Consider the following 72,089-nt stretch of genomic DNA (forward strand, 5'->3'; position numbering starts at 1 on the left):
TATAGCATGTTTTCAAGCCCACAATTAAGCCCTAAAAAATTGAATTTAAATTTGTTTACAGTCAAAGTACCAGAATAACATTATTACTGGTAACATGCTTACATCACCAACAAGGGAACAGAAATATCTCACCTGACTCCTGAAGCTAGCCAAAGCAGTGGAAATTATCAATATTTTTCATGAAAATGACTGCAAATTAACTCAGAACAAGAATACTCACTCATGTAACTGACAGCTAATTTCAAAATAATGAATGCATTTAAAAGTAACACAGTTTTTAATTGCAAACTTAAGAAGGGAAAATAAGCAACGTGCTAAATAAATTGTTCATTTGGATTGATTCATCCAGATCTAATAACTATTTGTCTCTACAAATATTGCAATTAGGCATAATCAGTTGGTATAAAACACCAGAAAGAAATGAGCCACAAAAAAATGAAACGCTATTAATAGGTGCTGTTTCAGTACCGAAGGACAGACTTCATAACTCTCTGCCAGTCCCTTCTAGATTCAGATACCACTGCAAAAGCAGAGTTTAAACCGTGTTTTGCTGCCATGTATCACGGCTGAAGCCTACAAGATCAATTATTGAATGGTCCTAAAGGCAAAATGAGATGCTTAATCTCCCCTCTTCTCATTTTTTCCCTTCTTCTCTTTGGAAACCCAGAACCAGAGATGTGGGGGAAAGCCTCTGAAATTGTTTGCGTGAGCAAAACCTACAGGCTCCACGGTGCTGCTATATATGGGCTGGGGGGAAAGACGGTGGGCCCGTCTCAAAAGAGCCGCCAACCATCACGTCTGAGAGCTCCTCTCAGGCGTCCTCAGCCTAAACATTTTATGGAGTGGGGGGTTGGAGGTCACCAACTGTCAAAACACAGCACAAGTCACGCTGTGCACAGGCGAGGAAACCGAGCAGACGGCAAAGCTGGAGTTCGGGGGCCGCACTGCTCAACCCGCACCACAAATGGTGAAGCTGCCCTTAAAAAGCAACAGGGCTTTTTCCCCTAAATCTTTCTGATTTTTACAAGTGGAACTCAAAGCTAAGTGGGCGTGAGTTTTAAAAGATCAATGCACATGTGGAATTAGACTATTCTAAATGTCTTTTTTTTTTTCCTTTTTTTAATGGAGGAAAACAACCACCAAACTTTGAACCGACAAGTTTAACCAGCAGCAAACTGCAAAGCACCAGGTGGTTTCATAAACCCAAAGGTTCATAAATCTTTTCTTTAAAGTTTCCAATTTCAAAAAAGAGCTTGTTCTCTTTGTGGTTATTTTTCAATTTTTCTCCCTCCCTCCCCCTTCTTTCCTGCCTTTGGGCGGATGACCTGCCAGCCCCTGACAGCCTTTTAAGCTCGCCGTGCCGGCTCCTGCTGACTCTGCCGGAGACAGGCTGCCCACTCACGGGGCAGCGAGCTGTGGGCATGACTTCATCTGCAGGGAGGAATCACTGGCAAAGGGGCTGCACAGGGGAGCTGTGGTTTCTATTTTTAAACATTGCCTGTCGCATAGTTCAAGAGTGCGAAGAGTTCAAGTATTTAGTGAATCTGTTCTTGCCGCTGCCTTTAAAGTAGGAATAGTTAAAGTAATCGAGGTCGTATAGCCATCAGTCTCCTCAATCTACAGCCCATGGGCTGCATGCAGTCCAAGGGGGCAATTCATCTATCCTGCAGGGTAATCTGGGAGACTGTTAGGTGCAGGCAGGGGGATTGGGGTTGAATGAATCACCGGTGGCATGTGTTTAACATGGACCAAGCTGTCTTAATGAAAGGTGCTAGCTAGGAATAAACTTCTCCTATAACCAGAGTAAATCGCTTGCCCTGCACATTTGCTTCTGCTGTATGTGAATTGCCACTGAGAAAGGCAACCATAAGGCATAGTGTGAGCTTTCTTGTGGCCAGAACATGCTGGTGACTGTTATGCTTGCAGGAGCATAGAGGGGTTTACCCATACGAGTTATACAGTGGAGTAAGTGAGCAGTACACTTCCCAGAAGCATCAAACTTTCTCTAGTTTCTATGATATGAGAAGAGCAGACCTCTTCTCAAAAACAGTCTTCATAAACAGTCTTCCTCCAACATTAAAAGAAGTCAGCAGAAAGGCCGGGTACTACTTGTTTAGGTGCTGCTCTCTAATCGAGAGACATGCAGACACATGCTCCTCTAATCTTTTGAAACTGACAGAAAATAAAGCAGCAAGGATGGAAGAAATGGTCATGGGTTTCTGGTTTTCTTTCTTTGTTTCCTAATTACACCTCTGAAAATATCTCACTTTAGGACACACATGAAGTCATGCAATCCCAAAATCATTCAGGTTGGAAAGGTCTTAGAGGTCACCTTAGTCAATCCCCTGATAGCCGTCTGCTCCCTCTGCTCCTCACATTCTCCCACAGAAATGCAGCATGGAGAGAGGGCTACAGAAATGGCTGTGGAACCATTAACTCACTCGCTTTACCTAAGTCAGACAGATGGGAATCTTCAGCCCATTACCACCTCTCTTCATTAGAAACAGCACCCAACACATGGCTTGGTAGAGACAGATCTCTCACAACTGCTCAACCGCATCGCAGGACTGTGTGAGGGTTGGTTATTAAATCTCCAACCACTTGGTGGGGAAGATTGTTACACTAGCAGGTTCAGTACCCAAATTGCATTACAGCTCCTTAAATATGACTGAGTTAATAACAACATTTCTGTGAAGCCTCAGGTAAATATCACCCACTTTTACTGATGAAGCTAATGAGACAAAAATGTTGCGGAATGTGACCAAGGGCAAACAGAAAGACTAGGTCAGTATCAGAGATGGGATTACACAGCATACAGTACATACATTACATACACTTAGGCTTGACCTAAGTGCTCTAGCCCCTTCTGGGGTTCAGGATATTCAACTAGCCACCCCTATGGCCTGAGCCATGCTAGGTGATGAGGTATGGCACTGGCCCACGTAAATGAAACTAGGTGAAGCAATGGTTTGGATACCAGCAAGAGTCACCCAAGCATTTGTTTTAATCCTTTAACTGAGTAATACTCCTTCCTCTGAAATAAGTGTTTCTTGTCTTTTGTTGGAGCTTTCTTTTGTCCTCTTTCATCCCATGTCTTTAACCTCCTCACATACACAAACATACACATGCTTTGCCAGAAAATCAAACAAAACGAACACTCTTTCTTTAAAAAGGAAACAAGAAGACCTTTCATGTTTCTCATGTTTTATGCTGTTGTAACTACATTTGATATAGTCCCATGAGTAGACCCTCCAATAATAATGACTAAATCTACTTTTATTTTTGTAGGCTATTTAGGAGCTATTTGGAGCTGTAACCACAGATATCCAGACAGCTCTCACCACATACATATGGTATTATTTACTCAGCCTCCTGATTCATTAAATGTATTTCCAGCTCCTAAGAGGTTTATTATTATTCCGCTGTGGCATCTTCATATTGATTATAATTTCAAAAATCTCTGCTGGAGATCAATGAGTATCCACTAAATTAAGTGACAGTTGATGGCTATAAAATGGAAACACTTCAACTATTTACTGTCTATGGCCATCAAAGTAATAAAGAGATTCCATCTCTCCTCACTCACTCTCTAGAGCTAGCTCTGATTCTGTGTTGAACTGTAGGAAAGGGAACAAGAGAGCAGATAATCAGTAGACAAGATAAACAGTTAGCAATGGCAAACATGGTGTCTAAAGGTCTTCCAGCATAGGGACCAGCATGACAAAGAAGCTATTCTTTTCTACCGTAGATCCTCCAAAACCTGGATCCAATCCTCCCTTAACCCTGGAGTGTTACTGTATTGCTCTCTTGATCCTCTAAGAATCATAGATCTTGTAGAGAAATAGCTCTCAGGCTAGACAAAAGGGCTGATTTGGATCTCATAAGCAGAAGACACCATTATCATGAAAAAACTGAAACCACAGAGTCCTCAATAATAAAATTTATGTTCCAGCTTCCATAGTGGTGCCTGACCATCAAGTTTCTCTGGATTCATTATTACTCACCCATAGTTATAAGCAGTTGACAGACACAGTTTTATCTTCATCTTTCTTTGACTGGTCAAAGAAACTACTAGATCTAGATTTGGCAGAAGGGGTCCATGGCTGTGCTAGTAACTTAAACATGTTATCCTTAAGACTATTTGAAAAATATTCTTAGGTTCCAACAGCAGCAAGCCAGTTCCCAAGCTCCAGGGTTCCCTCGGCAGAACATTGTACCAATATTTTGCATCAACTATTTTTTTCAGTATATGAAAACACTTAGTCCTTATTTTTTTCAGCCTTAATTAGACTTTAGTCATATATATATAAGTGTACACATATCTAAGGCATCCCCTCTCTTTCCACCATGTCCTGTGATAAAAGATCTGAACAAGAGCCTCTTCTTTAGTACAAAACCTTTTCCAAAAAGTATCAGAGTACTTGGTAGCAAACAGCTTCAAGGGAATGTGACATGTAATTCTTGTCCTGCCAAGAAAAGATATACCTTATTAATAATAAAGATTTGTTTGACTGATAGCATTTTTGAGAGTTATTATCAGTGAGATAGATAACTATTCTCAGTTTTGCTAAATACCTACATAGATTTTGCCAAGCCTAAAATAACAGGATGAGGCAACATAATACTTCCAATAGCTAAAAATTCTGAGCTAAAATCATAAATTAAAATAAATTAAGAAGGCTTTGCCAGAAAAAAGAAGTAATTTTCAGGTTAGGTGATAGTTAAATGATTTTCCTACTGCCTGCCAAATTCACACACACAATATTCTTTATCAACAAGACTATAAATGTGGCAAAAAATACTTATCTCCTTATAAATTCTATCATTTCTTCACCAAATCATACCAGTGTTGTTCAAAACAGTAGGTTTCACTGCCATTTAAATCAAGGATCTGGAATTTGGTTCTTTTCTAAATCTACAGGAGGACATTCTAGAAAAAGGAGCAGTATCAGCTTCACCCCACAGATTGCACTAATTCAGCATCATATCAAGATTATCTCAGGGCAGACCAGGGCATTTTCTAACACTGGTCATAGCATCTTGCATTCTAAGCGTATCATGACCTACTGAAAAACGTAGTCCAAGTTCACTTGACTATGTGCAAAGATTAGCTAGTCTTCAATTCACACAAAATACAGTATAAAATGAGGTTAAGAGAACCTAGATCACTCATTTGATTGTTTGCATAGAACCTTACTCTGTCAAAAGCATTACAAATCAACGTGTATTGGCCTACTAACTCCTTCAGCTTTGACCAAGCCCGAGAGCCATTACATGGAAAAACTCTGTGAAGTTCACATGCACACATGCTTGTAGTGGGATGTTTCTAGGTCTGCATACCCCTAGATGTGTCTGTGCAACAACTTTCTGGACTGATCTAGACCATGTGTCCAGAAACAAACGAGATATCTGTGTGAGTTGCCTGCAAGTATGTGTATTATTACATCCAGATACATGAACACAGGTGGCAGACTAATGGATTTTGGGAGGTCAGACAATCTTTTGCTTTTCATGCGGTGTCACAGTAGGAGAGGAACAGAAGACATGTAAGAGCTGAGAAAGGAAAACCAAAGCCAGTACAAATTAAATGGGTTTATATGATCTGTGGGTGATTCCACAGGACTTGAAATAGAAATGTAGAATAGAGCACACGTTTATGTGCAGTCTATGCACATGACCCATGCCTTTCTATATAGACAAATCACACTCCATTAGGTTTACAGAAACAGTCACAGTTCCAAGGGTATTACAAGATACAAGGTAAAAACTCTTCCTGCACAAATAGCTACATGTGCCCTATTGATTTTATCCCAAACCTCTAGAACTTGTTCCACAGTACCTTAGATTTATTACAAAACAGAAACTCTAGGGGCATCTCCCTACAGATATACTAACTATGGGATTTTTTGTTCTAATGTGTAATGCATTCCTGGACAATATGAGAGCAATTGTGTCTGCTTTTATTCAGGTCCCTCTGAACTGATGGTCTTAGGAAAAAGCCTTCAGACTAATCATATGTCTCTCCAAAATCTCACTGGAGAGCACTGAACACTGTCATGGGTCTGTCAGATAAGTTTGGTCTGCCTTGTGCTGATATGATATGATACTTACACTCATCTTTAAAAAAGAACTTGCAGATTTCATTTCAGAAGGCAAAAAACAAGTTGGAATTCTCTCCAGATGAGAAGGAATTTTGTTGTAGTTTTTCCTCCTCCCAGATTCATGTTCTGAATAGAAGAAAATAGAGAGAAAGGAAGACAGCATTTTTGTAAAGCTGTTAAAAGATATGAGAGATCTAAATTAAAAACCTTTGTGAAGTAAAAGGTGGCTGGAGGGAATGTACAAGAATAGTACAGTTACTGCTGGCATGTTTACAGGCTTTGAAGGTTCTTCACCTCTAGCCCAGTGAGAATGGTTAACAGCAGCTCTACCTCACACTAAGATTTTATGGGATTAATGTAATCTTTATTAAACCAAATACCTGCAGTTCCTATTATTGCCAGTGTAGCTACAAATCCTTCATACTTGTTCCGACATGGCAGAGAGTAAAACTGGAGCATAGAAAAAATGATTGGCCACTTTGCCTTCCTATCCTTGTGATCATCACTATTCCTAATGAGGAAATGAGCTTATTTCTGCTGATAATGTTTAAAATGAAAGGGATTATTTTGTCTTTTTTTTTTTGTTTTGGTTTTGGTTTTTTAACAGCCATAGATTTCTGACATGCATTGACCCATGATGAAAAGGAGATTTTCTGCAAGATAAACTGACTAGCACAGGAAGAATTTTTGAGTTACTTTGTCTGATTTACCTGAAGATTATTTTTCTCCAGAACAAGTCTAGTGTAAACTGAGTAAACTTTCTGCTATCTAGTCATCCCCAATCAATTATTTTGAATCCTCATCTCACAGCCACATGCAAATACTGGATCCAGATACAGGATTTGTCTACACATGAACTCAAGAGCCATAATGGCAAAATGTGTTCCAATCTGGTACCACACTGTTGTAATTTTGCAAGCCAACATACAAGACCCTTTTGCCCCACTGTCATAAAGTCAAGAAATAAATATTAAAAAACTATAGATCTTCTGTTCTTCATTCATCTTTAATTGTAGACTGGTTGTCTTTCTCCTACACATAATAAGAAATAATTTTTTACTATAACTTTTAGAGAAAAATTACGGATTAAAAATCTTTATCATTGATCCCTCACAATAATCATGAACCTAAAAATACGTTACTCTTGATACAGGTGTCTCCTCCACTTTTTAAAGACTGATTTAAAGACTTGTAACTTTAGGGAACTTGACAGGGTACATACTCAGAAAAGCAGAATTTTTGTACAAAATTTGTGGTAGATTATTGTTTGGTTTTTTTCTTTTAAAGGAAAGAACATCATAATTGGAATAAAACTTCAGTCCTTTTATATGAATTACTTGTAGTTTGTTTATTTTCTTTAATTAACTACCTCCATTCAACATATTCATTTTTATGAAGGATACAAACAAGTTAATTTTATTCACTATGAAAATGTTGTCTTTTCTGGTATCAGCAATGTGGAATGATGTTGATGTTTCACAGGTACAAAGCCAAACACTTGAAATATTCTTCACAGGGAATATTAGCCCCCAGCTTTGAAACCAGAGCCAAATAAAAAAATCTATAAGGAGGAAGTGATGCAAAGATTGTGTTGCATTCCACTTCCTCTTATTGGGCTGATGTTGTTGGTATTATTGTGGTTTCTTGTTGTGTTGGTTCTTTTTTGTCCCGAGGAGGACTGTAACCTTGGAAAGAGCTAAGTCTGAAGAGAAGCTCAAATAATGACTTTATAATCACTCTTCAAAAAACAAAAGTAAAATACATAGACAAAACAGGCAACTATTCATTTATCTCTTCCTGTTTATGCAAGGATCCATGAAATAATGAAACAAGTCTCACAGTCTATTTGACGTTACTGCTCTTGCTCAGCCATTTACAATGACTGGACACTTCCGATAATGGCAGTGTCATGACATTTCCATGATGACTTTGGCCTCAGCTTTGTAAATCCCACAAGATCAGGTTACAGACTGAGGATTCAGGAAATGAGTAAGAAAGCTCTAAAGGAGAAAAGCTGTGATTACATGCAAATATATTCATTAGAGAAGAGATTGAACAGAAATGCACCTTCAATAATTTTTTAATGAATTTTTAAACATACAAAATGTGCTGCAGGTGTGCAATTTAATGTATTTGACCTTCTAAGGACTGGTTAGCAGCATTTGCTACCAAAAAGTTTTCTTGATTATAGTTTTTTTCCTATTTCTGTTTAAAAATGTTTAATCTACTCAGCTATTTCCATTCTTATTAACAAACATTTATTTCTTCTTTGCTTATATTACTTTATATCCAATACAGCTATCAGTTGCAAGTTTTAAAGTTATAAGCAAATCCTACTGGATATCCTAAGACAGGTGACAACCTCTGCATAGAATATATCATGGGCTGTGCCTGTTCTATATGAATTTCTATACATTTTTTGTCTTGCAGCATTGATTTCTTTAATAGTAAAGAATATAAAGTCACAGAATAACACTTTCCCATTTTCCCCAAAGAAAATAAGAAGTAGGTGAATACATTTTACTAAAATAATTTTACATGTCTTCCAAAAAAATCTATGTCAATATTAACTTTTAGCCTTAGTTCAAAAAATATGACAAGCTTAATTAAATATTTGCAAAATGTGGTAGATTGGAAAAACCATTCCAGTGAGATACTAAATAATCATTGAATCATAGATTCAAATGGGTTGGAAAGGACCTCTAATATCATCAAGTCCAGCCCTTGATCCACTACCAGCACAGTTACTATATCATGGCACTCAGTGCCACATCCAGTCTCATCTTAAACACCTCCAGGGACGGAGAATCCACCACCTCCCTGGGCAGCCCATTCCAATGCCTGATTCCTCTCTCTGTAAAGAATTTCTTCCTACCATCTAACCTAAACCTCCCCTGGCAGAGCTTGAGACCGTGCCCTCTTGTCTTACTGATAGTTGCCTGGGAGAAGAGACCAACCCCCACCTGGCTACAACCTCCTTTCAGGGAGTTGTAGAGAGTGATGAGGTCACCCCTGAGCCTCCTCTTCTCCAGACTAAACAACCCCAGCTCCCTCAGCCTCTCCTCACAGGACTTGTGCTCAAGTTCCTTCACCAGCCTCGTTGCTCTCTTTGGATCTGCTCCAGCACCTCAATATCCTTCCTGACCTGAGGGGCCCAGAACTGGACACAGCACTCCAGCTGTGGCCTCACCAGCGCTGAGTAGAGGGGAAGAAATATTTGGGGTTCCAAATTTCCTGTGGGACAGCAAATGCCCAATACACATACACATACACACCTCAGTTCTTCAGAGGTTTTTTAATGGGACTTGTTTGTTTGGTTGGTTGGTTGGTGGGTGGTTGGGTTGGGTTTTGTTTGTTTTTTTAATGTAGTAGGTTTAGAGATATTAGCAAATAAATGAAGAAAAGGATATGTGATAGGTTTTGGAATCACTGAATCTGATGTGGAATGCTTCCTTAAAGACAATTAAGTAAAGGTCACATTGTTTCAGTATTACTTCTATCCCATTATGAAACCGAGGATTTTGAGCAGTAATATGCATCCCTCCTTCTGATAAGCACACAACTAAAAGGAAGATCCTTCCAAGGAAGCAAGAATGTCAGCACTAAACGCTGCATGTTATTTTGCTTTCAGCTAACACCACACCCGCCAAAAAATTTTCTACTCACCTTTTCCTCTCCATTCAATCCACATATATATATATATCAGAAATTACCAGACCAAAGAGCATTTCACATCAGGAGGAAAATGCATCTTCACAAAGATGCGCTTCTAAGGCATAGGATAAAATCTCCATTTACCATTTTGGGTTATTATCCATTACTGAAATCTAACACTGCGTGCTAAAACAGAAGCATACTTACCACAATCTGTGCAAATACTCTCCTATTGAAATGTGCTTAAAATCTCTGTACACACTTCAGTGCTCTTTTCAATGTATTTGCAATTGAAAAAAAAAAAAATCCTCTTACTTTTACAGACTCTAGTTCCAGAAAGTACTTAAGGAAATGTTTTTCCACTGATGCGTTTATCCATAGAATTAAAAATATGCAAATATTTAAACCAGATTCTATTTCTCCTACTCCCCACATGTTAGCAGGAATATTTCAACTTTCTGATGGTAATGTTACTCTTTATTACCTTTTATTAAAAGTGTGTTACGCAAATATAACACTTAAAACAATACCAATAATTACTCAGCAACCTAGTAAATTCCACTGTGGCAGGTCTACCATAAGTAAAATCTTGAAACTCATTCCACTTTATCCAGAATGATGATTACCTGAAATCAGAATCTTATGGAAAATAACTTGATTGTAGCAGAGTCTAGCTATGAACATGGCAGAACATGGTAGAGGGGAAAAAAAATCAGACACAAAAGCTAATGTATGGGAAAACAAGCAAAGCAATAGAGAAACTGTTTAAATCCTTAGGTCTTTGGTCTTTGGAGTTGTGATGTTCAATGTGCCTCAGAATCAGCCACACTATGCTAAGACAGAGCTAAAACAATGATGTTTTTATAGCAGTAACTGTATCTTATAAATCAAAGTGTGCAAATACAAGTTACACAACTTCTCCAATCACACTGGACTGTATCTTCCAGCTTTGGAAATCAGGCCAACTATGTTCCAGTATGTGATTCCACCACCCCAGAACCAGAACAAGACTCAGAATGGATAGACAGAAGAAGCTGTCACAGCTATTCAAATCCTCAACTATACAGCAATGATCCCAGCAATCCACTCTAATGACTCTTTGGAAGGTGGAGATTCCCCTTTATTTGTCTTTACTTTCAAAATCACTAATTTTCAGCTCTGAAAAGGGAAAACTGGAATCAAGGTATTGGATAAATAATATTGCAGTCGCAGGACATTAAATGCTGAGCCAGCATGGGCTCACTCTGCCACTTCACATTTACACTGAAAATTTTGTAGTGCATCTTTGTCCTAGTAGATGTCAGATCCTTATCATCCAGCCTCCAACAGTCAGATAACCCTGGTATCAAGTATCAAGCCAGGATAACTACCATAGCATAGTCTCTCGGTAATTCAGCTGAAGTGCCATAATGCAGTTATGCATGATCCAGATCAAATTTATACTGCCAAGGTGTTTGATAATACACAGAGACAAAATTAGTGAACACAGAGCCACAGACTTCAAACAACTTCAGCTATCAAGCACAACATATACTATCCACCTTTTACTCAATTCTTTGCGAAGTCCCTTGGGTTTTTGCTTTCATTAGCTGGAATTCTACTTGGGATTCACTCTCAATATTTCATGGTGCACTTGGACGTATGTCATCACAGTGGCAATGGTGATAAATGATTTTTAAAACATGTTCTGCCATTTCATTTTTATGTCTATTTCTGAAATCGTATGAAACCACACCGGTACTCTAATTAAAACTAAACTGAAAATCTCCCAATGATTTTCACCTGTTTTTGTCTCCATATGGAATCATTTTCCCTTATGTTCTTATCTATTTTTTTTACCAGCCTTCACACAGACAGCAACCTAAGAAAGTATTCAATCCCATTTTGCTGTTTTTACTGAGACAAACATTTAGAAAGAATGCTCTTAAAATTCTCCTGTTCCCTACATGAAGAAGATGGGAGAAGAGTGAGCCCTTGTTTAACAGAATCATAGAAAATCTCTTGAATTTTGAACAAAAGTTTCATGGAGATTATAGGGAGTAATATTTTGTCAGAAAATACAAAGTATTTGTCATTTAAAACTATCTAGATTTAAAAAATAGTCTGTTTATGTTCCTCCTCCAAATGTATTTTCCACATGTTTGGATGGGGCTCTGAGCAACCTGGTCTAGTGGAAGGTGCCCATGGCAGGGGTGGTTGGAAGTGGATGATCCTTAAGGTCCCTTCCAACCTAAAGCATTCTATGGTTTTAAGATTCTATGGAAATTTAAAGTGCTCTGAGGATTTGGCTTTGATACAGATAAAATAGTTTTGCACCTTTCCAAAGCCAACCCCTTACTTAAGTTGACTGGATAACTTTTTCTACAAAAGAAAGACAAGACCAACTATATTTTTATATATAATGAGGAGCTTCCTCACCTTTCTAGGGATTGAGGTAAGGCTGGCAGGCCAGTAGTTCCCTGGGTCCTCTTTCTTGCCCTTTTTGGAGACCAGGGCAACATTTGCTTTCTTCCATTTTCTTCACTGTGGTGTCTGCCAGTTCTCTCAGTACTCGTCGATGCACCTCATCAGGGCCCGTGGACCTGTGGATGCCAAGTTTGCCTAGGTGTTCTCTAATCCAATCCTCCCTGACCAAGGGAAAATTTTCCTTTCAACACTCCTTTACCCTGGTCTCCTGGGTTGGAGATTCCTGAGGGCTGGTCTTGTCAGTGAAGACCAATACAAGGGAGCATTCAGGAACTCTGGCTTCTCTGTGTCCTCTGTTACCAGGGTACCCCATCCATTTAGTAAAAGGCCTACATTGTTCCTAGTTTTCCTTTTGTTACTGATATATTTGAAGATGCCCTTCTTGTTGTCCTTGACATCCTTAGCTAGATTTAATTCCAGATGGGCCTTGGTCCTGCTTGTTTCATTTCTCATTACATATGCAAGATAGGAACACATAAACCCTTTTTTTTTTTTTTCATTGTGTATCTGAAGGGTCAAAAATCAGATCACATGTAGAAATATTTTTCTTCACATTCAGCTTTGCATGCTCTGCACACATAACTTGTAAAACATCGGTTAAATACATAACAAAAATTTGGTGTTTCAAACTTCTTGCATTAACTAATGTTCAGTTATTAAAGACAAATACTTCCAAGTAAGAAAAAGACAAAATTAAGATATATATCTCAATACTTGATTCAACTAGTTAAGTATTCTGCAAAGAACTATTCTATTAGAAAAGATTTTTCATTCTTCTGTGTTAGCTATCAATCAGACACAATACTTTGCATATCTCAAAATCTTTAAATAAAGGAAAATGAAATAAGAATATTCGATCTTCCAGGACTGATCAATAGTTCTCAATCAAAATGTCACAGTCTAATTCATGGTTTGCAACTTGATATGAGGTAGAAAGATAAGGTTATTGAGAAATGGACACTAAACATCTTTATCTGGGATACTGATACGTCATACGTAATACTTATGAAACATAAGTAATGAGATAAAAGCTATATAATAGTCTGCATATAGTGAGTGCTTCTGGCATATGTTTACACTGGGTGGCAACATTCTACTAATTTTATTTCCAGGAAGGATCTTGAAGATAAAAGTCAATTAAATCCCTAAGGCAGAAGTAAAAGACAAAGGGAGAAACGTGTTGCTAATCACAGCTGTACTTTGTAATTTCTCTGTTCCAGAGGCTTTTCCCTTAGTACTGATGACTAGCCAGCTATTTACAGTGCTGCCCTAAGCTACCATCAGAATTAGGTGGTTAATGGGGGCTAGAATCAGCTTCCTTTGCCATGGCCCAAGGAATAATGAGAGATGATGGGATGCCAAGTCCCATACTACTTCTTTGGAGAACATAAAGCCAGGTCACTTTCATAAGGCAGAGGGGAGCATTTTCAGCAACTTTCAAATGTTTTTTCAACTTCCAAATAGAACTTAATTCCTAATTTATAGAAGAAAATTAATATATGTGCCTATTTATTTCTAGTTATTGCAACTTTTCCTCTCTTTTTTTTCTCTCCCCCTTGCTTTTTTTTTTTTTTTTTAATTTTATTTTATTTGTTTTTCCTCAAGACTTCCTGAGCAGCCACGAATACACTTCTTAATCTCTATGTTGGTTCCCACACCTGTTGAAAAAACCCTTCACTTTTATATTTATTTACTTTATAGAGAGTTTCTTCTCTCCTTCCTATGATTCTTCATCGCTGACAATTTTAATCCATTCATGTTTGTAGAGTATTTGAGGATGAAAGGTGCAAGGGTATATTATTTTGTGGTAGAATGTTTTAATTAAAACATCAGGCAATGGTTTCAAATAACCACTCTCCTATGATCTGCGTTTGAGGTGCTTGCCTACACTTGGCAAGAGAGCTGTGTAAGGCTCTTCTCCAAACTAAGTCATATGAGGATACTGACTTTAGCTGATGTTGTCAGGCCTGAGAGGAGCCTCCCTCTCCAATAAGGGAAAACACAGCCTAGGGAGTTTACCTGCTGCCTTTGTTAGCTAGTCTCTAATATCAATTACCTGTGTGCCTAATTTTGATACCACTACCAAGCCCTCGAAATGCAAAGAAAAGGAGACTCTTCTAATGTCGTAAGATGCCAGGATTTTTCAACCTCACCTGTAATCTTATTGAACTAGATTTTCAAATGAAGCTGAATTAAATCAAGATCATAAGCCATGTATTTGCAGTTTAGAAGTCAGCTGATTTTCTACCATCTATTCTAGAATTTTGGCTGTGCCCCTATTGTAATATTACTACCTTCCTCAGATTGCCACTCTTCCCTGCTGCAGGCAACAACTGCTTCATTTACTCAGCAGGACCTCAATTTCCAAACAAGACCAAACCTCTAAGCATAGCAAATTGTTCTAGCAAACATCCTAGAGCTTAGCAGATGTAGACCACCTGATACCAGTTCTGATTGTTGAAGCATCTTGCTTCCCAAGCAAAGCCTTCCACATTCCCCCTCTAAATGCTCTACCTTTCCTCTCCCTTGTCTATGATTGCTTCAAGAATCATGTCCACAGTTATGAAATAATGAAGGATTCAGGGTCATATACGTACCTGTTCCATAGCTACGGAACAAGTTGTCTAAAGGCAAGAAAATTCATTAACACTGTATACCTTATTCATTATGGTCATTTAATTTGGAAAGTCTTCGCATGGGGTAAGTGGACCCGAGAAACAGATGAAAGGTTATGTATTTGCTAACGCATTCACACGGAGGAGCCTCACACAGCAAGAAAACAGGGCCAACCTGCCAAGGCTAGTTTGTAGACTACCACAGATGCATCACATCTGAAAACAAATCCCACTGCTGACGACAGCATATGTTTTGCATGTGGTGGAAATGCCCATCATTTGTGCAGAGGGTTTTCAAGTGTAGAAAATAATTTCATGGTTTTGTAGAAGCTGTTTTTTTTTTCCTTTTTAAATAATGCTAATTTATTCATGAAACATTTGGGATTAAACAGTAAACATATAACTTCTACCTCTTTCATTGTTTCACATTATTACTTTTTTAATATAAGAACTGTCCCTACGTCTCTAAACATCTCTCAGACTGAGGATCATTCCTATCATGATTTGTGCTGTGTAATATATTTTTTAACTGACCAGGACTGTCATATGTATAATTTTACAGATAATGACCCGTCTTTCCAGGAGCCTCTGTTCCCTTTCTCTGGATAAATTTCAGTACAATTGATGCTATTTCTTTCAATGGGGACGTTGTAAAATAGTGTTTACCTCCCACAGATACCCAGAATTTTTGCATAAGCAACCTTGGACGGCTGAAGAAACAAGGAAGGATAAGAAGATGGTTGTGTGAGTAGGAACAGCAGGCTAGAAACACTGAGAATAGCTGTCTCTGAACTGCCAACTGGATCAATGGCATTTCACCTCACTGAAGACAAAATCTTGGCACTCCATTCAATCATACTTAGGATCTCACAGCTGAACCTATTAATGAAATTCTCTCTGAGTTAAAATTGAAAAAAAAAAAAATGAATATGAATGTGGAAGAAGGGCAGTTTGATGTTTGTAATTATCGAGGTAAACTCCATGACCTGCTGAATGTATGCAAAATGGACCCTGAATGGAGTATATAAAAGTGGTATGTGCAGAGAATAACAGCAAATATTGAGATTTCTTTCTGGTAAAGCAAGTCATCATACAAGATCTCTACCATGAGTGCCAAGGGCGCTTCACTGAAAGGTAAGACTTTTGACATTCACTTGCTCATAACTTTTATATTTCTTTCAATTTAAATTGAATTAGGAAGCAACTGAAATATAGCAGCTCTAGAAACTGAGGTCTGCTAGCCACCTAGTCTTCCAGTAATGTGAAATCTGCCTCCAGAAGGCAGCTTGATCCTTTCTGTCTGTTCAGACTGCCTTTGCATTGGGCAGTGTCAAAGAAAATTAACTTGAGGGATGTAACACCTGCTCCTTAAAGTTTGGATCCAGACTGGTTTTGCTACACCACTCAGAAGGCAATGACTAGAAGTCGTTGCACACAAAGCTAGAGGTGATGTAGTAATTTTGAGGTGAACGTTTTCATAAGGATCTTCAACTTTTTAAGCGCCAAGTCTCAGATTTTCTTATTCATAGAGTTATTCCCCAGAGTTCCTTCCTAACTGCAGTGTGCTGTGGGTACCTTGCTCACAGGGCAGGAGGAAGGTTTACTTCAGTAATGAGTAAGTGCACCTTTTTTGAATGTAGAGCTAGAAAGAAACTTATCACATGAAGTCATTAGGGGCAGTTCTGCTGATTTATGAAGCACACTTTAATTTAAAATAAGTCTAGTGAATCAGTATAGGTAACAAGTCAGCTTCCAGAATAGTGATTATTCAGATCCAGAATAGCCAGATCACAGAATAGTGTTCTTTGAGTAAGTAAATTCATTTCCAAATATTTGCTTTTATTTTTTCCATTATTTTTTCCTTGTATATTTTATTTCACTGAATAGAGCACTTAACTCTGTTAAGTTAATACGAAAAGTTTTAAACAGATGAAGTTTTGTGCTTTAGATAATAAAAAGTCCTCTTTATCAGTATCAGAAGCTCAGGAGAAAAGACAAACACTCTCTCTGATTTCTTAGCAGTAAGAAATTTAGGGTTAAACTCTAAATAGCAAAGCAGCACAGCTGCTGGGAATCTTCTGAAGGAACTCTCAGGACAATCAAAACCTTAAGAGAGTGACCTAACCACCCTCCCACAAAAATTAATTTAAACTCCAAATGTTTGCAAAGAAGAAAAGGACCTCTGGAAAGAGGAGAATGGAAAAAAAAAAAAAAAAGGTCAATCTATTTTCCAAATGTATATCTGTGCAAATATAATTATGTATCTATATTTACACTGTGAAGAAGTTTGATTTTCTTTTTTTCTTCTATTTATCACTATTTTATAAAGTCAGACACCACAGTGCACACTGCAACATGAGTTACCTTGTCTGCTCACACTCTGCTATACTGTCAGGATGATAGAAGGGAAAAAGGATGCAAGAATTACAGTGCTTCCCTCCTCCACTGATTTTCAGCAGCCAGTACAGGGGCTGCTCTCAGCCATGTGACTGCACAACCCTAATTACCTGTTAGCTGGCTCTGACAGCTACTTCTAAATGCACCTGTTAGTCAATGTGATTCCATTTTGCTTTGTTTTAAACTTGAACAGGTTTGTTGCTGGCGGCCCTTCTGGTGTCCAACATGCTCCTGACAAAGGAAGGAGTGACCTCCTTACCAATCTGCCCCAGTGGATCTGTCAATTGCCAAGTTTCCCTTGAGGAACTTTTTGACCGAGCAGTTAAACTTTCACACTACATCCACTACCTCTCTTCAGAAATATTCAATGAATTTGTAAGTACTCTGCCTATTCCTGAGAGGAGAAAAATACATACAATTACAATTTAATTCTTTTTAAGCACAAACATATGTTAACACGTGAAATCCTTCAATAACAAATAGGATTGCTGCACAGACAGCGACAGTCCCAGTGCTGACAATGCTGACCATTGCCAAGATCCCCAACTCTTCTTTTAAAAGATACCATTCCCCCATCATTCTTTATCTGTGGGACATGATTGCATTTGCTGGGTGCTAGTTACATCCTAAAGACCCACCAGAAACTTTCAACCTTTACAGCATAAAAGCAGTGATAAAAGCAGTGGAACAACAACCAGTTAATACAGAGTTTGAACTGAAGGTCTTACTTACCTGTTTCAATAATGCCTGTCTGTGTTGATCTGCAGGATGAACGCTACGCTCAGGGCCGGGGTTTTATTGCAAAAGCTGTTAATGGCTGCCACACTTCCTCCTTAACCACTCCTGAAGATAAGGAGCAAGCTCAGCAGATTCATGTAAGTCCCGTTTCTAATGTCATTGTAAGACAGAGCAGGGTAAGGCACAGGGGAAGGAGGGTTATGGAATAGTGAGACAGCAGACAGAGCGAAAGAAATCAGCTCAATTGGAATAAAAAAAGCCAGGAAGAGGCAAGCACCAAAAAGCCAAGAAAAGCTGATTTAACATTTGCTGATACTAAGTTACAAACCATACAGCGTATATATGTACCAGTAACTTTCAGTGTCCCTTCCTTTTCCTGTATGGTACATTTAGTCACTGCATCTTATTTCTGATTAAAATACAATTCCATAAAGCAATGCCAGTTACCATGATTGTACAGTACTGAGAACACTACAGCCATTAAACATTACCTTAAAACATCTTATAGACAGTTAATATTTTAACAAACATGAAAAAAACACTGCTGTATGCAGGCAGAGGTAAAGACTTTTCCAGTGGCTGAAAAGAACGACATTACTAAACAAATGCTGAACAGATTTTCCTGCTGTAACCAGTAGGAAAGAATGGTCATAGCATCATGCAAATACAAAACCTCTAGTGTGAAGCACTGCAACATACCTGTAAAGAGAAATACACTACATAAATACATCAAATGTAAAAATTATTAAGGGAAGATGAGGATAGTTTTTTTCAGCCTATGCTCTGCTCACAGATACAAAATTAAAATTCTCTGGAGAAAAAAAATAAGCAGAGGTATATAAATGAGGCTGTTCAGGGAGAAATCTCTATCAGTTTCATCGTAGGTGCAATCCCACAATATCACCAGCTTCTCAGTATATCGTTCAGAAATTCTAGTGGGAGCAATAGAATTCACAGTCCTGGACTGAGCAGAAAAGGTTTAATACTATCCTTACCATGACCATAAACTTTATGAATTCCTATTGCCCACAAAAAAGGACAATTTTAAAACTAAAGAGCTATTGCTAGAAGCACCACTGTTCAAAGGGAAGGACAGATGAGTTACATAGAGACAATAAAAGCAATATAGTGGTTTACCATAATGTGAACCTTCCAGCCAGTACTAAACTTAAAAAATAAAAAAAATCATTGTATTTAAAAATGTTCATAAGAAATCAGATAAGACTTCTGGTTTTTTTTTCACAGAGTTGAAACACAGTTGTGCTTGCTAGTTTTTGACTTTGAGAGGATTATTTTATTTTCTATTGCAATACTGTAACTGTGCAAATATTGTAAAATATGATAACATCAATTACAAACTTCAAATACACAATTGCACAGAGATATCTAAGACATGGCTACAGGCCCCATTCAGTGATAGGTCCAGGAATAAGTTCCTAAATCACAATTTCTGAGGACACTGCTCTAAATGCCTTCTAATGCTGCCAGTATTTAGCCTTCTCATTTTAACTTCTTTTTCTTAATATGTGTGAGCAGCATGAAGACCTACTGAACTTAGTACTGGGAGTACTGCGCTCCTGGAACGATCCCCTGATCCATTTGGCCTCTGAAGTACAAAGAATCAAAGAAGCTCCAGAAACCATTCTCTGGAAGGCTGTAGAAATTGAAGAACAAAACAAGCGGCTTCTAGAAGGAATGGAGAAAATAGTTGGGCGGGTAAGTATTAGGTCCTTAACATGCTTCCAGCCTGTTGCAGGAAGCAAGACACACACAAAGGTAGACTCTCCCTACCTGAAATATTAAAGGAAGATGTGAAGATAAAAATGAGATATAAAGATATAAAGGAGATCTGAATATCAAACTGGGAGCCAAAATAGTTGTCAGAGAACTTTTCAGCTTTCTTTTCTTCTGCTATCTTGCAATTTCTAAAGAGACAATGTGAAGTGACTGGCAGAGCATAATCCACCATACTCCCAGTTCTGCTTCAGGAGAAGGTGTAATCATCAGGACTGCTGATCATCATTCTGTCTTTGAGTATTTTCAATTTGCAATCCTGATTGTTTAAGGATGCATCAACATTTTTTCACGTGCACACACACACACACATATACATATATATGTTTAAACATGTATATGCACATGTTACATACAGGTATTGTGTTTAGGTTTTGGAAACAGATGCTCTGCTTAAAACTGTTCTGGAAGCCTGGGCTATTGCAAAGATGTGGCATGCAGCAAAGTAATCCTGATATCTTCCATTTCTCTTTTCACACCATGCTGATTCCTCTGAACTCTGGCTCTGACTTGGTTCCCCCTACACTTGTAAGTTTAGACAACAAGGCTGTTGTCTGACAAACCCCATACTTGAATAGCTCTTGTTATCAGTAATTGATGGAAAGCCTTCTTGAATAAAATCAGCTCTAGCTTGTTTATTTTTAAAGGGGCCTCTGTTAGTCCCTGAATATATCATTTTGTCAGTGAGTTAGATGTTGACAAGAGGTTCTGACTTTACTGGCTGCTGCTTAGGCTCTGAACAGCTGAACAGCATTAAGAGTGCCACCATCACTGTATCCCCCATTTCCCACTAGATCACTCATGGTTTCTCTCTCTTTCAGTTAGGTGTGTATTTACTCAGAAACCTTATATCATCCAGGCTGCAAATACATTTATCACTGTAATCAAATACATCTCTACCACATATCTATGTGTAAAAAGGGTGCAGGTGAGGATCCAAGATAACAGTAAGAAGTCAGTTTCCCTGTCACCACCTTCTCATTCACATTATTTACAGAAGGAGGTTGAAGATAAGACTGGCACATTCATTACTGTCAAGCCACATTTTTGAGTCATAGTAAGTCTATTTTTACACCTGTTCCTTTAAAGGAATGATAGAGAATACACATATACTTTCTTATATGCCTTTACAAAATACAGCTGATGGGAAGTAAGGATGATACATGAGGGCCAATAGGCACAGAGTCCATTCCTGCTATGAAAGGTAGATTTCTGGGATAAGAAAAAATTGTCTCTTTCAAACAAGGAGTTTTAAACCAATATTCACCTCGGATACTAAGTCACTGCATGAGTTCCTGTACTTAGCTTTCTAACATTAGAGGTCTCTGTATCACTCAGCACTTTTTTTAGTTTAATGAAATCTGAGTTCTAGTACACCTGAAGATGTATTATTGAGAGATTTATCTGCTAATGTGTACTTGAAGCTGCATGTATCAGAGAGATTGCCTAAGAAATGGGCCAAGACAAATCTGGAGATTCACCCAAACAACTTCTATGAGCAAGTGTTAACAAAGTTTTCAAGGTGGAGGCAATCAAAAGGAGATGCCCCTAATGAGTCCATGCATGAAGGAACGTTTAATTCGTCCGCAAACTCAGGTTCCCCTGGGCATAGGTTAACACACTAGTTCTCTTAAAACACTACTGATACATCTTTTGGGGAAACAGCCTGAAAAATCTGACAAATTCATTCAAAACCTGAATGAAGATATAGAACATTATACAGAACAGCATGAACCATAACTGAAACCACTTTACAAGCCATACACTAACAACTAGTATTTTCCAAGGTTGATATTTTAAATGCTGTCTTCTACATTCAGTCAGGTTTGCTATCAGTTATTAATAGGATCACTTTGTGTCTTTAGGTTCATTCTGGTGAGACTGGAAATGAAATTTACTCTCCGTGGGAAGGACTTCCATCTCTGCAACTTGCTGATGAGGACTCCAGACTCTTTGCCTTTTACAACTTGCTGCATTGCCTCCGCAGAGATTCCCACAAAATTGACAACTATCTCAAGCTTCTGAAGTGCCGCCTAATCCACGATAACAATTGTTAAGTACTCATGGGCCTGATCACTTATTGAAATCATTCATCACGGTGTTCTTGATGCTTTGCCACTTATCATTGCAAACTTTATGAAAAGTAATACTGTGCAGTATCTGTATGAATTTTCAGGCATGTTTGTATGACTTCTGGTTGCAACTATTAGCACCATACAGCTTTTAAACTGTTTTAAAATGTTATCAACTTCTTGTATGACAAGAATACACTTTTCTGTCTAATCGCCTCACCTCACTACTTAGTAGTATTTCAGTGATAAACAGGTATGCAGATACCAATAAAAATGTTCTTAAATCCAAAATGACATGACATTGAGTGGTATTAGTGAATGAAAAATAGCTGGTATGGTTTATACCTTTAACAGTAGCTTCTCTTTTTTGGACCTCTATCTCCACTGATGACAGGCTATCTTATTTGCATTGCTCCCCCTTTAAAAAGAGGGGCAATAAAAAGGAGGAAGAGCAAAAGCAGATTAATCCCCTATTACACTAAACAACCCTAAACTTAAAGTATGGCCTGAAATCCAGTCTACTTGGATCAATTCTTTTACTCTGTACAAAAGCTGTCAGAGTAGGGGAGGGAAAGGTTAAGAAATCCATCCTGGCTGACATAGCCATTGATTGCCCCATGCAATCCATGGACAGAGAAGATACACACAGAATTTCAAGGACAGAGATACAGGCATATCTACATCTTCTGCTGACTACTTGGAGAAGAGGCATTTCCAAATAAAAGTTCATTATATTTGTGGTGACTGTCTAAGATCAAAAGAACCAACAAGTTTCCATCGGTCTTAAAAGGAAATGCTAGGTATCCATATCATGTTCATCTAGCCTTCACATTCCTCACAAGTGATGTGGTGGTTGCAGTTGCTCAGAAAACTTTCAAGTTATAAAAAGACACTAGCTGAGCTGAGGTGCCCACTGTCCTAAACCCAAAGTGTCTCCGTCCACTTTGGGTTGAGTCAGAAAGTTTTTAGGGCGTTGATTTCAAAACACTATAGTTAAACACTGGAAATTTGGAAATACCAAAACAACTGACTGCTTTTGAAAAAATCTGGCTTACAGTCACACAGCGAGTAGGAAGTCAGATTAGCTGGACCCACTGACCATATCTACATACTGTCATTGTAAGCCATAAACAAACTCGGCCTTGGCTTCACATCACACAGCTTTGGCAAACAGGAGCTTAAATTCCAATCAGCTCCTCATGGGTTTGAATTCTTATTAGACAAGCGTGCTGCGTTGCTCTAGGTTTGACCCAGCTCAGCAGAGGAAGAGTGGAACACCAGAGAAGATGGGTTTGAGGGCTTAAGGCTTGCACTACCATAACAGAATAAACACTGCCATAATAGGTATTTACATAAGGGATTAGAAAATACCAACTTCTAGAAAGGTCTCATTACAGCCATCTCTATAAAAACGCAGTGATACTTGTATTCCTGATTATGTGTATCTGTAAAGGCCTTTTAATCTCTTCATATTTTCAATTACTGATTGCCTCAGGCTTTATTTAGGTAAGTATACACTAAGCCCAATTTCAATATATATAAAATCACCTCTACAGCAAGCAAATTCCTTGTAAGACAGTCACAACTGACATTTTTCATAAGCTCTGAAATGCACAAAACTTGGGGCATATGCAACAGTAGTTTAACAACACACAGCTGTATACAACAGTCAAGGAAGAAAAGGGTAAAATTTGCCAGGCAAAATACAAGGGCCCAGACTAGAATTTAAACTGATCGTAATATTCTACTTTTTGTTATAATACCAATGGAGGAAAAAAAAAAAAAAAGGCATTTTAAAGGAAAAGAAGAAAAAAAAAAAGGAAAAAATGTGCTTTTTTAATATCATAAATGCTTAAAATTACAGTGTGAGTTCTTATTGAAAAGAAAACATGAATAATGGGACTAGTCTGTATTGAGCTGGAAAAACGATTATGTCTTGCTGAGTAAACTCCTACCTCAGAATCGCTTTAGAATTCAAAAGCAACTTGATTAATAGGGCAGACATTCATAATTTTACACTTACATGACTAGATCTAAAACAATGACCCTCATTAACTGCTTAAAAATTAGAGTGCTAAAACAATTGTTTAAAACTTGCATGCACTGGCTTTCTTATAGCCTGTTTTAGTACAATTATCAGGGCTTTAATTTCATAAAGAAAGATGGAATGACAAAAAATATACTAAACAACTGAAAAGCTGTCTGTTTCGCAGCTGTTAAGCTAAAGGAGTATTAAAAATTGATCTGGTTAATTTTCTGAGTCAGCACAGCTGTCACAGAGACAGAAAGATGTGAACCCCATGGACAGATTCAAAGATACACTTTCATTGTGAAGCGCCCTGGCATGGACAATCCTTCAGAATCTGAATGTCCAAGCCACAGTGTAGATCAATTGGAAATTCTATTTATTTTTGGGTTCCTAATAGGAACGATACAATCTTATGTCATTAATAGACAGATATGAGGAAGATACTCTTTACTTTGAGGGTGGTGAGGAACTGGAACAAGTTGCCTGGAGAAGATGTGGATGCCACATGCATGGAAATGTTCAAGGCCAGATTGGATGGGGCTCTGAGTAGCCTGGTCTAGTGGAAGGTGTTGTTGCCTACTGCAAGGGAGTTGGGACTAGATGATCTTCAAGGTCCCTTCTAACCCAGGCTAATTCTATGACTCTGTGATTCTAATATTTTTTTAATTAGTGCATGTTTGTAAGACCTGAACAACTATTGCCTCTTATCTGACAAAATATTGCATAGACAATCTCTTGTTTTATATTTAAAAAAAAAAAAAAGGTTTAGAAGAAGTATGTTCTTTGTAAGTGGAAGAAACTATTATCAATAAGAGTATTTTCCCAAGTGCATTAACTTTTGGCTGCTTCAGATTTCCAGCATTTGAAATGGATACTTTTCTAATTGACCTTGTTTAAATCTCTGTTCATACCTTTACTTCTGTTCATTTAAAGTTATTTAGTGACAAGAATGGAAAGGCCCACATAGCTGAAATATAGGCTCTCTGCTGTTCCCTTTGAAAAAGGTATTCAAGCTTCCATAGATGGCACTAAACTTAAGACAACACTTTGTGACACCAAATCTAAATGGCATCAAGTTTAAACCAATTCATCAGCGAGAGCATTTATAACTGAACACAACAAAGCAACAGAGATACGCAAAATAGAAATCTGGCTTGCTATTCACGACTTGTTTCTAGACCCTGGAGCAAACAGAAATAATTTTTTCCCTCCATATGGGGGAGATGTTACTGACAGTATATGCCATTTGGATCCAGCTGCTTAACTAGTAATGTGATAATCTCTCTACTATCCTTTATTTTTCTCTTTTTCATACGAGTTCCCACAAAAAACCTCCAGTGGTTTAACTGTAACTCGGCAACTTATCTGTACAACAGAGTTGACCTTTACAATATTATTTCAAAGACAATCCACAATTTTAATAACAAGGGATATACAGAGTAGAAACCATACATATCTTCTAAGTTTAACTTCTGAACAACAGAAATTCTCTGAGGTCTACATTTTAAGCTGAGTCTGCTTATTGTAAATGAAATGTGTACGAACAATAAACTATGTCAGAGATGTAAACTCAGTAATCCTACTTATGTATATATCCATACACTAAAGAAATCTAGTACAAAATCATGCATGGGAACAGCATCACAGGCATATGCATTCCCACTGAAATTACTGGGTTTGCTGATCTGTAAAGCTGTTTACATATACGACTACTTCTATCTCAAGCTCTTAATGACTTGTGTCTGCAAATTACTTCGCTAAATCTTGAAGAGTGATGTTGAGCCTCAGTGTTCAATTCAATAGAAATTTAGGATTGACTACATATAGGTTTATACTAAGCTTTAAAAAAGGTTTCAAAATATAAAACATAATGATACCTTTTTGAAGGTCTTTTTACTCATATCCATCTTTAAGAATGAAGCTAAATTCAACACCAGTCTTGGAAAAGAGTAGGAATGTCAAAAATGATTTTCCAACACTTTTCCCCAAGTAACTCAATGACTACCAGATAACACTTTGACAATATCTACTTTCACTGGGATTTTAAGGCTGTATTTAGATACATAAAGCATAAAAATGAACTGTATTTACTGAAAATATTTAATAATAGTAGTGCCTCAAAAATGCAATTTTCTTATCAAACATCACCACACTAATTATGGGCATATTTTTCTTTTTTAATAAATGATAGGGTTCATCACACTGAAGAGTTCAGATCACTTATTAATTCACGAGTGACAGTGTGAGTCATCAAAAATGCTAAGAGCACTCACTTTAGCATATCAAAGAAGCTATAAAACTCATACCATTTGTACCATATACCACATGCTGCAAAGGAGTTTGCAAATACAAAATAGATAACATGCATGTGCACTCAATGAATAGAAATTAGTTCATGCACTAAATGACTTACTCTAAAAAGATTTTTTCACTATCAAGCTGACTACCTCCCTCCAGCTTTCATTGTGAAATAATACTATATTTTTAACAGTATTATCAGAATTACTAGACCCACACTCAACCAAGTCACTGTTACTGTACACTAACACAGAAGAAAAAAAATGGTCCTTCCCAACAAAGGCCTGTTCTGTTTTCTTATAATTCAAATAAGCAGTAATCAGAAGTATTCAAAGAGTGGTACATAACACAAGCTTGTCTCTCTGCTGTTCTTTTCACTTGATTGCTAAGGTAGAAATAATTTCTGAAATATGTATAGATATTACCTTTACTGACTTCATGTTTGAAAGCATTGTGCACAGTTTGCAGGATTAGGCCAATAATGATACATGACAATAGACTCTTTCTTTAGCCAGATGATTGAAATAACAATAATCTTCCCCAGGACCCATTCTTGGGAGATTTCCAGCCTGATTTCACGGACAAAAATAGTTCGTATAGCACAAAGAAGTTTCCAAGCTTTTGATGATTATTCAAGCCTAACTTAAGCCTCAGAATCTTTTGGATGTTCCAACATCCTGGACCTACAGCACATGTACTACAACTTAATATGACAAAAGGTACTTGGATTGATTTGATTATCATGGTATCTTCATGCAATAGAGACCATGGTCTTTCATGTCGAATCTAATGCAATAAGTAGCTGAGCATTTCTATAAAGTGGTTTTTGTGTTATTTGCAAGGAATTTATTCTTCGGTGTCCCTGGTGCATCAAAGTGAGAAAATGAAAAAGATTCTGTTCTTTATCTTCCTGTACTTGAAAATACTTCATGGTATTAGAAAATTCTCTCATGCTCTCTCAAGTGCCATGTGATGGAAGAGAGTGCAATGCACAGGCTGAGTTTATTGAGAGATTAACTTTTGATGGATGGCACCATGAAAAATGTAAAGCAAAAGCATCAGAAATGGTTTTCAAGAAGGTTAGGATACCCATTTATTCTTATTTTCAGTTGAGATTCCATCTAAGTGAAAGTAAGTTTTAGGTAAATATAAGACAGAGACTCATACAAAAACAAACCTTGAAGTTTTAATACAGTATTAGATAGTAGCACTGTTTTGTAAGATGTTTTTGGTCCCCTAGACAACCGTCCTTGTGCATGTCATAACTCAGAAAGAATAAAAAAAGCTACGTTACTGCTCTGCGGGAGAAAAGGTAGCTGTGTAATTATTTATACTGAGAACATCACCTTAGTATCAAAGCATGCCACAACCAGTATAGTCTTTTCATCAAAGGGATTATGAATCCAGCCATGGCCTAAATTAAAGGTAATACTATATTCTATTCTATTGTCCTGACACAAATGTGATGGGACAAAACAGCAGAGCAAAGCTGTAGCATGATAGACCTGCAGTTTTGAAAGTACACAACACATTTCAGAGAGACAGTCAAAAAACACCTCCCTGGGTTGCATAAGCCCACTCCTCAAGCCTGTCAAGGTCCCTCTGAATGGCATCCCTTCCCTGAAGCATATCAAAAGATGAAAAATGGGTTTTCATGTCTCAGAGATAAAGGATAGTTTTGATTGAGTTCTAACCTTAAAATCCATCTGCAATACTCCTTTTATACATATTTAATTGTAGTTGGGGTAAACTGCAAGGAAATTTAGTCTCCAACATAATAGATTTATATAGTGGAAAGAGGTGGCACTCAAAAAGTTATTTTGAAAGCAGAAAGGTATTTTATATTAATCCATATACATAATCCATAAACTGATACTTTTCTTTGTTGCTGCTAGGTTCTTCATGAAAAGCAAAGTATATCACATTTCAATTGTTCATACTGAAAGCATAAGGAAAATATAACACATATATCTTTCCTAGAGCTAGTTACAAGCATGTAGACATTGCCAGAAAGATCACAAAGTTGAGAATGTCTGAAGAAATGTGGGGTTGTTATAATCCCTAACTCCTTCCAGTTTAAAAAAATCCCCATGTAATGCAATTTTTTACATGCAATGAAAATGTAGTAGGAAAGTTGACATTTAGTGAAGAAAAGTCTCTTTCATTTCGACTTTTACTTACTCACAGAGATATTCTTAATTAAATAACCAAATGATGTTGATGTTTCACAATTTCTTTCCATGTAGAGATTAAAACCAATAATGGATTCCCATATTTCAGCAAGAAAATGAAAATTTTCAGTGAAATTACAATTTTAGTAGATGAGAAGTGTGTCATTTCACCATACTTTCTCTCATGAGAAAATTTCCATTAAACCACCATTATAAAAACAGTCCAAGAAATATTTCTCAGTGGGAAAAGGGACTGAAAAATTATTAAATTAGATGTGCTTGGCAAAAGCTTTTGAGAAATGCAAAGTTGTTCAAAGTATACCAATACAAAGTTCAAGATGAAAACACAAATAGCAATTTAACAAGTAGCTTGAGGAACATAAGAAGGTTCACTGTCATAATTTTTGCAAAACAAACCTTTTTCTGGATTCCAAAAATAGACAAAATCCAGTTAAGTAGCACAGACTTTCAAATAACTCCAAACAAAGACAGTTGTTCCTGTAACACTGTGAGTAAAAGAGACTGTCCCAAACCTTATCCCCATCAGGGATTTCTCCACCTACGAAGCAGAAATACACAATGATTACACAAAATTTACTTTTTTTCTCTCTAGATAAGCTCGCTCTCTTCAGAAATTAGCAGATACTTCCCTATTCCCATTTAGTTATATGGGGTTGCAAGTCATCAAGATTTCTCCAGTGAGTCCCCTCTTTCAAGACAAACCCAATTACAATCAAGTGCTAAATACACCATTTCCACACCACTGGATATTTTTAAAGAGCTTCCCTTGTTATCATCATCAAACCTATGGACTTCGAAATCCTGATGGAATTAAACTGAAATACTGCTTTAAGCAGCCATTACAAGGTGCTGGAAAATGGAAACAATGAAGGATTAAGCCCATTTTACTCCATCTCCACGGCCAGAAGTAAAAGCAGCTTTGAAGATCTGTGCCAGCATTGGCACAGTGAAGAGCACAACATTCAGCACCGTTCATCAGGGCATGCGGTGCCCACTTTGTTCGGTGCTCATCGTCCCTCCAACACACCACAGCCACCCCTGGCACTCCTACTTTCGAGACCGCGGCTGTGTGAGCCTAAGTAAGCCAACAGCAGGGAGGAGAACCGAGCCAGATTTCCTAGTCTGAAGGGGGTGGGTCAGCGATTAACCCTGGCAGCCACGGGGACCGGGATGTTGGCGGCCAAGGCATCCTGCTGCTTGCTAGAGGTTGCCAGGCTTCCCACTGCCCCCCAGGCATGCGGCACAGCCTAAGGGCTGTCGGGTGCTGGAGCAGGGGGGAAGGATTTTCCATCAGGCTACAGGGATCCACCCATACACATACATTATTGTAGATAAGGGGGGCGGGGAGCAACCCCAGTGCCACTCCGGTGTGTAATTCAGAATGTTCGGCGGGGTTTTTTGTGGGGTTTGGTGTGGGGCGCTTTTTTTTCCCATAACTGACAAAATCTGGCAACAACGTGCCACGGAGAAAAGTGACATTTTGACTCTAAGGAAGGAATTATTTGCAATTTGTTTTGAGCAGATTCTTAGCTTGTGTCAGATGTGAATCTCCAGACAATCATTAGTTTAAACTGCCTGCTATGTGTTTAAAAATTTCAGTCAATTTAGAGCTGATCTGAATTGCAAATGGGATGGTAATAAGCCATTAGGGAATAACATATCTCTCTCACACTTGCAACCCTCTGCTTTAAGGGGCTTCAACTGCACTGAAGTATGAAAATGTCATTTTAGCCATGCACATTGGCAACAAACATGGAAGTGTATTGTCCAGCCTTGTAAAGTGGCACTTGGGAGGAAAAGACCAGCAGTGGACACAAGAGCAAAGAAGCAGGTGCTGCCCCTGCAACAAACAAGAGGCAGCAGTCAGTTTTTAACAGAATAGGCAGTGTGGCTTGCTGATGACACAGTAAAATATAGGCCTGCTATCTTGACTAGTGCCTGGTTATTTGGATTTCGGAGGATATGAGGTTTTTCTCATCCTCTGTGAAACCATTTTTGTGAACGAGTGTCAGCTTTGCATCACCTAAAGTTTTCTGCACAAGGTAACCTGTATTTCATAAAAATTATCTGTCTAACAACTCCCTGTGTTCAAACGAGTGAAAAGATTTTTTTTTTAAAACCCTTGAGCTTTCTGCTCAAGATAGGGCTCTGCAATAGACAAATCCATTGAATAAGAAATATGGGCAACCAAAGCAGAGTAAATATCTTATAAATGACAGCATTTAATAAATAATACTTAAGTAATGAAATAAACTGACATACTATCCAAATTAGCTTTTCCCACTGAAGAATATTTTAAATTACTGAATGAAGTTTTATAGGTGTTTTATCATAGGTGTTTCATAGGTGGAAAGACTTTCCTCTACAGCAGTATAGCCACTCTTGGGTATCTGCCACTTTATTTTTTACAGCACCTCAAAAAATTATACACCTTATAAAACTCAACTATTTCATGGTTTCCTGAGTCTGCAGCTAAGGATGTCTCACCATATCAGCTGATACACAACATACTTTCTACATTCAAGTAGATTCCCACGCAGCGATAATGAAGAAATAAGAAACCCAGACTTCTGATCTGCATCTGTAAAACCTGAATGCTGGTACCTTAGTACTAACCAGTGCAGTAAATGCTCTCACACCATTGGATACTCTTGCAACCCTAGAGATTAACAGTTTCCTAAAGGAATTCTGGGACTCCATCTGCCTCCTGAAACCACACACTTAAATGCAGGTCCTAGAGGTTTTGTTCCTAGAGAACTTGAGAGGGGACCAACCAGAAACATGGACAACGTACCACAGACACTCTGCAGAGTCTCACCTCACAGGAGGTCCAGCTGACACAAACCCTGACTGTCTTAACACGCGTGCTGGACTGGTTTTCTGCAGACCACGCTTTCGTTCTTAGAAGAGCATTAAAATGTCATATTCCATTAATTCCTTCACAGCACATCCACTCAATCCCCTCTGCTTTTCAGAGATAACACCTTAAAATTGCTGATTGTAGGTGAATGTGGATATTACACCATATCTCAGCTTTCCTAGATGGTTCATGTCAGCTTCTGTCCATCTGGCAATATGCTGGAAGGGGGATTGCTTGCCCAATGCCTTTATTGAACTGCCATGCAGTAGAAAGGAAATGGCCATGGTCAAACAGGTCAGCGTTAAACTGCTCAGCCAGAGGCTTTGCATAAGGAGGGGGAAGCTTAGCAAGGCAAATGCAACTCAGGTAAAACTGTGAGTACAGATGAATATTACAGGATCTTGATTAACCAGCTTCCCACCTGGGACTGAAAAAAGCCTTTCTCAGTCTGAGCCTCTCTGACTCACACTGTACCTGTTAGAACACATCTAAACCAACCTTATCATGGCCTAATTCTATTGACACAGTCTTCCAAATCTTGGTGTGTATCTATATTTATACATATACATGTATAGATACACACATGTATAACTTACTGAAAGGAATTCTACTGCATGATTATTAAAAACGAAGCGACAAAATATTTTTAATATTCAAAACTGCATGTTAAAGGGCTGGAGCAACATGAATAAGCTTTGGACAAGGAAAATCTGAGGTTTTGGGTTGAATCACTCCTTCAAGGACAGGTACTACTAAAAGTACTTGAGAAGGCAAACTTTGCAGATGATTCTGAAACAGTAAAAGGAAAGAATTCCAAACTCTCCGTTTCCTGGGAACACAGTAGACTATTCATCTCCCTTAAAGCCACATGAAGTAAATTAATCCTTTCCAATTATCTTTGCAAGCTATATTTGGGGTAACAATTCCCTACTTTCATATGTACACATGTGGAGCTTCCACTCATTTTAGTGAGATAAATGATGTTTCCAATTTGGATCTTTCAAAAGGTCTGACATTCAGTATTTATTATTACAGTAAAGATTAAGACCAGTCCTACTGAACTCTAATATTTAAAGCTTAATCCTTTCAGAAGTGATATTATGGCACAGGACAATTAATATATTCCCAGAAGTATATCTTTCAAGCAAAAAATTTCCTGTGATAAATACAGAATTAAAGATGGTATTATATGTTAATTCAGATGGAAATGGAGTAGTTAAACTCTTCCAAATCTAAACTCTAGCTCATTACAATTTTCACAGCATTTGCAATGTAATACAAAAAAGAGAATATTCTAGTTTTTCTATTATACAGAGTTTAAGCAAGACAGTACATAGAATAAAATACTCAGAATCTAGCAAAATATTGTAAGCTGAAAAAATATAGAAATCTTTTGTTTTTTGCTCCTTTTAAGTGACTTTAAGCAGTTCTGTATTTTAGTGTCCTTAGATGAGGTACTCAATATTCATTCCATCAATTACTCTAGCAAACTCTGTACATATCAAAGTGAACGTTTTAAACTTATTTTAATTTCTACATATAAATTGCTTTATTGTCATAAATGGATTCTTGACTGTACAAGTTACTCCTTGAACATACACCCGCATAATCTGGCAGTTCAAAGATATATATTTTATGAGGAAACTGTTGAGATTTAGGTACCTGCTTCATTTATATTTGAAAACTGACTTCCAGTATAGAGGGTTCTTATCCTTACTTAGCATGTGACACAGGCCAAAGATCTGCAGTTGTATTTACTGAAAGGAAACCAACACAAACAGGGAAGGGAAAGATATGAGCAACTTGGGAGATGTGATTTCTTGGACTTTCAAGCATGTGTGTGTGTTTGTGATAGTCACATGCTTTTTCTGTCAGATATTTGGCTATCTAAATTTTACTTTTCACATGATGTAGTCCTGAGAGCATGTAGTATAAATGAACATATATCAGCTATGAAAAAATAGTAATGTCAATGGAATCTAAAAGACAAACAATCACCTCTCAGCTGCAACTGAACATAATCCAAGCACAGAGTAATATTTTCATTTGGTTAAAGAAGAATGCTACAGGAATCAAAGGCTCAGACCTAGAGTGTTAGAGGACACAAAGCTTCTTCCTTGTGTGAATACTCCTGTTGACTTCGGTGGGATGGGTAATGTAATGTGGTATAAACAATCAATATTATATTTTAATCCCCAAAGAATAACAACAGACGTACATGATACTCACGTGCATAAAAAATACAGAAGAGAATGTTGGCAGTGACAGTGACCTGATTACTTGAAAATAAAAGGGAGAGTCTTGTTCTCTGCATCCCAGCTTGCCTTGTGTCATCTAACTGGGTCACAGGTTTCAGTAATAAAAACTGTAAAAACAAGGAAAGATGGGTTTAGGTGATATGCAAATCAAGCATGGAAAAACACACTCATTTAAGTCAGTCACTGCAGAAATCTTTTATATTGAAATAAATTTTAATCAACATACTCAAGGTGCAAATTGTGAAAATTCAGTTCTTGACTCTAAGTCTCTCTGTGCCACTGCTAATAGATATTGAAGAGGTTTCCTCACTAATAGTTCAAATGACAAACACATCTCTTCTGGAAATGTCTTTGTGTGAAAATATTGATATGTGTTCATCTCACTAGAAGGGCTTTAATGGCCTTTTCCAAATGGAGTACATGTAAAGAAGAGCACTATGCATTGAGGTTAATTCAAATTCTTGCAGAGAACAGCTCTTCTCGCCATAGTAGCCCCAGAGGGAAAATGGAGACGTTTTGGAGCCAAAGTGTTACTGATTTTGGAGTACCCAACTGAAGTTCATCCAAGCTGCTTTGTGGTGTCCTGTTGCTGTATCCATACAGCAACACCTCCTGCAGTAGATAGTAGATAGAACCTGTTCCCATAAAACTGGAGCTGAATGTCGTATTGCCTACAAGAGGTGATGTATGAACACAGACTTTACCAAATCCTGATGGGGTTTCCAAAAAAAAAAAAAAAAAAAAAAAAAAAAAAAAAAAAAAAAAAAAAAAAAAAAAAAAAAAAAAAAAGTGAAAGAAATCAAGGCAGCTGCTTCCTACAACCACTATTTGAATGCAGGAAGGAGGAAATCTGCATGAAGAGTGCCTCCTCCATGCATATGTACAGAATTCAGTCCAGCTCTTCATTTCCCATCTTCCAAACATGGGTTTTGTTCAAAGAATGAAACATGACAGAATGCATGTGGATATGAGGCAACACGTGCCTTGGGGCTAGTAGTAGAGGGAGGTGAAGGTATTAACCCCAAATGTGAAGGTGAAGACAATGATGCAAAGCAGTTCCTCTCATGCAGACAGAAGCCCAGAAGTCCTGTTACTGTGAGCATAAAAAATTCTGAACACCCTGACCCCCTTAAGCAAAAACTACAGTGCTTTCCCCTTGGAATCTGTATAAGATGTTCTATCCTCACTGACACAAAATAGAACATAAAGTAAGAAGTGGACAAAATAAACACAAAACAATGACTTTTAAAACTTAGCAAATCATGCTACAGTAAGGTACAGAAAAGAATGACTATGTTCTTGGATCAGTGTTACTGAATGACTTCTCAGAGACAGAATGTAGTGTGAAGTGTCTTTCTCAATATCTTTGTGTCTGAGGACTGCTGTCCTCTCTGCTTCATTCACTTTACTACACTGGTGTGTTGGTGGGACTTGGGGATGTTTATTTTTTATTTTTATTTATTTTATTTTCATTCTATTTCATTAATGCATAATATTAAACTGCCTTACTCTTGCTAATTTGTCCAAACCTTCAAAGGCTCAGTTATGTGTACTGAGTTTTCCCCTCAATGCTATGACATGATTTAAGGAAGATGGGATTGGACACACAAATAAAGAGTTTATGTGGGTAACACCAGGTGTCATGCCTTCAATATGTATATACAAGAAGATATAAATATATATAGTCTTAAATGAATAATATATTAGGCAATAAATATTTAATTTAAATACTTATTACTATTAAATGAAATAATTTTAAAATAAATAATACATCTTATAAACATATAAAAGAAGGTATGTATGTGTTTCACAGTGAAGCACTGGGAGCAATTGTTCTTGCATTTTTGGCTTTTTACACTCTACCAAGCAACAGATAGATCAATTCTAACAGTATTTACAATGAAATCTTTTTTTTTTCATACTTCTATCCTGCCGTTGTTTAAAAAAACTTTAATCAAAATGAAACAAATACAACCACTATTAATATTCCACAGAACTTCTTTTCAGTTGTTCTTTCTTCTTTGTAGTCACTTGGTAAAATTTATCTGTTTCATTCTTAAGGAAATTTTACATAGGAAAGAGGACTTGTTATTCAGAGACTGACATCTCTCTATCATTCCTTTCCTTCCCTCTCTAAACATGCAACATGCAAGAAAGAAATGTAAAACCTCGTGTGACTTAATAAAGGAATTTTGCTTTGTTTCTAATACTGAAAGGTGATGGGAGCTGAGAGTGCTAGGGTTTGGGTTCTTTTGTTTGTGCGTTTGTTTTGGGGTTTTTCAAAAATATTTTAGCAAAATACAAGCTTTTGCAAATGGTGAAAATCCATTGCCCGAGGTCTTCAGGGTCCTACAGCATAGCTGAGTGCTTAGAAACTGGCCATTCTGAAGCTGGATTATGTCTGACGAAAGATGACACATCTTAAGGAGGTAGATGGTGCAATTAGAAAGCAGTCAGTTATCTCAATACCTGGAGCAGCTGGAGAGGACTGGTTCACGAAATTCTGAAAAGGATGGACTTCAGGAAGGCAATGAGCAAGCAGAAAGCCAACAGTAGACTGGATTCTTCCTGTAGAAAAAAAGAAAATTGAGAGAGATGACTAGCTCAGTGGGAGTTATAGAATATGTATTACTAGATGAAAAAAAGATTGTGGGAACAAGAATGTCTTCTATGATTTTAAACTCAGATGAGCACTTTGCTGGCATATAAGCCTAACATATTCAGTCAGGTAATTTATGCAATGTAGAATAGAGAAGTATAAATGTCTATCTTCTGGTACTAAGTCCATCAACGTTAGAATTAGATATGCCATCTATATCCAGGACACATTATTTTGCTCATCATTACAAATGTATTCCTTTATCTGATTTCTGTTAAAATGAACTTCACTGAAGACAAAAGACAGGAATAATTTGATATGGAATAAATGTATCCTTGTAGACTTGTTTCCTTAAACAAAGAAAAAAATATGGTTAGATTAGCTCAAATGACAATTCGCAGTCTTATATTAGGTTCACCAGGTTACAGAGGGAAACAGTCATGCACCCTCAAATGAAAAGGTTCAAAAAATGACAGAAGGTATATTTAATTAGTTGACTGGATTGTTCTGTCCTTGTGTAGAGGCATGAGCTCAGCTTAGTGAAGAGTCAAGCACCGACAGAAGTTAATGCCTCAGAGATTCTTCTTTAAACATTTTAGACTCTTGTCAAAATTATAATTGCAGTTGTATGAGATTTCCTGTAGTTGGTTTTAGAGGAGGTTGATCCTGGTAGGAGTTTTTTAGCTAGAGAAGGGAACCAAATAGAACAAAACACAAGTGGATGACACGCATCAGGAGAAATTGTGTAGGTGTTGTATAAAACACCTTGCAAAAATGTTGCTTGTCTGAAAGGCACTTATATTATTAAAGTGGGACAAAAAATGACAAACAGAAAAAGACAGACAGATGGAAGAACAAAGAAGTGGTGACACAGTTGGTCAGTGTGATAGGCAGCATTCTCAGCACATTCCTAATCTGACAGCTGTCAAAATTTTATTAAACTTCATAGCAAAAGAGAGTTTTAAAGAGGTATCTCTTTAAAAAAAAAAAAAAAAAAAAAGTGAGGTGAGACAAGCTAAAAATCTCAAATCTGTGAAACATTTAGCTTTGTTTCTCTGAAAACCTTTACTTCTAAGGGAATAAAAATAAAGAAAATTATTTGGTTTTCTAAGATCTGGATTCCTGGATCCATACCCCAGCATGACACACTTTCTTCTTATTTATTGATAGTCTGTATTGTCTTAATGCAATTAAAGAAACCTGTATTTTCGCTTTAAATTCCCTCACCTCTCAGAAAACTGACATGACATCCCTGTAAGAAGAAAGCTCCTTTTGCTCTGAACATGTTTACCATTGTCAGGCATGCCAGGCATTTGCAGGGTGTCAGTTGTGAAGGAAACATGAATATGTTCACATGATCAACAGCTGCACTGTGAAAATGCCTATGGGGATGGGGAAATATTCTAGACCCCTACCCATCAACTCTACATGCTGTGAACTGATTAAAAGAATAAGCCTAAGAGTCACCAGGAAACCAGGAGTTATTGAAGGCAGACAAAAAGATAGAAACTGATTTTCTGTGACATTCAGAGGGGATGAAATTCATCCTTCTTCAGGACTCTTGCACAACAAGTATTCCTAGCAGTACCCATATTTCAAATTCTAAGCAGCAATTATCAAACTTGGACTTTCCAAGATTGGTATTATGAACCATAACATTTTCTGAAAGCCTATCAGTAATCCCTCTAGACCTATGTAAAACCATATACAGTTTTTCTGAAGCTTGTGAATACTTTGAGAGTTAATTCCTTCATTTACTTGTCCTGTTACTGCATCCACTTGTAAAAAGTCCCTCTCCAGTTTTCTTGTGGGCCTGCTTTAGGTATTGGGAGGCTGCCATGAGGTCTCCCTGGAGCCCTCTCTTCTCCAGGCTTAAGAGAACTCTCTCAGCCTGCATTCATAGGAGAGGTGCTCCAACCCTCCTATTATCTTCCTCTGGACTCTCTCCAACAGGTCCATGTAGTTCTTATGTTGTTGGCCAAAGACATGAACTCAGCGCTTCAGGAGGAGTTCACATGAGCAGAGTATTCGGGGAGAATCGCCTGCCTTGATCTGCTGGCCACACTTCTTTTGATGCAGCCCAGGACATGGTTGCCAGGTCATGTTCTCATCAACCAACACCCCAAAGTCCTTCTCCTCAGAGATATTCTCAATCTATTCTGCACCCAGCCTGCATTTGTGCTTGCGATCGTCCTGACCCAAGTGCAGTACCTTGCACTTGGCCCTGTTGAACTGCATGGAGGTTGCAAAGACCTACCTCTTGAAAGCCTCTCAAGGTCCCTCTGGATGGCATTGCTTCCCTGCAGCATGTTAGTAGCTTGGTGTCATCAGCAAACTTTCAGAAGTTGCACTTTATCCCACCATCCATGTCACCAACAAAGATGTTACTCAGGAGCAAAAAGTCTTCTTTTTCAAAGGGAAGTCTTCTATTGGTCAAAATCAGAAATGAGATTCCCTATAAAATAAGAGAGAAACTGGGGGAAGAAGATAGGAAATAAATTAAGAGAAGCAGAATTATTCATATTGAAAACTGCTCTTGTCTCCCTAGGATTCAGCATCTTAGATTTACATTTGCTTCCTCTCACTGGTCTGCCTCATTTCTTTGTTCTGTTTCTGCTATTACCCAGCAGGCTCTTACAAAAGGCTGTAATTTGCACTTGCTTTTAAAACATATTGCATTAGTGACAGCTCTATTTTTTCAAGTAATACACATTGAAGTTCTGCAAATTACTTTCAAGTCAAAAAAACCAAACCTTTATACAGCCTTTGGTAAGCATGGATATATTTGGTATTAAAGAGTATCATTCCCCTTTACGTACCGAGGCTGCCCAAGAACGGGATTTATATCTTCAACTCTAAGAATCTACAGCAGGGAAGACGGCTCACCACATTTAATGATACTTCTCACTTACAAAAGAGTGGCAGTTTGGCATGTTACAAGTCCCTGTGCTACAAGCAAATGTGTGGCAGAGACATTTTCCAGGTGTCTCACAGGTATGATACTGAAAACATAAGCTGGAAATAGTTAAATGTGCCAGTAACACCCATGTCCAAAACTTGCCCTGATATTTAAGGGTTCCCTATATGAAGGCTAATATCAGCAGTTTTCCTGCAAGGTTGCCCTCCTCTCTATATATGAAATATCAGTTGTCTAATGTGCAGTTTACCAAGTCGTCATTCTCCTCTACCTGGACCTAAAACCAATCCTGCACACCAAGCTTCAACAAGTACAGTGAAGACATTCTCAGTTCAGTCACTCAGCAATATTTGCCCACCAGCCTTTCAGATAATGACCATGAGTGGCCATGCTGAAATGTATACATACTCCAAGATCAGTGCTAACACATAAAAATTAATGTTTAGATAAATTACTGCTAGATTTTTTTTTTTTTATTTAAAAGTATTTCAGTAAAACAGGCATTCATCATTCTGCTTTTGCTCTCTACTAATTCTGTTATCAAAGGAAAGCTTTCTACAGGAACTGAAGCATTGGTCTGCTCTAAGCAACTGTCTGGTCCTTCGTGCTGTTTCTGAAAATGGCAAGTGGGAGATGATCAGGAAAAGATTATTAGAGACAGGCAGCTCTCTTATTCTCAGGTCCTCTGTAAGTAAGAGGTTATGGATATCCTGAAGTAAATAGTGAATGCAATGATCACATTGAACATGGATATTCTCGCTTTAAAATGCCTAAACTTTTGTTTTCCAAAACTGCAAGCTGCAGTGAGTTCCACAGCTCGTTGTGTGACAGTGATTTCTTTTTGTTTGCTTTAGATCCTTGCTTGGATGCAAGAAGAAAAAAAAATCTGCTAAAAAAGGGTTTTTATTTGTTTTTATAACAGCTAAAGAGGATGAAGAAAAAAAAGGAGGAACTGTCTACCTGATAGCAACCAGGAGTGGAGAACTAGATGCAAAACCAGTAAAAATGATTCAAGAGGACAATCAGAAAGGAATTTTGCTCAATGTTACAAATAACATAAATTCTGCTATAGGTTTCTATTAATATGAGTAAGATCATTGCTAAAAACAGCAACTTAGCTTCCCTGAGATACGTGTAAAATCATATTTAATTTCTTCGATGTAAAAGAAATAAAATCACCTCATTTCTCTTAAATCTAGTAACTTTGGAGAAGCTTGGTTTTGTCTACAGGAGTTCAGTGACTGTAGACTTATAAAAAATTGCTTAGGACCATTTCTGCCAACAGACTCTTTTTCTATGACATCAGTTGTTTCATCATGAAATCAATCTGCCTCACAAACTTTGATGAGAGGAATCTTCATTTGTTACCCCAAAGAAAAAGAATTTTGACTGAAGTTCATCCTTTAATTTCAAGACAGAATATGGAATTGAAGTAAAAGGCTACTCAAAACTGTTCATAGAATACACTTGCTTTTAGAAAAGGATATCACCCTGTACAAGAAGGAAGATTGTACAAAGCAGAGGTGTAGAATGGAATGGTTTCAGACTTTTCAAAGGAAGGGTTTTGGGTCAATGGATGTTGTTGCTGAGCAAACGGTGATGTTAGTCTAATCATTGCTAATTGTTCTATGTAGTGATATGTTCTGGATAGTGATATGGGTAAAGGGAAATTAAATTACCTGGGTTTGGAGAGAATACTGAATGTAAAATTTTATACTAGAAATGTAGGGATAAGTTCAGAAAATAAAATTTACTACTTTTTATAAATCAAAGCAGATTAATTTCAAGTACAAGTACAAAAGTCTAACCTCAACCTTTGAGAAAAAAAAAAAAACACAGTTTCATGGGATCTGCTGGAAACACCAGTTTTCCCCTTCATATTTCCTCTCCTCCTTGGTTTTTTTTAAACAAATTCTCCATTAAAGGGGAAGATAAATGATAGAGTACACTTGGAATTTGACCTTAAAATCAAATCATTAACCCTGACATCTTTAGCACTTTAAAACTATTCATTATATTTTTTAATTGATGTTTTAGTTATTTTTATTGTTACAATGATTTACATAATTAAAGGCTCTCTTTCTGACACAAGCTGTGTTATCTATCAGAGCCTTATTTAAGCCACATAGCATGAGTTATACCAAGGTAATCAGGAACAGTTTCTACATACCTAGGACCCAGTTTTCAAAATTCCCTCATCTTACCCTATATATATATATATATATATATATATGGTAAGTAGAAAAATTTGTAACTCTGAACATTCAATTTAAACTCTTTTTCAGGGCCATAAGCATTTAACATAGTTGTCTCTTTCATATTTTCTTCTGGATTCCTCACTTGTCCTTCTGAACATTACATCTGCAAGTGGGGTTTTGTCCTTTTTTCCCTTGCACTGTGTAATGCTCTGGAGTTTATAACCTCACTGACACCCAGATGGATGCAGTTCTTCTACCTCCACGTGTCACATCAAACCTGAATTCTTTTCTGATCAGTGAAGTGTTGGTTTGCCTTACCTGTGTTTATTATCATTTGTGGCTATGCAATGCCTCACTAAATGCAGAGGAGCTCTCTCTAACAGCCAGAGTTTTTTCAGTCTAAGTTCCTAAACCAACATCTAGGAAATGCAGAGATAGATAAAGATGCATACACTCATGTACATCCACCACTATATGAGTGTTTTCAGTTAAATTAGTAATTGCAGGAATTTGTGTTATTTCTCAGTGGAATGTTTCAGTTCTGGATCTCAGGAAATCTAATATCCCTTTGTACTTTAAACCCTCTTTTTTACTGAGCATAAATGATTGAGAACATTCTTTTCAACCTATAAACTTTTGTTATGTAATATCTGATAACTAATGGGCCCTGGTTGTTCAGGAAAAATATGCTTGCACAATTCTGCCCATTTTATGTGTATCTCCTGGCATTCATCATTTGGACTGTGTAGGGAAAGGGTAGTGGTCCATTCAAATACAGGATTGAAGATCATGAAGTAATGGACAGAGCAATCAAAGAGGTTGTGAATTATAATATGTATTGTTTAGGGGTACAGAAGAAAGAGAGATCTCCCATAAACTCATTTAGAAGGATAAAAACAAACCACTTCCCCCTGCCCCCCTTTGCTTAGCCCTATATCTGAGATGAAAACAAATACACTTACTTCAATTACAGCCCCTCTACACACATGCAGGAAACATTAGGGAACCTCAAGAAGTAGTAGGAGGTTTTTATGCCTTTTTCTTTCTCTAACAATCCTGGCTTTACTTTTCTGATACTCTCAAGCCTTACTTAAACCTTCCCTATGATACAAGGGATGGCTGTTGAAGCAGGGCATGTGCTTTCGGGATGTTTGGAGGTGATACCTGTTTCTCCATTTGCTCTCACTGTACCAGTTTTTATTGACCCACTTACAGGGGAAGGGGAGGACTGGGGAGCACTGGGTAGGTGCTTCAGAGAGGACAACAAAAGGTGGCCTTTATAAAGCAGCATGTACACTAAGATCCTCCGAGAAGAATTAGGCATTAAAACCAGGAAAAGAAAATACCCTCGAGCCCCTCAAACACAGTAATGAAAACAAACCACTTTTCCTTCACTCAGATATTTAAAATATTAAAAGTTTGAAAGTTCTCCAAATGGAATCCAATTATTCTCACAACCAGAGGCTAATTTCCCCAACTCTCTGAGCCATTGATGCTCAACAACTGTCTGAGTGGTTTTGCACTCTAAAATCTAGGGCAGCTGACAGTCAGCAGATCTACTCTGCTGAGAGGATTTGCTGTTAATTTTTTCCAGCTTCTGTTTTCCAGTGCCAGTCAATGTTTTCCAAGTAAACTCATCCATGAATTCATGTAAAGACTCAAAGCCCTGAGGCACTGATGGATCTATTTTTAGTTTTTTACTTGCAGTCTTAACTCAGTTAAAAGGCAGGTATTTTTGATGCAATATAATAATTATTTATAAATTCTTAAATTCATGCAACTATTCAAGCACATTAAAATTTTGAGAAGTTATCTCTGAAAGTCTACAGCTTAAATGATCGAAACCTGGCAGCAACAATGTTGTTTGTTAGAAAAAGGATGCAAAAATCTGATTGATGCAAAACAATGCCACACTAAAACTCTCTGTTTATCATTGTCTCAGTGATAATTTATGGCAAAAAGTCTATATACAACCCTTGAAAAGCCAGACAAAGTGCGAGGAGGGAAAGGGAAGAAAGAAAGGATGAAAAAATAAAAGGAGAGGAATTTAATATCTGATTCAACAAGGTTTTTCTGGTGCATGTGTAACTTTAGGAGCCTGAATAACTCACTGAGGTACCACATGCCAGTCAGTGTCTGCTGGCTAAACCTGGAGTCACCAGGCAATCTTTACACTCATACTATTACTGTGTTGACCACAAATACCTTGTGCAAGTGTACCTCTGTCACTACAGACACTTTTTTTGTCAAAATAAGCTTGAGATTAAATTAGTACCATGAGCAGCAATCAGCAGGTAGGTAAAAGTGTATGATGCCAGCCCACTAGAAATGGTTCAAAATGTCTTTCTGTCAAAAGTCAGACCAGGTGGTGCCTCTGCAATGTTCTAGTTTTACTTTGTCTTACTATTGTCTTATATGTAAATTGTTGCTGGAAATACTTTCATTTAAGCTAAGCCACTGCAGGATCCATAACTTCACTATCTCATCTCTGCCACTTATGATATACCTTGTTTACTCGAAACGTGAAAAACTGCTGATAATATTGGAACTGTCTCTTTCAAACCACATGTCAACACAGCACAGCAGCTCTGACTCCTAGGGGTTCTGCTTGCTGATGTATAATCCCTCTGTATTCGGTTTCACTTATGCAAAGAATAAGCATTTAAATGACTCCACTATGACTACTGAGATAATGCCCATTATGGCAAAGATCTAGGTCACTGCTGTTAAAGCTGAGTCACGTAGCCAGTCATAAAAACACTGATACTCTTTGGAAAAAAAGCAGCTGTGATTTCTCCTATAAATAAGTTTTAAGGACCATAGGCAGTAAAGGATGATATACACGTTCCACTCTTCCATGAAGCATCTATCGGGCAGTGGATAGAGTTTTTTGTGAAAGCAATTTAGTTTTTAGTTCTTTGTCTGGAGGAAACTAATACATTGACAGGAGCAATACAAAAATTTCAGAATAGAGTCTCAGAGTAAATAATAAGGCATGCCAATTAAACTCTTAAATATTTGTTAGACTTTAAATAAAAGTGTTGTAGATTCATTGGTTTGAAAGCTTTCTTCCTACTTTTTTTTTAAGATAGGCACACATTTATTTATAGCAAATGATTTTGCTACTATAACTTTTTTTCTCTCTTTTTTAAAATTTGCCTGCTCAAATAGCCTCAGCTTGACACCACACTTAAAAAGATTTCAGCTATGGTTTAGAAAGTGAACACAGCCAGTCAACAATTCAAAGTGGTGTCTAGGATACAGTTCTACAAAGAACATAAAACTTTCAGTCTCCTAGGCATCAAGCAGTCACAGCCCATATTTCCAGAATGAAATCTAATATTCCACATATTCCAAAGTAAAATAAATGTCTTTTTTTTTTTATCCCTCATTAAGAGAGCATGCATAATATTAATTATGCTCCCTAGTTCTAAGAGGACCCATGTCACACCGGGGTTATTTTTCTTGGGTTTTCTTATTTATACTAAGAGAAAAGCATATCTTCTTTCTGTGATAAAAACACACTGCTAAGATTATAAACACAGACAAGGGAAACAGCATGCTTGTCATGGATTATGCAACCAAATATCATGCTTAAATAGTACAATTATCCCTTGGTGCACACATCAAAATAAATCAAAATTCCAGTATATTCTGTGTCCAGGAAGTTTATTTAAAATAGCTTGTGATTACAATTTTGGATGAAAGAGAGGTTTGACGTGTCTTTTCAAGAAAAAACGTAGAAAAGGACACCATTCTGAATTACAGTGTGGCTTAATGTTATGTTAGATATTTTCTTATGTTTTCAGGTGCAATATTTCAAAGTGATCTTTTGAGAATACCAAAGAAGGTGCACCTAGTTTTAAGAGAACCAAGTGTAAGTAGCTTCACTGTTACCAGCAAATTGATAACTTGGATCCAGAACCTAACTTGACACCTAAGCTTCCAAATTACCTGATTATTTAACAAATGTATTAAACACACCAAAAGAAAATAGGAAACTGAAATCTAAGCTTCTCTCTTCTTACAAGCCCTGTCACTGTATAGTGCTACACACATTGCATGACAGATTGCAGTGATGGTGGAAAGACAATCCAGTGTCACAGAGTTAAGATTATTTTTATGAAGAAAAGCTGAAGGAACTTTCTGATCATCAGCAAAGCTACTCAGTAGTTTATGAGGATTCTTCCTTGTATTTCCCTGCATATAGTTAATGCATTACTGAATATCTGCACAAGGTTCCTCATTAGGTGGAAAATGTTAGGAGAATTTCTTCCATAACACCTTTATCTACAATAAACCTCACTCATAAAAAATTTTAAAAAAACAAACAAAAACCCCAAACAAACAAACAAGCAAACAAACACAACAAAAACCCCCCACCTAAAATGTTTCCATGCAAAGTTTAAAATATCCAAAACTCACTCAGCACTGACTGCCAGTCACACATACTCCTGCAACAGCTATTGACCAAAGTGAGAAACTGTCCATTTGTTTGTATGTCACGACTTTTATTCTTCATCTAGTATCATGAAAATGCAGAGATTTATTTTTATCTTTATTTCCACACGTACTTTAGCTTTGTCGAAGCCGGCTTGAGTATGCATTCTGAGCAGTCCTAAATTTGTCCTCGAGGGAAAACAAAACTGAGCAGGCCAGGCACTGCAAAGCAGCCAACACTATGAGTCAAATGAAGCTCTGGCATAACCCCTCTGGCTAGAGTTTGCACAACGAGAGCAGGAATGGAGGTAGCGTTTCTGACAGAGAACATGCAGAAGACTGCTAGAGCAGGTTGTTTAGGGATCCCTGCAGCAGCAGCTCCAAGAACTGACAAATAAGAGTGTCAAATGTAAATGTGCAAGTGTTTGTCTTGAGCTGGAGAACTGGATCTGAACAATTAATGTGCTCTTTGTGTTCATACATTTACCTGAAAAAACCTATTACACCCTCTTAATCCCTTTTTAATCTTCAACATGACAGACGTTTTCAGCATAGCAGTCCACAAAGTGATGGGTAACGAAGAGGAATGCTTCAGTTAGACAGAGAAAAATGCTTGGAACTCCAAAACCTTGTTCTGCTAGACAAGTCACACTTACTACAGCAAAATTTTGCAGCAGATACAAGCAACAGAGAAACTTGCTGGAATCGCTTTTATTTCCCCTAACCTATATGCTTCAAGTCCTTCTTACATATTCAGTGACCTGATATAGAGAAGAGCTGGATCCCCAGTCAGTGTTAGTCAGCAGAATTTCAGGGAAGGCCATGGCTGTGTGTCACCCTGTGCTATCTGATGACCCGACACAGTACAGTCACGGAAACTCAGGCAAATGACTGCTTTCTAGGCAATTTTATCTGAATCATCCTTCTGAACTCTGGCTGCAGGATTTTTTCTTTAACTTAAACCTAAAGTCCCGAAATATTAAAGAACAGAATGCATCAACTTAATTGGAAACAGTTTTGCCTCAACACATCCTGCGTCTGTTCAAGGACTCAGAGAGAGGAAAAGCCCATGCTTTGAAGCACTGTGACAACTTAAGATAAATTTCAGCACTACTTTCTTAACAGAATGTAATTGAAAACATACTTCAACACAGACTCTAATCTAACTCTGGTTAGAGATGTGCTTAACCCACAAGTCTGGATCTCAACATTCCCAAGTCTTGAAGAAATCCCGACTGACCCAAATTGTCTCTTCTTTCTATAACAAGCAAAGCCAGTCTTTAAAACTACTGAGTTGAGCTCATCATTTATTAAAAATCATTGCTTTTACCATCATTTGTGTGCTCCTTTTCATCACACTACTGTCAGAAGGTTCCATTTCTCCAAATCCCTCTCAAAGATTTGGGTCAAATACCTGTATATTGTAGAAGGCAATCCCTATCCCCAGTGTCTCAGTGTCTAAACAGACAAAACTGGCAAACAGCAAGATAAAGGAAGCATTGTTATCCCCATTTTCAGCTGGGAACCCATGCCTTAAGATGACTAAGAGTCAGAATCCCAAGGGAGGTCAAGGATCAGATTCTCAAATGCTCAGTAACCAGCATCAGAGCCAGACTTTCATAGGAAAAAGAAAAAAAAAAAAAAAAAGAAAAGGGGCAGAGGGGAGGGGGGAGAGAAAAAGGAAAATGGTAAAGAAACGTGAAGAAAAAAAATGTCCAAACCCTTTTTTCCTACTTCTACTGGAGATTTTCACAAGATCTTGAAAATCAGGCCACTTAGGCACCCATTGGACTGGCCAAATGGGAAAGCATCTCTTTAGGAAATCTGTCTCCCAGTCTGGGTGTTACTGCCACTCCGAGGCGTGGCACTATGCAAGTTGCCCAAGGTCACGAAGGAAGTCTCTTGCAGTGCCAGAAATTTGAATCAGCAACTCCTGTGCCCTAACCACAAATCTATCCTTCCTCTCATTAACAACACAGTGAATTTCTTTGTTAAGTCTCTCTCTAGTTAGATATAACATAATGGGCCTTTTTCTTTATTCATCCATGATGGTAACATTACATTATGAGACTGGCACTTGTCATTCACAGGGAATGCTCTTTTTCCGCTTGCGCCCCCAAAACAAACACACTTAGCACATTGTCATCTGCAGATGACACTAGAAACTCTGTATTTTAAAAGCTTTTCACAGCAACAGTCACAAGAGTAAGCTGTATTTTTATAATATCTTTCAGGATAGGAGGTGCTGACAACTTGCACATCCCAGCTACAAAGAGTTATTTCCCTTTCCCACCTCACCTTCAGAGGGGAAAAAATCCTTTTCAGTCTAGAAGATCAAGATAGCAGCAGCTTGTAAATACAGTATCCCTTAGCAGCTGCTGCTACCTTGTGAAGTCCTAAATACTACAGCAAGAGGTCAATAGCCACTGGCTACCATTTTGTGTGTGAGCAGCTTTAAGTATCCGTGCAAGACGTAGGGTAGAAAAGTATCAAGTGGACAACCCAAGTGCAGCACAATGTTTTCTTATGCTACCTTTTCCACTTTCTTTAGAGAGATACATGTAATTAGTCACCAATTCAAGCTCTGGAGACTACAGAGGGGATGTCACTGTAGAAATTAAGAAAATTATAGATATTTGCTGTATCTGTGCAGACAAATGAATGCATGTGAGAAATGCCTGATGTACAGAACGCCATTCATCTCTGAGTTACTATTTTTGCATTCGTCTCATTTGGGCTATTTTTTTTAAATTCAGCTTCTCCAAACCCTGCCCTCTTCTACATGACCTTTTTGATCAATAGTCCTTTGTTGTGCTGTGAGGCCTTGGCAGCAAAGGATAGAATTAATACACTTAATTCTTATCTAATGTTTACCTTTAAACTCTTTGGGTCTTGGCACAGGTTTGAGACATTTGTTTTACTTAAGGTTTATAACTCTTAATGATGAGTATTGCTTGAGAATGTGGTCTCCTCTAGAGAACCCAGAGTTCTCTGCTGACCTTGCCCTGTGCTCCTGCAGTCACTCCCATCTCTAGCCCACTTGTTACCTTCTGTTTGGCCACCTCAGAAATTAGTGAATTACCTCAGCTCCTCCGATACATCTTTTGGCAAGTCAATGAAAGTCAGGTTACCAACTATTTTCATGTGGAAAACAGGCCTCTCTCTGTCTTTTTAAGGGTAGATGACATTTTTTGTGGGGAGAGGAATCAAAAAGCCTCTTTGTCAGCTTCTACAGTTTCCTGCCATTTTAAAAAACAACTCCAACTGTTTTAAATCACTATACTGTCTTCTCACAGGAGTTTCACCGACAAAAATTTGTGGCTGATTTTGAAACGGCAAATCAGTGTGAAACTTTCTATTTTTGTTACCCTTAAGAAAGCCTGTTAACCCATACATGAAGAACTATTATTGTTTCAGGCATTGTAGTATAAGAGTACATCCCTGGCAGCTCCTTGAACCAAACCATTAGACATAGGGCTCTCCCCACCTCTTTCTCAGAAACTTTATCTCAACAAGTACTCACTCCATTCAAGCAAACAGCCTAAAGCACAACTCATACCCCAGTCAGAGACAACTATCTGAAAACTTTAGGGCTGCTCTAACTGACCACAGAAAGGGCAAAGGGATCAAAAATGAGCCTAAATACTACAATTGCAGATGCAAAGCAAACTAATACTCCCATAGAGAAAAAGCCAGAGCTGCCAGACTGCCCCAACCTCTGCAGGAGGTTTGGCTGCTGCAGGACAATAGTTTGGGTCCAGGCACGAATAGTCCAGCCCTTGGAGCTGGATATATGTGCACTTTAGGAGGTTGTTGGTAGCAGGTCTCCTTGGGCCAAGCATTTCTGTTCCCAAGTAAGTCTGCCCTTTACAAAAAGTAATCTACTGTTTGCTCTGAAATAATTTTTCATGAAATTTGGAAGTATTTTGCGTTGCTTTGGTTTTGTTAAACTTTTTTATGGTTTGGGTTGGGTTGGATTTTGATTAGCATGCATACGTACTCATGCAAAGCCAGAGGTAGCCTTTAAGATTACCGCTAAATTTACTGTGCAATTGATTGGGATCTCAAAAAAAAAAAAAAAAAATTAAAAAGTACTCAGTCTTGTCTTTTTCCCTCTCCCAAACAGCAACTGCTGAAAAGGTGTAAGTTACCAACTACTGAAATGCTACATAAATGCTCTAAAATAAATCAAGAAATTATATCCAAGTAGATATAACCAAGTGAAACTCACTTTCAAATTCACCATGTGCAGTAACATATTAGCGAGTGACTGATCTATTGCTAATGAAAAGAAAAAAAAAATACAAGAAAAAGTCTTTTCACAGTTCAATAGAAAGTTACAATATTTGAGAAATGAATGAGAAGTCATGTAATGGCTTTGCATCTTTTGAACTTTCACATGTTTCAGATTTTTCTAATGCTTGTGCGGATTAAAGAGATTCACATCTCAATGGCTGGGGCACCTCACATTTTTTCTGGATCAGGTTTAATGATTTCCACACTGCAGAAACTTCACTTTGTATGAACACACCCTGAATTTAAGGAATTTTTCATACTTAGGTGCATGTTTTCCAGTATATTTCTTTTAATGTTAACCCTGTCAAAGGGCACAGTGGTTGGATCATAAGAATGAGTAACTCCCTCAATTTCACACATCAATACACTGGGGCTTTTCAGCCTGCTTTTCTTTCCAGACCCCAAAAATAAATTAAGGGAGGAGAAAGGGGGGGAGGGAAATGTCAGGAAACAATAAAATAGAAGACATCCTTTTTTTTTTTTTTTTTTTTTTTGCTTCTGTGTATTATCTCAACCTGGTCCTCAGAATAAAAGGGAGAACCATTTATTTCAGTACGTGCAAAGTTCATGGTTTTAAAGCTACAACTACACCCTTTTCATCTCTTGAAAAGACATTTCAAAGCAGGGTTGTGAGACCCAAAGAGAGAGAAAAGTCTCTGATGTCAATCCAGCTCACAGGGAAAAAAAACCTTGCATTTTTCTACCCTTGGACATGGAATTAAGGGGTGACAAAAAGCCTTTCTAAGAAAATGCGTATGTGTGGACTTACATTAAATTATATTCTAGTGGCTATCAGGAAGGCATGGCTACCATCTAAAATCCAGCAATAATCACATTAATCATATGTTAAGTCTTTATGGCACAAGGGGAACCAAATGTTTAAAAATATTTGCACAGAATAGGTGTGACAATCTAAGCTGTAAAATACCTGGGGCCTCTGCAGAACTGATGGGGGCCTGTGATGAACAGAGGGGTGATTTTTTCTGTTTGTAGACCCAAGGGCTAAGAAAATTTCAGAGTTTTAACTGAAAGTATTGATCTCCATCATTATGCAGCACAGGAGAACAGCCAAAACTCCACTGTCTTGCATTTCTTCTAACTTTCCCTGCAACTAAAAATGTCCATCCTGTTCTAGAAATCTTCAGCTACACAACAGTTCTGTCCCAAAATCCTGGCCACCTTCTGATTTTTTTGCATGCTTCAAACTCCTATTATAAAACAACACTAATATGAGGCAGCCAGGATTATCTAAGGCTAACAAGAAGTCAGGGTTTCTGTGAGAGAGCTGGTTTAAATAAAGGGCATTTCCTCTTTTTACAATCACCACCTAACTGAAAATGGCATCAGTTGGGCTGAGCTGAGCGAAGAAAGCAACTGACTGTTGGCAGTACTTGAAACTCTGGAGACTCCCTTTAGAGAGCTGTGCAAACAGGCACCACGTCCCAGTCAATCCAGCTCTCCAATGGCTCCACCAGGGCCAGGATTTCACTCAGTCTTATAGCTCTTATTTCAGGTGATCTGCTGTTTGGAAACACGCAACCAGCTTGATCTGCACAGCTACCTGTCCTGCTTCTTAGGAGTGTATCATAACATGAACATCTGGTTTGTAAAATCAAACATCATCTGTTCATCTGGGCTCCTCGGCCTGTCATTCGCTTGCTTCTGAAAGAAATGGGATTACTCTCATAAAACAAAGGAGAACATTTCAGAAAGTGCTTAATCATCATGTCTCATCAAACTAAGCTCATATCAAGTGTGAACAGACACTTACAAATATACACACCAGAGGAGATTATTTTTAACATTAACAAGTATCTCTTCACAATCACAAAAATCTTGAAAACGGTGAGTATCACGTCAAGGAATCAAAGTTCAATGTGAAGGCAAGTGTGCAATTCTGTGGCTGTTAAAAGAAAGCCCTTGGTGGAAAGAAGATCAAATGACTGGGACACAGCAAAAAGGGCACTGAAATCCACTGGGATTTCTGCTCCTTTATAAAAAGGATGTATCCATAAAAGTCACAAAGGGACATAATCTTACCAACCACTGGAAGGGGAACAAAAAAAAAAAAAAAAAAGACTGGAACCTGTGATCTCATCTCCAGGTTTTAAACAATTGTAGGTTTTAGTTTCAAAGGAGTAATAAGAAGAGCTGCTGGAGACGACACACCAGCAATTTTAGCCCAGCTAAAATGGTGTGTATGTGTGTTGGCACATACACACAGGAATTGCAGGTGAGATTTATAATATGTTGCCATCACTAAGGGCCATGAACAGGAAATTTAAATCAAGATTCATCAACCATTTGTTTCAGCCATAACCGAACCAAGTGTGCAGCATATTGCACCACCTTGCCCATTCTGCATGTTTTCTAAATGATAAAATACTGCACAAAATCTATCATCAATGTCCTCTCCTACCTGCCATTATTTCAAATGCCTCCTTGAAATAACAAAAAGACTTTGACCTCAGAAAAGCCTAATTCCTGTGTCCCTATATAACAAAGAAAAGCAGGGCAACCCCAGATACAAATGTGGTATCCCTACATTCAAATAAACAACTTCTTTGAATATTGATGTGAGTACCATTTATACAACACTAAAATATATTAAAAAAATTAATTCACCATTAACTTTACTGATGACAGCAGCAAAAGTGGCTAGAGAGCTAGAAGGCATTTCTTTTTAAAAATTGTTGTGTTCTGCCTCCCTTGACATTTCTAAGAGTCCTAGCTTGTATGTCAAGACACTAACCATTTCATTATCCAAATTTCTGCAGCCTGTTAGGAGGCCAGATTCTCCTTGGCATATTTGTTTTGTTCACTGGTTGTTCCATTTCATTAAAAACTAAAGACGTTCTATGATGAAAGCAGCAGTATTCAGAAAAACATAACTGTAGAGACTAAAGGCAACTCAGCCTTGTCTGCTCAACAGTGAAGTGATATTTCCTCACATTTTCCCATACTTCAGAGCAAATTTATAATATATTGCTCAACAAAAAAGTTAGCTTTCAAAGCAGTTTCAGAGGAAGAAAGAGAAAAAAAAAAAAGTAGATGTAGAAACACCAGACTTTGGAGTAAGAGCACAAAAAAAGGACATGTTCAGGGGAAAAGAGCAGAGATGAAAGCCTGGCCCAACTGAATTCCAGGATAAAACAACCATTGGTTTCAACAGGGTCACGATCTCTGTCAAGGTCTGAGTCTGGATTCACTTTTGAAGTAGGTGTGGCCTAAAAGCAGGAGGGAAGAATTAGCTATAAAATAAAATATCTCTCTCTGTCTTAAACAGCCCATCTTTCATTTCATGTTACGCTGCTATTGACTACAAAAGAGGCTCAAGAGGCTATGAAACCCACCTCTCTGGGTACACCCTACTTTCCACCACACTACCCTTTTTGTTATCCTTCCTTGACACATTATCATGAATGCTTCTTGTTGCTGGTGGTGACTGGCTGACAGCATTAACACAGTGGCTCTGCGACACACAAGGACTGCATAAATTTTACGTCAAGTCACTTTTTACCATCAACAAACCACCGTCATCTATCTAGAGGCACAGGTTTGGGTACACACAAGTGATTACACACTATACATGTGCCTCAGTGTTGTATTTGTGTAAGTTGTGCTTCTGCCTTACGTACACGCTCACACGCCACGTGTACGTAGCATTTCTGAGTGCACAGGCACACACGTGCACGGATGCAGGAAAAGCGTGAGTGTGGGAGCCCCCATAATGCTATTCCTGGCTGATGGTGGATTGTTACAGAATTTGTTTCCGTGTTAATGGATCACAGGAAAAAAAACCTTGTCAGGATTATTTTAATTTGTAAAACATTTGTATTCCCTACTGCATCGCACTAAAAGGAATGTGCTAACCGCCAGTCTTTTAAGGAATATGATACAATTCCTTGTACTTTTGGTTTGAAATCGGAACTAAAACACATCTGCTGCAGAATAACTGATCTGGATGGCCCTGGCAGGAGGTAAAGGCTGGGAGTCAACTCACTCCTTCTGGCTGTAATCCCTTCATTCCCATGAATCTAGATGGGTCCCTCTATATCCTGTATCCTCTGATCATTTTCAGAAAAACATAAAGTTTCAATAAAATCACAAAATGCCCAACAAATGCATGACCTGCCAAGGCTTTGAAATTAGGAATACACCGAGTAACACAGCCACCTCACAGCTGCAAATGGAGGCAGGATTCTGGGTATTTTGTCGAGAAAAAAAAATAAAAATTATTGCCTGCATATGCTCCCTGTAAATCAGCACTCATTTAGCCACCCTAGAGCATGAAACTCAGCATAATAGATCTTTCATAGCTCACAGGAGAGGTCATGGTACAAGAATGTTGAACAATACAACACAATCTTTTGTAGGTAAGAAACTTCAAGGTAGGAGGTGTAAGTTGTAGCAACAATAGAAACCTCAGAGGAGATCATCAGAAAGTGATTAACTATTTTTTTTCAAAAGAATGTGCACAATTGACAATATTTTCAACACAGACATATATTTCTAACTCCTCTGGTGTCCTGTTTCTTATTCATTATACACACACACACACACAAAGCTCAGATTTTGGTTTAGTTTCATTAACTCCATGTTTCTGCTACTTATAATTACCCAAAGCATTACGATCAGATCATTCACACATTCATTTACTTGGAATAATTCTCATTAAAGGGACTTTCAGAGAAGTAACTTAATGTTGAATACAATTGCTCGTGCATTATATTTTTGTAGATTTAATATGCCACTTGATGGTTTGTTAAACTGTCTGATTTGATGTTTGTTATAAACATTCACTGTGTTGAAATCCCAAATAACCAACAAGCATACAACTCTTTTCCACAGAGTATATGCTCTATCTTCTTTGTTGTTTTTCTTTGGACTCCCTCTCTCTTAGCATGAATACACCAAAATAAGATTAGCTCAAATATTTTTTACTAGAAAATGAATTTCTGCTTTAATATAGTATTGCAGGCTTATTTTGATTTCCTGAAGCACAATTCAGCTAACATCCCAGGTGAATTGGATGAAACTGCAACTGGCTACAACCAACAAGGGCAAGAACCTCAACAGACAATTGCAGGCAAAGGTCTGTTGCCTAGCATCCTGCAACATCTTGCAGGACAGTGGAGCAGGAGATCAGACTTTGATCAAGGAAATATTACTGAGGGAAGTGGACCCAAAACTTTCTGGAGTCACCTCCAGGGACAAGTAAGGCAAACACAGTTACTGGGCATCAAATAGTGCCCTTCTTCACTTTCACTCCTCTAAAAATCTGTCACTCCACGAGACCATCAGGAAGGAGCAGAGAAGGAAGTAACATGAGTTTCAGCAATGAATCAGTGCCAGGAAAGAGTCGTTGGAAATTCAACTCTGTAGGAACTGAATGCTTTGCCACAGTCGCAAAATTCATGTCTCCATTTCCAGTTTCTTCCTCTTCATTTTTTCCCAAGGAACTCCAGGGGCCAAAGCAGGAGAGCACTGGTTCCAGGGAGGGTGCTGGCTGTCCAGACAGACATGCAGGCTGCTCACACCTCTCTAAAAGGTACCTCATTCATCTAAATATTTCAAATTAAACTGTTTCAGACAAAAATGAGTTCTCTAATTTTCAGCACCGAGTCACATTTTTTATTTTGCAATTCCGAAGACATGTGGGTCCTTCTCCCCCATCCCCACTGTCTCTCATCTTGAAAATTCCCAGTTCCTTGAGTGTGATGTCAGGATGTGTTGCCATGAAAATTTAACTTAAAATTATAAGCACTAAATTAGAACTTCTTTGTATGGCAAAAGATCATACAGAGGGGAATAGCAATTTAAACAAAGATCTTCTATAATTAGTGATAATAACAAAGGAAATATTCATAATTACATCAAAGGATTCTTCACTGAGTATTGTTTTTATTTGCTTCCTGAGGGAGCACAGAATTCTCTGAAAAGATAACACTCTTTCAGGCAGATGTAGATAAATAAAGGAAGGCCATCTAGAGAATCCAATTTCAAACCAAAGCCTGAAAAAAACTCAGAAATCCAGAAGACATTCTCTTACTGATGTAATTACATGCCAGGCATCAGCACTCTGCTAGGTATGCAGTGCTGATAAGCCTGCAGCATGTAAACACCTTTTCAGATGAACATGACCCACAACACCATGGCTACCCTGGGCATCTGTCTCCACATACATGAGGCATAGCCCAGGGATTAATTTCATCCACTACCGTAAACAGGACTAATTTTTTTTTAAGTACAGATAGCTAAAAATAGCCAAGTGTAATGTTATGCAATAAAACCGGGTACATGTTTCCCCTTTCCAGATGAGGGAATCTGACACAGCTTCAAATAGAAAGAGGCAGCAGTCTTACCAGAACACAAAATATATTCATTTCATCCCCTTCCAGAGAGACAGCATTTGAACCTTCCATACATTAAAGATGTATGCCCACTATCATATCATTTCAATGGCCCAAATATTAATTTATGATCAAAAATTCACAGCACTTCTGCCCTCCCCTGGAAAAAAAAATAGGTCAAAAATAAATGGAAACAAACTGCTTTCTGCCCCTTTTTATGCATTTGACAGAGAGAAAAAAAAATGAGGAGATAAATCTGCATAATACTAAACCGAATCTCTTTAATTCCAGTCAGCTTTTATCATTCAATCACTGAGTCTGTATGTGGAAAAATTCATGCTAATTCCCCCTAGCAACAGCCGCAGCCTATCCGGGGGAGCCCCGCACCAGGCAGCTGCCAGCCAGCAAGAATAACTCTAAGTAGGTCAGCCCTGCATTTCTAAAAATGCCACGGTCTAGTAACCCCACTGTCCCGTCTGTCTGCCCTGCCCCATAATAACCTCGATCACTTGGTGACACAATGACATACTACCCTGTTAGACCGCAATCAAATCTCACTGCATTATTCTGCTACGAGCATCGCTGCTGGATGAAGGACCCATCGAGGGGCAGCATTAATCAGGCAGCCATTCATGTCCACTAGCACTTCACTCTGGAGATGGGGCCTGCATTAATGACCAGCTGTTTGAACTAACACAAACAAAATAATGCCTTCCACCCTGTTGGCTGCACAGAATACACTATTCTAATCAGGCAGGTTATGCTCATTGACTAAACCTAAGATGTAAATTAAACAGCCCCAGACAATGCCAGCTTTTGTAACCTTCTATTAATTAAAGTGAGTATATTTAAAATATACTACACACAATTCAAAGAGCTATTGGTTTAATATACAGAGTCACCTCCTCCTACAAATTTCTGTTCACAGTCCAAAAAAAAAAATAAAACCACTAAAACCAAAAACCACCCACCCCACTGTTTGCATAAGACAATCTGCCTATCCTGGTAAATTAAAGAGCGACTACAACAGAGCTTAACTGCAAGTGACTTCTGCTGGGAGCAGGGAACCACACCAGACTTCCAGCAATTGGGCGTCGGGAAAACCGAGAGACATGCACACTGGATGTGGTGGAGGGGTATTGATGAAAGCCCAGCAAACATATTCCAGCCATGACACAGTCGCAGCAGATTAAGCACCCCCTGCAATCTCGCTGCTAAAGCGCTGCCCAGTTGCCTTCACGGACCTAAAAATAATCGCAGAGGTCAGAGAGCCCCTGGGTGGGATATGGGCATGTGTCTTTAAGAGCTCATAGCTGCGCCCATCCCTCCTACTTCCCACAGCCCTGGGGATTTCTGCATGGCTGCAAGATGCTGCACGAAGCCCTGTCCCTCCCCCCTTGCTCTTAACCAGAAAAACCTCAATATAAACCACTCCAGAGCCCAGCCGGTCTTCTCTGGGGTGGTATTTTGGTATCAAATCTGTAATGCCAGAACAGAATTTCATCAAGCTTGCTTTATGTTTAATTATACCCTTCTTTTAAACACCTTTGTGAGTAGCTTGCTGGTCTCTTCCCTCAGAGCATGCCTCCATGTCATGCAGCTGCCTGTACAGGACAGAGCTAGGAAAGACATTCTCAAGGACAGATTGTTCATCTGCATTTTTTTCTGAAAGATTTGCACTTTCTGTGAATGTCTTGCCCTCTGACAAACTGATAATTCAGTCTTCACTGCTGCAGAATTCAGCGAGCCTTGTGCATGTAATCCATCCACATCTGATTTTAGGAACACAGCAGATTCATTAATCCATTTTGCTCTTTCTTGTTTGAACCAGGCTTGTTAACCAGGTTTTGAGAGTCTTCTTTTGCTTTGTGGCACACATCACATAGCTATTCTTGGAGAGATACAGTCACTGACGTAACCGTGGGCTCCTAATTACAAGCTGCTGACATTTCGCTCGTCTCTGCAGCTTTGAAGCCGTGAGTTAAGAGCCTCTCCTCCTCCCTCCTTTCTTGCTTTAAGCTGCCCGAGTTAGAAGAACACGACAGTTTCAGAAAGGTATAGGCAGTGGCATAAACTCCTTTGCAGAGCCTGCTGCATTGCCAAAGTTTTTTTCTTTAAGCAAACAGAAAACTACAGTTTGGGAGTAATAAGACTCCTTTGCCCCCAGCACAAGAATGTTATCCAACAGCTGGCTAAATATAATCCAACACAGAGGGCTGCCTTTGTAGGCTGGGGAACAAATAGTGGAAGGACCAGACAGGCATCTTACAGGGTAGCTCACCATGACTATTGGGAAATCCCCTCGTACACATTTTACGTTGACATTATGGTCCATGGCTTTGTATGAAAGGGAAAAAAAGGAAAGGGAAAAAAAAAACGTCCTTCTCGGTATGCAGCTGCTGGAAACCATGCCAAGACTTGCTAGCTGACTGCAGCACTTGTTTCCCCTCTTTCTGCATTGTTCAGATATGACCAAGCCGAGCTGCCTACAGAATGAAATATGCCTGTACTGTGACAGGTCTACCTGTCCCTAAAAACATGGTCTTCCCCATGCAGGTTCGGCAGTAAAAAATACACCCAGGTACATCTCACAGAAATTGATTGCCAAATACAAGCATTGCCTTTTCTCAGTATGTAAAGAATCCTTTTCAATTAGAGCTGATTTTGAAAATCTAAAAAAAAAAAACCAAGAAAAAGATGCAAATACAACACTGAATACAAATGCTCAGTTGAGGATTTAGTCATCTGATGACTGTGGTAGCCAGCTGGTCTAGAAGTCATCTGGGATGCATTTATTTTGATTAGATTGATCACATTTCTATTTACAGTATAGAATTTTTTCACCATACTGAATACAGCTGTGTTTATAGAGATTTTAAGATGGAGAAAATGAAACCCCACGGTTTCTCTCGGCACAGTGCAGAAGATTCAATGCTTTAAGGTGTTAAGCAGAAAGGATCTGCTTTCATATTTCTTAAAAGAATACTGCCTACCATCTGTTTTCACAAAGTGCCACCTCAGTCAGGAAATGGGTGTAGAGCTGTAGCTGAAAATACAAGCTGCAATCAGGTCTGACCCAGCAAAGTGACAAACATGCTCTGTAAATTGGTTAGATATGTCTTGCTTTCATTTCCATACATGTTCACACGCACACAAAAGCACATGCATACACAGATACACACAGAGTGAGTGGCTGCTGTTTTCCCTGGGGATATTCCTGCAGCCACCTAACTCATCAGTTCACTCCTTGACAGCACCAGAAGTGCTCAAGCTACGATTTACAGTCCCTCGCTCCATACACTGCTTTGTTAATCAAGCCATCCTCTCTGCAGCGAGAATCCACAGTATCAGACAAACGGCACGTAGCGTTTCTTCTTCCTCTGCATTTGCATTTGCTCGCTCTCTCCTTCTCCCTTGGCTTTGCCTTAACAGGCAGGTGCAACCGATACCTTATTTATCCATCTCCAGCACAACACTGAGGTGAAACCTGACTTCAGCAGTGTGGCTTCCTCATGTTAATCCTCTGGAGCAGCAGAGGCTGGATTCTTGTTGCTGATGCCCTTGTCGAGCACTGGATTACTTTACATAATATTTCTTTAAGCTTTCACCCACCCCATTCTAGATTAACACCCTTCTTTTCTCCTCCCTCCCCCCCACCAAAGAAAACCCCAAAATCGTCACGTATCGCAACCCTTTGCTTCCAGAGCCAACAAAAAAAACCGCGGCTCCATCGTTCTTCTTCCTTAGCAATGTGCAGATGGGAGAGTTTCGAGTCAGCCAAGCCAGGGTGAAGCACAGGAAACAAGACTGCAGCAGCCCCAGCAGCAGCAGAAAGAGCAGCAGCCGCCCAGGTAAACGCGAGGAAAAGCAGGCTGTGTCGAAAGCGGTGCAGCATCGTAGCTGTAAGGAAAGACAGTCTTGCTTCTTCCGAACGGTGCAGCTTTATGCCTGCAGGAAACGGAGAAAAGGGAAGACCCAGAATTAAAAATTAAAGCCAAAATAGTTAAGAAGAAACAATAACTGTAATAAATTAGCGTAACTTTATTTTTTCTGGGGTTTGGGGCTTTCTGGGAGGCTGTGTCTTTTCCTCTCCCCTGCTAAAGTCTCCTGTGTTGCTGGATGCTACTGTCCAAGAGTGCGGAGTCACAAAGGCTCACTCTCCAAAGCGCAGTGAGACCAGCATCACATGAGAAACCACATGACGCACCCAAATCGGATGCTGATGTGGTCCACTATTTCACTCGGGGGGAAAAAATCTCAACCGAAACATGCCCTTCTTCACTGGTTAGAAAAAAATTTCCCTTAAAAAAAAAAAAAAAAAAAGAAAAAGCCCCCCCAAAAAATATCTCCATATCTATCCATCTTCAATGCCAATGCTTCAGGAGGCAGTAGAATGCTGTTCCACAGACACTAGCTGGATGGCAGCAATATTACTTCCAGGCTGCGTTATTCAAAACTGATTCCACTTAAGTGAATTCCTGAAAAGCATACTCCATGTCTCCCTAACATGAACAGACTCAGAAAACCATCTCCATTATCATTCCCTGCAATCTGTATCCAAACTTGTGTTCTGAATAATTTATTTTAGGCTAATAAGCTGTTTGCCAAGACCACTCCTTTTCCCACTCAGCCCCACACTCAACAAGCGACTGCAGCAAGAAACACAGAGGCATTTACGGTTTCCTTAACTGGTAATTTTAGTAAATGCACTGTCCCACAAAACAATCAGGAAAAAATTAGCAGAAGGTTTTTTTCCTCATGTATGGACACAACAGGGCTCTCTCTGGTTTGCAGACCGTGTCAATGTTTTCCTGATATTGCCGACTCAAAAGCTTTCAGTCCAAGTCAAGAAGCAAACATTCTTGCCTGCCAATTCCTGCAGAGGTGTTGTGCCACACTGTTTAACATGCAGAAACATCTGGACACCCCTGGCAGCCCCTGAATAAGAGCGTGCAGCTCTGCAACACTGTTTTTACTGTCAGGGCACCAAGCAGTTAACATCTTGGCTTCTTTACCATCTTGTTTAACCTACAGGAGCATGGAACCGAGGGACTGGTTCGCTCAAGAAACAAAAGCAAAAAAGCTGACCTTGATGATCGACGGAACTGCTGCTCACAAAGTTATCATCCAAAAAAAACCCAGTTAGCGGTTTGTAGCTTGTTTTATGCCTAACATTTGTTCAAGTGACAGAGCAGGTGGCACAGAGTCTTCCATCCCCTTTGTTTGCAAAAGCCGGGCACCACCTCGTGACGCTGCACTCCCTGGCTCTTTACACTGAAACTGTACTCGGTGTCAGGGAAATGCAGGGAGAGAGCTGCCGTGAATCTGCACAGTGGCTTTGCACAGGATCCCACTGCAGTCTCTGAGGTCACATAACGGAGATCAAGCACAGAATTCCCCCAGAGTGGAGATGCTTAGTCCTTACACAGGTAAGCGCCATCGGAGCAAAATCCAAGTGCTCTTTCATGCCGATTTCAACCTTCCCAACTGCTCACGCGATAGCAGATTGCAAAAATTTGCACAAGGCAGTTGTAGCTTCTTATTGGTTCCTCTCAGAAAGAGGTTTTTTTCAATGGGCTGCACCTAGGGGTTGCCTAAATTCCACATAAAATCCAGCTGTAGCATTCAGTCTCAGCACGCTGTTAGTGTTCAGGGGAGCCACAGGACTACATGTTCAGAAATCACAACATCACCACAGTCATCCCAGGGCATTTTCACCTGTGGGGCTAATAATTTCAACATTGGCAAGTCATTACTGGAAAACAGTGTTGGTAACCCAAACTCTGATTACAGCTAACCAATATAATACTGTATTTTCAGATGGAGTGTCGGTTAATATGGAGAATCCAGGTTATAGATGACTTCCTCAGTCTAAAAGACAAACATCAGTGAGTCAGGAACTCAGTGCAGGAAAATATGCATCTTCTGGGCTTTGGAATACGAGATAAGAGGACCAGTCCTGGTGACCAGTCCTATTGTTTTCAACCTATATCATAATAGCATGGCTCTGACTGGCTTCTAGTCTATTCTCATTACTTTCTAAGACACCGTTGCAGCAGTTCTTGACTCTGTGAGCTGACGATCTTTCCCACTTGATACCAGTAGCTCATTTATCTTTTCTGACTTAAAGCTATGTTAGTTGGAAGGGTCATCTGGAGGTAACTTAGTGAAACCTCTGGATATCATCAACACTCCACCAGTTCAACTGCGACTTCATCCTGAAAACCCTCAGAGATGGAGATTCTGTAACTCTTCTAGTGCTGCACTTCCCTCCCTGGGAAAATAAATGTGCAGGAAATAAATGTTCTTTCTGTATTTATTACATAGGCAGCCTTCCCTGCTCTACTGTATTGCATACATTTTCCTAGATCTGCCACTGAAAGAAAAGCGAAGGAGTCAAGGAATGAAAAGACTTTTCATACTAATTTAACCAAGTTCAGCTCAAATTACTGATGCCTGATCATCATTTAATCTCTAAATACTTCCAGTTCAACCATTAGCCAAATCACTAACACCCTGGTGAACACCCTGATAACAATTCCAATGTGTTACTCATGAGAAACAGGAGAAAAAACAAATATCATGAGTATGAAATCTTTACTAGGCCTGAACCAACATGGTACATGGAGGATACTGGTTTATTCAGAGTAAACAAGACACATTTTTCAAACAGACCTGAAAAAGTGGCCCTAAAGTATCTGTAAAAACTTCTTCTCAAGTTTATGAGAAACCTCCTATGCAGGTAACGTGATGCACTAACCTTTCAGTAATACCCAGAAACACATAGTCATGTTAGGTGTCAATGAGGAAAGAGGCAGCAAAAGAGATAAGAATTACAAAGAGAAAGACCAGTAATAATTCCTTCAGGAATGTAAAAGACTTAGGTGAAGAAAGGCTTTATGTGCAAGGCACAGTGCTTACAAATCTAATGCTTATGATTTAGATAACCTCCCCACCAGCTGCTTTGTTAAGAGCATGGGTAAATTTCATCCCTTTCCAAATCTCTGACATAGTTACTTTATTAGTTTTAGCTCTCAAAGTAATTCATTGGCAGACTCTAGATTAACCTGCCTAAAATTACTTTCTCAGTTTAGCTCCATAGCATATATTTTTCCCCTCCATACAGAGAATGAAGAAGCAGGAAGTTGTCCAAGCAGAACAACTGAGGGTACAGGTAAGAATTTCTGGTGGACAACATCGCTTCCTGAGTTCACATGAAAGCTTTTAGACTGGAACACACAGAAATAATTGGGATTATTTTGGATACTGCCTTGAGAGGTCATCTATACACATTTTTCCAACATCAATTTAGTGTCAGCATTTGAAGATCTGTTCTCAAGCATTTGATCACAAGTCCCTGCTCCATATTAGTGCATCTTTGTGATGCCCAGGGATACACTAGCCACCTTGGATTTGATGTAACTGTCCACAGAGGACAGGCTTTGGAGCAAAGATTTAGCAGCTGATTAGACTTCAGACAAACATGAAGAATTAGAGTAATACACAAAGAGCCCAAAGTAATCTTAATTCATGACTGCTTAAAGGCTACTGAATTCTGTGGAGTGATTTTTGAAATGTTTTTCAACCAAATACTTCTTTGTATAGTTAATTTCCTGCTTGGTAGAGTACTCCAAAGCAACATATATTCCTGCAAGACTGATGCACTGAACATCACAGAAAATGAAACTTTGGATCCCAGCATCAAGATAGTTGCAGTGTTACAAAGAGCAAGACCTAAATTCCTTTCAACACCAGATGAGTGTTAGGATTCAAAAGAGGAAAGCAACCCAGGCACCTCTAGGGCATCAGCCTTTCCTTTTGGGAAAGGCCCTGAAGTCAAAGGAAGCAGAACTTCACGTTGGTTAAGCACAGCACAGGCACTGCAGAGACTGGACAGAAGTAAAAGAGCAAACCAAAAATGTAACTTTTTGCTCATTATAGCCAAAAATTGCCATCCTTGCGTAGCACTAAATAGTGCCACCTAGAAAGTAGGAACTGAAAAACAGCAGAAACTTGGAAAATGTTATAGTTTCAATTGAAGCAGAATGCCACTAAGTACACTTATGCATATCAGTAAAATGTGGAGTTGCTAATTTTGATTGAAACCTACAATTGCAAGGAATGGTCCGTTTGAATACTTGATGGTTCTCAGCAAGTATCAGGTTTTGGGGTTCATTTTTCAATGAGCTTTCCCTTTGTAATCTACAGATAAAGCAAGCATTATCATTAGGCTTGAGATTTCAGCCCAAAAGCCAGGCAAAACTTGATGTTTCTCTGAACTTGAAACCTCAAAGTGAACCTCAAGTGTGCAAACCTTATGGGCTCAAATCAAAACAAACATATGTCAGTGAACAAAAACCACAGAGCTGCACATAGATCTAAGCACTGAGCCACGCTGGCTGCTGGCCAATGGGTGAAGTGCCCTACACTTTGCACAAAACGCCAGTAGATGTTTAGTGACCACAGGGTACGTCTAGACACACACTGCCATAGTTTAAAGACACTTAGGTCAATGGCATCTGAGAGCTCGAGTCCAAAAGCAGTTTCTCTACGTTGTACCTCTTCAGTTAGGTAAGATATCCTTTTTGTGTGACCACAGCTAAACTCCTTTGGCACTTGATGGGCTTTCTCAAAGCCATCTCCTGACATTGCTATGCTGTATGGCCCCTGAAACGAAGATCTAACTACTGCCTCACAAAAAAAGTTATGCTTTGATTGTTCAAACAGTTAAAAAATAACCATAATTCCACTTTTTCAATAGAATTTTCAGTAGAATATGCCAGAATCTAGATCATCTTAGGAAATGCATGTAAAAAAAAAAAAAAAATAGGGAAATGCTGCTTTTGCATTGTCAGTACAGAGACTTTCATCACAAGAAACTGGTGAAGCGACACAGTTCTTCAATTTTCTCTGGAAGTCATCTGAAACCAGATCAATTTATCTGAATTCACTGATTATTCAATACTACTCCTAGAAAAATTTCCCACATGAATTCTGTTTTCTACTGATGTGGGATGGACAGTTTATTGCAATTACCCTCCCTAGGTCTCAGCTATTTCAGACGACAACACTGATCATATATGTTTGTATTCACCAGCTCTTTAATCTTATTCAAGAATGTGTTTCCAATGTGATTTGAATGCTGTGTTTAAAATTTGAATATTTTCTCAATATTCACCCATGTTTGATTGTTGTATGCTGGAAAATGCCCATGAACTTTAAAGGACTGAATCTACATCATTTAAACTCTGTGCTGCTGGAACTCTGTAAACTGCATGAGAAAGAAGACTTCAGCAGCAGTCCTGGTGGGGAGTAGAAACAGGGTAATTAACTGAGCAGAATGTGATACACTGATGTAAATGCAACTAAATGACAAAAAAAAAAAAAAACAACACTAAAAATATGCCATTTTCTTAAGGTTAATATTTCCATTATTCTTCTGACTTACTAACATCTGTTGCAACAGTTAAGTTAGTCCCAGGGCCAAACTCTTCTGGTTCAAAAGCAGGTGACATAATGTACATGCCAGTGTAAAAGGGGTCAGGCCATAAGTTAATGTAGAGGACTGTAGTTACTGTAATGATGTAAAAAGAAAACAAAATTTGAACAAAGTGTTCAGAAGAAAGTGTTAAAATGTACAACTTGTAGGAAAATAGAAATGCTTCACTAATAACTTGCTTGTCATTGAACTTACAGTGGTCTTATCATTCCCTTTTATTTTCCTTAAAATGTAAAATAACGCTCCTATGACATAATTATGGAATATTTAATTGGCACAAAACACATCACCTAAGCTACATCACCGTTACCACTGAACTGGGGTCACAAATCTTCCATTAGATTTGCATTCATTTTGCATGACAACTTTGCTTTTGACTCCAAAACTCAAATGTTGCTTTGTTTTCTAAAGCAGCACCTCAAGAAGATAATCTACTCTGAACACACAAATTCCTTATGTAAAATACTTTAATTTCCCTAAAAAGTCTCATAGTCATTAATATTGGATTAATGAACATGAAACACTGGAAAAAGTGATGCAATTGTCAGAAACAGAGGCAGTTGTGGAGTCTATCAGTTCCTTCCTATGAGGTTCTTTTTCTTTACTGGAACAGATTGCCCAGACATAGTGAATGCCCCAGCCTTGAAGGCGGTCAAGTCCAGGTTGGATGTGGTCCTAAGTGACCCGGTCTAGTGGAAGATGTGCCTGCCCAGGAGGGGAGAGGGTTGGAATTAGATGACCTTTAAGATAGCTCCCTACCCAAATCAGTCTGTGATTCTATGATTCATACAAACCAATCTACAAACCTTAATGTGTTTTACCTGCCTGTGACAGAACTGTGTGATGAACAGGTTACATGGAGATCAGAGATGCACGTACAAGAGCTACAAGTCCATGACCTGCTCAGTCAATTAATATCATACCTATATAAAAATTAAATAACCAGTTTTGCTGGGGTTTAATTATAATTTTTATGCTACTTAAAGAAAAACATAGAGAAACACATTGCAACCAACTCCTCAGTGAAACTGCTGACAAAGCAGTTCATACTTGGTCTTGGGCAAAGGGCTGATTTCCTTTTATTGGCTGCCCAGTTTTAGAGGGGTATTTTACATCAAACACATTACAAGTTCAAAGTGGAAGAACCGTGTTTTTCCACCTGTGAGTGGTTTTAACTTAGACTCCACCATTACTGTCAGGAAGTCAGTTTTTCCATGCTTGTTACTGTAAACAAAGATTGCATGGCACATCTCCAAAAGCGAGAGAAGGTCAAGGACCAAACTGCAAGTGCGACAGACTGCTTCCAGAAACCAAAAGAATAACGCTGAAGTGAGAATAACCACAAGTTCAAACCCTGTTTGATGCTCTCATCACTTGGCTGTTTGGACAGTACAATAAATACATGCAAATACGACTTCATATATTGGGTTTTAATACATATATCTATATAAATATATATACTTTGTATATGTGTATTTGTATTTGCTTATACATATCATACACATATATATAAATGAAATGTGTGTATCTGGCTGAAATGGTAAGTAAAGACATAGGGAGAAGAGCCAGTATCATCACTTATGACTGAAATTGCCTCCTATTCACTTTTTAACAGTTACTTTTAGCTCTGTCAAAGTTCATTCCCATCTCTACTTGATTTTATTTTACCTCGTTTTGTAAATGTTCTGCAAAATGATATTAGATATTTATAAGAAGAGTCCTTCTGCCCAAATAATAACACTTCTATTGATATTTTCTTCATAAAACATTACCACTTCCAAGAGCTGTTGCCACAATTTACAACTTTATAACCATATCTTTTGTTCATCAAGTGTTACTTTTTGCTTCTCCTCAGGTGTGAACCCAAATTCACTAACGTTATAACTTCTTTTATTTTTTTGTTACAACTAAACCTCTAAATATTATATTAGTGAACGTAATTCACCTCCTTCCACTTTTGTGTGAGGCTTGTAACATTGCCCAGTTACACTAAAGTGTATTTTCATCTCCAGGCCTCCAAGCTAGAGATTCTGTAGATGAATATTTACAATCACAACTGAAGCCTATAGAAACTGTCTTGGTAGTACCACATAGTGCATCCCAATCTGAATACCATAAACAGGTGGAGGCTTTAAACTACTGCTGTGTGTCTGTAAAATGGGGAAAGTATCAGCCCTTCATCTCATGAGGGTGTGACAGAGATTAATCAGACAGTGAATCGGTAAGATAATGCACATGTTAGCTGACAACAAAACACATTTCTCTTTGGAGCAGAGATGTGCAAGCACAGTAAACCAAAGGGCTAAAACGAAAGGGGCAGGTGTACATCGATTTGCCTGAATATTATCAGAAATGAAATAAAGGCAGGAGAACAAATCGAAGAAGAAAAGCAAATTTATTCAAAAGCCCTAAAATTAGATCTATTTAAGCTCATGCACTAAGCACTTGCTTACATTCTACTGTCTTCAGTATGACAGAAGCACATACCTAACTTGTCTTTGCTGGGAGAGAGCATTTTCTGAATTAGGACTACAGATGTTATACTGGTTGAACAACACAAAAGCCTCATGCATGCTGTTAATTTGTGTCCTACAGATATGTATAACTGTAAACAAATTGTGAAAAAAATTGAGGAGATCTAAAAATACTTATGGTGAACAGGATGAATGTTTTCCTGGTCTTACATATGACATCAAGAAGTCATTTGAAAATGTCTCTGCATTCAATTGCCATTTAAAAGTTGATTCAGTCCCTCTGACTCTGACAACCATAACTAGATTCAGCTTCGGAATATTTGTTTTCATTCATCATTAGCATCCTGTCCTGTGCTTTTAAGCATTTCAAAGCATCTCATGAAAAAACCTGAATTACGATAGTGAAACAAGATATATGAAAATATGACCCACCACACCATAAACCAGACCAGGAAAACTTGTTATGCATCATATTTGAACCCAACAAACAGGCTGTGCTCCGCTGATATTGTTAAGTGGTAACACTGTGAAATATTATGGGATATTGTTAAAGACACTTTGACCAAGCTAACATGTACTCTAAGTTTAACAATAAACGAAGTTGATGCTCGCCCATGCTATCTGCCCACAGACCTTTTCTGCTGCTAACGAAGGCCAACCCTACTGCAATATAGAGCAGAGAAATTCCTTCTGTAAACACAAATCCTCTTTTACTTCTGTGCAGGACAAAATAACCTTCACCTACTGTCATGATAACAAGGCCTATGACCCCTGCCCATGAACCTTCTCTTGATAAGCCTGATGAAGTCTTGTAGAATATTGTATCTGTGTAAATACTGGTGCAGGGGAGAAGAATTTCAACAACCACGGGCTCCTAGTGACAGACTGGTCACACTAAGTAGTGGTGCCTTCTGCTCCACAGTGGTCACCCTCAACCACGTATGTCGCAAAACCTAATCCTACTCATAACTTTAACTGAAAACAAACATAAAAAGGAAATTTCTATAAGAACAAAATGAGAACAATATAAAGCATCTGCAGTGTGTCCTTTGCTTTATTCATTACTAGTATCAATGATTGTCTAATTGCCATAAGCCTTAAATTACAACTTTCTACTCCCAACCTACAAAGGGGGATCTCTATGAAAGCAGGGTTGTTTGTTGTTTTGTTTTGTTTTTTTTTCCTAAACTATGCCTTCTTAATTAATCTATCTACACCCCATCAACTAAATAAAAAAGACATTGATTTATGGATGTACTTCCCCAGCAAAGTATACTCAGGTTATCTGCTGCCTTTGCCTCCCTTAAACCAACAAAAAACTTCTTCAGACTTGAATGAATTTTAATTTCACATACAGTATCAAAACATCTGTACACCTGTAATGCAACAGCCTTTTTGCTTATCCTGAAAGCAACTGTCAAGCTTTCTGATGCACCGTGTCCAGGTTCAATTTCTTTTGAATGAAAAATATCACCCTCTTTCCCTTCTTTTTGAAAATGAAGGGGCATTTGCCTACAACATGAAAATCTTTTCCAAACACGAAATTTTTGTCAGTTACCAGTCTGACAGGAGACAGACTAGTCTCAAAATGAGGAACAATGATCCATTCTTTCCCCGATTTACATTTTTTTAAGGAATTTAAAAAAAAAAAACAAACCACACACACAGACAACGACAAAAAACTGTTCTGAAAAGTAAGCAAAACCAAAACCCCACCATTTTTAAGCAAATGGGAGAATGAGAGACACATTTGCTTTTACTGTGCCTGCAACAGACCATCATGCAGATCAGCTCTCAGCAGGCCCATAGTACCCTAACTCTAATTCCTTTTGTTAGGATAACCAATTTAAAATGGATACTTCTGTTGCAAAGTCTGGGCAGAACCTGCAACCACCATCAAATACATGCGTATATATGCATATGCATGCAGATAAGACTTTCCCCTGTGCTGCTTCAGTGGTCTTTGCTTGTCCAGAGACACTTTTTCAGTTCCAAAGATCTCTAACTCCCTGTCCCAGCTCCCCATGCTAGCAAATGGAAAACAAGAGTTATTCTCATAAAAAGAGTAGCAATACACACACCCCCTTCTCCAGAGGGGGAAGAGAGGGATGTGTCACTAAATTGTCAGCTTGGGTTAAACCACAACATATGCCAATAAACAAATTAAATGCAAAGCCACAACAGCTAGTCTTTTCATACATTATTCCTTCAAACCTAAAAAGATTCCTGATTAAGTAGCAATTTTGATTCCCTTGGATTGCATTTGAAAGGAAGTCCAGCCCAAAACAGAAGAGTGGCATCTGCATCACCCACGGAGTGAAGCATTGCCTTACCTCAAGGTCAGTGGAACTGGTAAGCCCCAATAGGAAAAAAAAATGTAGACAACAGAGGCTTCTGGGAAGCACAGTACTGTGACTTGAATAAACACAGATAGCTAGATATGTTTTTTATTGGCCCACATACTGAAGATTTCAGAAAATATTTAATTAAGTGCTGCTCTTTTTAAGATGGAAGGCCTCATGCAAAAATGCTGGAGGCAGAAGTTACTATCTTTCATTTCCCACCCTGTAAACACTGTACAATTCTCTACAAAACACTTCTAGTATACATTAAAGAGAAAAAAAGCTGCAATTCCCAAGGAAAAGTTTCCTTTATAAAAGACATCTAAAATAGAAGACTAAATCATCTCTTTGAAAAAAGGTGAAATAAGAAATAATCTAATGCATTTGTATAAATATTTTTCTTCTAATCTTTACACACAGACAGTTTTTTTATTCACAGATGACCAAATTTTTACATTAGAGAATTAAAGTTGGTGAATTGTGCGTTCACTCACATTTCACGTGTTCTGTTTCCTTTTAGATAAGGCTTTCTTTCTGAATTTGCTCTTTTATATCATATTTCAGAAATAGTCATTGTTTTAATATTTCAACTTCTAGATTATTAAGTCCATGCAGGCACTCAAGATTAACTGCAATTCAGTGCTGTCCACTTTTCCAAATGAAGGAAAGGGAGTCTGTAAAACATGTAAAACTCAAGGAATACAAGTCTGCACAGCTTCAAAAGAAAAAGGCAACCAGAGCAAGATAACAAGAAGTGATTACGTTAAAGATGATCGTTTCAGGAAAACCTAAAGGCCAAGCATTGGCTGTTTGGAAAATAAAGCCAGAAGGACACTACACAGATTTAAAAATATCACATTACATGTACAAGACTGTGAAATCCTTCCACAACAGCATGGCTATGTGAACACCGTTTCTCAGAAAAGGGTATACCCTAATCAATAAACAAATAAACATGAAGATAGGCAAGTTTAGTTCTTCCACTAGCACATTTTTCCCCTATTCTTTTCACCTATTTTGAGGTTTGGCTATAGTTCAAAGATAAGGAAACATCCCAGCCTATTTGATGTATAGGGGGCTTGGTGGGAGTAGAACCCACTCTCCTGCCCATTCTGCCTTCTTCCCTTACTTGAGCAGAGGATGAATTTGGTCTCCTGTGTACAGTATCTGCAGAAAATACATACATCTACAACCCACATAGATCCTGAACTGGCATCTGACATCAACTTGTACCCCTTAGTACATGTGAAATTGATATTACTTGGTAAGTATGCCAAATATTCCTATACATTAATTTATAGTTTTACAGTACATCCCTTTAAATGGCTCTTTTTCAAAAGAAAAAAAAAATCAATTGAAACTGTACATGGAAAAGGAGACAAATAAATGCTTGAAGTAATCCTACCTTAAAAAAGATTTTAGAAAGGGATACATGGATTCCTGCTGAATGTGCAGCAGTGCAGCATTCAGCTGTAATTTAAATCTATATTATATTTA

The 72,089-nt window shown here is 38.3% G+C and overlaps 1 protein-coding gene and 1 long non-coding RNA gene across 2 annotated transcripts; one reads left to right on the forward strand and one right to left on the reverse strand.

Annotated features, from left to right (window-relative positions):
- Positions 1-15,637: 15,637 nt before the first annotated feature.
- Positions 15,638-22,128, forward strand: PRL (prolactin). Its single transcript, XM_027904637.1, has 5 exons — positions 15,638-15,970; positions 17,427-17,608; positions 18,001-18,108; positions 19,508-19,687; positions 21,631-22,128. The coding sequence occupies exons 1-5, from the start codon at positions 15,943-15,945 to the stop codon at positions 21,820-21,822; spliced, it is 690 nt and encodes a 229-aa protein (XP_027760438.1). The 5' UTR covers positions 15,638-15,942; the 3' UTR covers positions 21,823-22,128.
- Positions 22,129-57,145: 35,017 nt separating this feature from the next.
- On the reverse strand, positions 57,146-60,444 carry LOC114068495. The gene is made up of 2 exons (XR_003573610.1): positions 60,318-60,444; positions 57,146-60,225 (listed from the first exon to the last, which is right to left on the reverse strand). It is a non-coding gene; the product is annotated as an uncharacterized LOC114068495 (long non-coding RNA).
- Positions 60,445-72,089: the final 11,645 nt, after the last annotated feature.

Source organism: Empidonax traillii, unplaced genomic scaffold (genome assembly GCF_003031625.1).
Source record: "Empidonax traillii isolate 1590-97213 ecotype Southwest subspecies unplaced genomic scaffold, ASM303162v1 scaffold1070:size191954, whole genome shotgun sequence".
Taxonomy (NCBI): domain Eukaryota; kingdom Metazoa; phylum Chordata; class Aves; order Passeriformes; family Tyrannidae; genus Empidonax; species Empidonax traillii.

Bases quoted from the DNA above. Each gene is read 5' to 3' on its own strand.
- PRL (XM_027904637.1), top strand. From the start codon at position 15,943: ATGAGTGCCAAGGGCGCTTCACTGAAAG. The intron at 17,609-18,000 runs GTAAGTACTCTG...GTTGATCTGCAG, and splicing joins CAGAAATATTCAATGAATTT to GATGAACGCTACGCTCAGGG. The intron at 19,688-21,630 runs GTAAGTATTAGG...TTGTGTCTTTAG, and splicing joins TGGAGAAAATAGTTGGGCGG to GTTCATTCTGGTGAGACTGG.